At 56.2% G+C, this 66,540-nt stretch overlaps 6 protein-coding genes across 12 annotated transcripts in view; 2 read left to right on the top strand and 4 right to left on the bottom strand.

Annotated features, from left to right (window-relative positions):
• Positions 1-3,323, top strand: part of CLEC4G (C-type lectin domain family 4 member G) — a 3,600-nt gene extending 277 nt beyond the window's left edge. The window contains exons 2-9 of one of the 2 annotated variants that reach the window (XM_055343735.1): positions 206-316; positions 961-1,014; positions 1,235-1,297; positions 1,430-1,534; positions 1,860-1,949; positions 2,175-2,323; positions 2,406-2,521; positions 2,797-3,323. In XM_055343735.1, coding sequence (XP_055199710.1) covers positions 206-316; positions 961-1,014; positions 1,235-1,297; positions 1,430-1,534; positions 1,860-1,949; positions 2,175-2,323; positions 2,406-2,521; positions 2,797-2,935 — 827 coding nt within the window. In that variant the 3' untranslated portion in view covers positions 2,936-3,323. The remainder of the gene's footprint in view (positions 1-205; positions 317-960; positions 1,015-1,234; positions 1,298-1,429; positions 1,535-1,859; positions 1,950-2,174; positions 2,324-2,405; positions 2,522-2,796) is intronic. The other variant, XM_055343736.1, reaches the window with a different exon arrangement.
• Positions 3,324-22,055: 18,732 nt separating this feature from the next.
• FCER2 (Fc epsilon receptor II) lies at positions 22,056-29,604 on the top strand. Of its 3 annotated transcripts, none has more exons than XM_055343932.1 (10): positions 22,056-22,128; positions 22,772-22,897; positions 23,191-23,244; positions 23,813-23,875; positions 24,058-24,120; positions 24,243-24,305; positions 24,391-24,480; positions 26,759-27,231; positions 27,383-27,489; positions 27,729-29,604. In XM_055343932.1, the coding sequence occupies exons 1-10, from the start codon at positions 22,107-22,109 to the stop codon at positions 27,865-27,867; spliced, it is 1,200 nt and encodes a 399-aa protein (XP_055199907.1). In that variant the 5' UTR covers positions 22,056-22,106; the 3' UTR covers positions 27,868-29,604. The 3 variants fall into 3 exon arrangements, with proteins under 3 accessions (XP_055199907.1, XP_055199908.1, XP_055199906.1); XM_055343933.1 differs by having other exon boundaries at positions 22,085-22,167; positions 27,080-27,231; XM_055343931.1 differs by having other exon boundaries at positions 22,085-22,167.
• Positions 29,605-32,212: 2,608 nt separating this feature from the next.
• Positions 32,213-34,120, bottom strand: TRAPPC5 (trafficking protein particle complex subunit 5). Of its 3 annotated transcripts, none has more exons than XM_055343802.1 (2): positions 34,057-34,120; positions 32,213-32,827 (listed from the first exon to the last, which is right to left on the bottom strand). In XM_055343802.1, exon 2 carries the CDS (start codon positions 32,813-32,815, stop codon positions 32,249-32,251), a length of 567 nt encoding a protein of 188 aa, XP_055199777.1. In that variant the 5' UTR covers positions 32,816-32,827; positions 34,057-34,120; the 3' UTR covers positions 32,213-32,248. The 3 variants fall into 3 exon arrangements, with proteins under 3 accessions (XP_055199777.1, XP_055199778.1, XP_055199779.1); XM_055343803.1 differs by having other exon boundaries at positions 32,213-32,830; positions 34,057-34,096; XM_055343804.1 differs by lacking the exon at positions 34,057-34,120 and adding an exon at positions 33,108-33,165.
• Positions 34,121-34,737: 617 nt separating this feature from the next.
• Positions 34,738-38,035, bottom strand: MCEMP1 (mast cell expressed membrane protein 1). Its single transcript, XM_055344439.1, has 8 exons — positions 37,986-38,035; positions 37,390-37,555; positions 36,934-37,074; positions 36,259-36,387; positions 35,992-36,042; positions 35,754-35,900; positions 35,398-35,460; positions 34,738-35,296 (listed from the first exon to the last, which is right to left on the bottom strand). Coding segments are annotated over exons 2-8 (627 nt in total). The 5' UTR covers positions 37,484-37,555; positions 37,986-38,035; the 3' UTR covers positions 34,738-35,294.
• Positions 38,036-43,204: 5,169 nt separating this feature from the next.
• On the bottom strand, positions 43,205-44,527 carry RETN (resistin). Its single transcript, XM_055344271.1, has 4 exons — positions 44,452-44,527; positions 44,169-44,293; positions 43,725-43,802; positions 43,205-43,401 (listed from the first exon to the last, which is right to left on the bottom strand). The coding sequence occupies exons 2-4, from the start codon at positions 44,281-44,283 to the stop codon at positions 43,265-43,267; spliced, it is 330 nt and encodes a 109-aa protein (XP_055200246.1). The 5' UTR covers positions 44,284-44,293; positions 44,452-44,527; the 3' UTR covers positions 43,205-43,264.
• Positions 44,528-57,724: 13,197 nt separating this feature from the next.
• Positions 57,725-65,980, bottom strand: STXBP2 (syntaxin binding protein 2). Of its 2 annotated transcripts, none has more exons than XM_055344721.1 (19): positions 65,900-65,980; positions 64,526-64,575; positions 64,156-64,237; positions 63,580-63,656; positions 63,341-63,419; positions 63,150-63,253; positions 62,591-62,739; positions 62,324-62,408; positions 62,113-62,243; positions 61,915-62,022; positions 61,558-61,615; positions 61,391-61,456; positions 61,208-61,288; positions 60,805-60,943; positions 60,152-60,261; positions 59,194-59,289; positions 58,457-58,542; positions 58,194-58,351; positions 57,725-57,861 (listed from the first exon to the last, which is right to left on the bottom strand). In XM_055344721.1, the coding sequence occupies exons 1-19, from the start codon at positions 65,934-65,936 to the stop codon at positions 57,776-57,778; spliced, it is 1,782 nt and encodes a 593-aa protein (XP_055200696.1). In that variant the 5' UTR covers positions 65,937-65,980; the 3' UTR covers positions 57,725-57,775. The 2 variants fall into 2 exon arrangements, with proteins under 2 accessions (XP_055200696.1, XP_055200697.1); XM_055344722.1 differs by lacking the exon at positions 65,900-65,980 and adding an exon at positions 64,888-64,906.
• Positions 65,981-66,540: the final 560 nt, after the last annotated feature.

Below are 66,540 nucleotides of genomic sequence, written 5' to 3'. Positions count from 1 at the left end.
CCAGAGGTGCCAGGACTAGCTGGACCTGGATTCAAATTCTAACTCTGCCACTTAGAGCTCGTGTGACCTTGAGCAAGTTACTTAACCTCTCTGAATCTCAGTTCCTTGGGAGGAATCCAAGTGCCCAGGGCTCCATCCTCAAGGCGCAGAGATCCAGAGCGGTCCTGGTGCAAGAGGGACCCAAGAGTCCATCTGTGTTATCCAGGGTGCTGGGGACGCTGGGGACGCTGGGGACAGAGACTCCTCTTCCTGGGCCTGGTTCTGGCAGTGGCCACAGTCCTGTGGGCTCTCATCCTGAACATCCTCGTTTCTAAGGGTGAGTGACCGCATAATGAAGGGAGGTTGTGCCAAGCTGCCCTGGGGACAGACTTTCCCTCTGTCTCAGGTCTCACCAGCTGGGTCTTGGATCCCTGCGTGGGTCTGAGTGTGAACACGTGCGAATAGAGTTTGTGCCCATCTTTGGGCTGTGTGAACCCACATGTGTATGTATGTGTGCACATGAGTGTGTGTGCATGTGCCTGTGTGTTTGTTGCTCCTGGGTGTGTGTGTACATCAGTTTTTTTTAAAGATTTTATTTATTCATGAGAGAGATTGAGAGAGAGAGAGAGAGAGAGAGAGAGAGAGGCAGACACAGGCAGAGGGAGAAGCAGGCTCCCTGCAGGTAGCAGCACGATGTGGGACTCAATCCTGGGACTCCAGGATCACATTCTGAGCCAAAGGCAGATGCTCAACTGCTGAGCCACCCAAGCGGTCCTTTTTTTTTTTTTTTTTACATTAAAAAAAAAAAGATTTTATTTATTTATTCATGAGAGAGAGAGAGCCAGAGACACAGGTAGAATGTGTGTGCACATCACGTGTGCCGTATGCCTGCCCAGCCCTTCTGTGTGTCCCAAGCATGGGGTCCTGCACCCCATAGGCAAGGGGAGAGTTCGGGGGACCTGCAGGAGCCTCTCTCCACAGCCTCCACAGAGCGACGGGCGCTGCTTGGCCACCAGGATCTGCTGAGGACGAACGGTGCGTGCAAACGGTGACTCGTAGCCACCATCCCCCACCCCCCACCCCAGGATGTGCGGGGCGGGAGTGTTTAGGACCCTGGAGACAAGGTAGTGGGTGGGTGGGAGGGTGAGGCTCCCTCAGTCCCGGGGGGGGGGGCGGCCTCGGAGTGGGGAAGGGTGTCCTGTGAGTCCCCGCAGGTGACCCGGCGTGTGCGTGGGGCGGGCGGGGATCATTCCAGCCTCGGAGCAGTCGGAGGCGCTGGGGGCTTTGAACCGGGAGGTCCGAGCCTGCAACACCTGCTGTGAGACCCGCGGGGGGGGGGGCGGGCTCGGGCCGGGATTGGAGGAGGCGAGCAGGGGCGGGTTCGTGGCAGGTGGGGGAGGGACGGATTGGTCCTCCTCCTCCTCCTCCTCCCCCGACCCCTCCTCTCCAGGCTTGGGGACCCAGAAGCTGCTGCAGAGAGCACGCACCGAGCTCGGGGAGGCGCAGGCGAAGCTGATCCAGCAAGAGAGTGCCCTGAAAGAACTGAGCGATCGCGGTGAGAGCGTGAGGGCGGGACACTGCCTCGCCCCCTGATTCCCTCACCCCAGCTGTCACTCCACCCTTGATCCACATGCTGACACCTATCCTGGAATAGGGTTACCGCGACCCTATCCTGTGACCCTGACCTCTGGACTCTGACCTTGACTAACACCCCTAACCCCAACCTCAACTTGGCCCCCGCCGGCCAGACCACTTCTGGACCGTGATGTCATTCTTGCCCGTGACCCTGACCACCGGACATGGCTGCTGACCTTTAACTAATCGTGACCCTAGTCCTGACCCTGACCTGAGCAGTAACCCGAACTCCCTTGACTTCGCAGTGACCCAGAGCTTGGCCGAGGCGGGCAGGGACCGCGAGGGCATCCGAACCGAGCTGTTCAGGGCTCTGGAGGCCGTCCGGCAGGGGAACAGTGAGCGACACAGACAGAGGGGAGAGAGGAGGGGACAAGTGGACCCTCCCTGTGGGCCTCGGCTTCCTTGGCTTCCTTGATCCGCCCTGCCCTGCCCTGCCCCTTGACCTTGGCCTGTTCTCTGTGCCTCCGCCCCTACACCTGGGTGGGGGGCACCTCCCCCGCGTTTTTTCCATTCGCCCTGCCAGGGAGCGCTTCACCTCCCTGACTCTCGCCACCCCACAGGCTCCTGCGAGGAGTGCCCCGAATCCTGGCTGCCCTTCCAGGGCTCCTGCTACCTTTTCTCCGTCCAGCGGGCCACCTGGGAGGCGTCGCAGCAGAACTGCGCAGCCGCAGGCGCACACCTGGTGATTGTAGGGGACCTGGAGGAGCAGGTGCGCTGTCCCAGGCGGGAGGCGGCCTTCACCTGATGGGGCGAGGCCCGGGAGGGGTGCGAGGTGACTCCTTCCCACGCAGGGCTTCCTGAGTCGGAATACACGTGGCCGTGGTTTCTGGCTGGGCCTGCGGGCCGTGCGCCGCGCGGGCAAGATCCAGGGCTACCAGTGGATAGACGGAGTCCCGCTCAGCTTCAGGTGAGGAAAGGGATTTGGGGAGAGGGACGGGTCAGACCCCAGGGGAAGTGCTTTGGCCAGATCTCAGGGACTCGTTTGGCATGGGCAGGCCAGACCCCAGGACCTGGCGGAGGGTTAAATTCTGGGAGTTAGAGAGTTATATCCCAGGTGCATGCCCAGATTAGACCCCCAGGGTGTCTAGGTTGGACCCAAGCAATAAACAGGGTAGATGCTCAGGGCTGGACGCCAGGCCCATCCTCAGACTCCCAGAAACACCCCCCAACAAACCACTGCAGCCAGTGGAACACGGGAGAGCCCAATGACTCTATGGGGCGCGAGGACTGCGCTATGATGCTACGCACCGGGATGTGGAATGACGCACCGTGCGAAAACGAGAAGGACAACTGGATCTGTGAGAAGAGGCGCAGCTGCTGACCCCGCCCGGTGCCCACCAGCCGTACCCACAGCCTGCGGGTCGGGGGGCCATCCGCGACTGCCGCCTGGGCTGTTCACCGTCCTGGCGCCGCCCACCACCAGAACTACTAAGAGCCGTCCACCCAACCCAGGCAGGTGCGGGCGCTGGGACCTCCACTCCAACCTCACCGCAAGCCCTCACACAGACAACCTAGCCTCCACCCCCACCCAAATCCCGGCTCCTGGGCCGGTCCCTGGGCCCCACCTCCCTCCCTAACCAAAGCAAGGCAACTCAAGCATGGAGCTGGTTTTCTCGCATTCTCCCCCAGACTGGGAGCCCTCACAGATAGGGGTTTTGTGAGCTGTCTTCGCAACCCTAGGAAGCATCAATAAATGCTTGAGAAATGAATTTTGATTCATGGCTTTGGTGAGCTGTCCTAAGTTCTATCCCCGAGACCCTAATATGATCCCTGTGAGTGACCCTGACCTCTCTAAGTGATGTCCTGGCCCTATGATGCCCCAAAGCTCAGTGAGTAACCTGCACTTGGCCAGGACAGCTAGAGACACAGGATTGACTCAGACTCAGGGCTCCCCTGCCCCCACCCCTCTGATCTAGCTGGGCACAGGAATGATGTGACCAGTGACTCAAAAGAAGAATGCATGAATGTCTCGTGATGCATTTGGAGAAGCTGCACCTCCAGGGGAGGAACTGTGTTGGAATACTGCAGCAGTGGCCCCTCCTTGGGGACACCTCTCCTGTGGAGATTTGGCAGTCTGAGACAAGGCCATAAGGCAGGTGGGAGAGGGCCTGCCAGGGAATCTGAGGCACAAGTCCCTCTGTCTTGGGCACCTAGATTCTGTGACCACTGGGTGGAATGATCTCTCAGAGAAAACTTTCGAGAAACAATGGGATTTCAGCATGAGGAGCTGGGAAGGGAGGTCTTTGCAAGCAGAGGGTGTTGGGATGTGCTAAGTATGGCTGAAGCCATTTGGAGGGTGCAGGGTGCACTGAGGCTGGCTTTATCAGCTGGGGACTTTTGATTTGAATTCACCCTGCATTCCCAAAGTTTTCTGCCCTCATCCTGGAGACCTGGGCCTCTCCCAAAATTTCCAGTGGAGACAGGAAACTTTTAGTTCTGGGGAGCCCATTGGGAGCCCCCAGGCTGCCCAGCCCTGAGAGCAGTGACTGGGCAAGCAGAAGAAAGACCACCACTCAGACTCCCTGGCCAGGGAAGACCCTCCAGTGAACCCCAATCCTCCTCTGGGTGCTCTACTACTGCAGCCCAGAGTGAGGCACTAACCAGGCCCAGGAGCCACCTGAGTGCTGGACAGATAACATACCTAGTGGACTGGTGGCCAGACTGATGGATTTCCAGACAGTTGGCTTGGAAGGCTGTATGAGTTTCCTGGGGCTGCTGTAACAAATGACCACCAATTTGGTGGCTTAAAAACAACACACCATTCTCTTGTAGTTCTGGAAGTCGGAAGTGCAAAATTAGTTTTACTGGGCCCAGAACAAGGTGTCACCAGGGCCAGGCTCCGTCTGGAAACTCCAGGGGAGAAACTATTTCCTTGCCTTTCCTTGCTTCTTGAGCTTCATTCCTCACATTCCCTGGCTCATGGTCCCTTCTTCCATCCTCAAAATTAGTAGGGTAGTATCTTTTTTTTTTTTTTTTTATGATAGTCACAGAGAGAGAGAGAGGCAGAGACATAGGCAGAAGGAGAAGCAGGCTCCATGCACCTGGAGCCCGACGTGGGATTCGATCCCGGGTCTCCAGGATCGCGCCCTGGGCCAAAGGCAGGCGCCAAACCGCTGCGCCACCCAGGGATCCCCAGTAGGGTAGTATCTTGCTTCACTGATCACATTGCCTTCTTCTGTGTCAAATCTCCCTCTGCCTCCCTTCTTATAAAGGATGCCTGAGATTGCAGTTAAGGCCCACCCAGAGAATCCAAGATGATCCCCTGTAATTCTGCACTAATCGCCCTGAGTTAGTGCAGACGCCACCCGCAGATTAAAGGTGCAGCTCCTCACAAGACTGCCCTCACTGCAGACACCAATTGCAAGTTTGAGGGTACCGAGGCCACCCACACTTTGGACCAACTGATTCTGACCAACTGATACAAATTCAAAGGAACTCACAATCCCTCTGGTTTCATAATTCACTAGAGTGACCCATAGACCTCAGGAAAGCTCTGTCTAGTACTTACAGTTTAATTGTAAAGGAAGGACACAAATCCAGACTGGCCAAATGAAGAGACCCATATGGCGAGGGCCAGGAGAGTCCCAAACACGGAGCTTTGGTAGCCTGTCTCCAAGGACTCAGGACACGTCCCCTTACTGGCATGGTGATGTCTTTTCAGGAACCAGGAAGCTCCTCTGAACTTTGGTGTCTAGAATTCGTTGGGATTTCATTTTGAAGGCATGGTTGATTGAATCGGTGGCCGCATGATTGCACCCCATCACCAGCCCCTCTCTCCTCCATGGAGGTCAGGTGGTTGAAGGTCCCACCCCTCCTGGCTGGTCTTTCTGGCATGATCAGCCCCACTCTGAGTCATCTCCTTGGTATAACTCAGGTGTGGTCCCAGGGCCCCCCACGAATAACTAAGATCCTCCTATCACTCAGGAAATCCCAAGGGTGTAGATGATGCCTTCCAGGAACAGGGGACAAACACAGGGGGCAAACACCAAGTTCTTTAATATTTACATCTTCCCACCTTTAAACTCTTAGTCACCTCTGCAAAATCTCTGTTGCCATATAAGACAACAGTCAAGGTTCCAGGGATTAGAATGAAGATATCTTTAGGGGCCACTATGCAGCCTCACACAAGCCATGACAAGCTGACACTCAGGCTCAGGGAGAGGGCAGCAGTCAGAACCCCTGCTTGGTACCTAAGTGCCTGGGTGAGTTGGTTTAATGATAATCTGGAGGACTCACAGATTCTAGTTGAATCTACTGACAATCAGGTGGAGACCCCTGGCCAAGTGAAGAGCAGAGACAAACTGACAGCCCATAGGCAGACTTCTAGTCTGGATGACCGTCAATGACAGAGCCCCTGATGGGTTGTGGTGATGGATGCTGAGCAGCACAGGTGGGCAGAGAGGCCCCAGTGTCTCTCCTGGGAATGGACCTGAGTGAGCACAGGCTGTGGTTGAGGCAGAAGGAGGAGAACACTTAATATCCCACCATTAAGCAGGAGCTGCCCTGGGATATTTCAGAGATCTGGCCCTGGCTAGAGCAAGCCAAGGCCTTAAGCCCCAGGCTCAGGTACTGGGGTCTGAGGTCTGAGGGAGCCCTGGGCAGGAGCCCGGAAAGCAAAATAACTGGCCTAGAGACCCCATCTTGTCTTCCACCATCTGCCCTACCCACTCCTGGTCAGCTCACAGGCACTGCGTCCCAGTGGCCAGGCTCTGACCTGTCAACATTGAGTTGGCACATGAAGACCCTTCATGAGAGGGTCAGGGTCAAGTTCCTCATCTTTGGCTTCCTGGTCCTGGGCCCTCCCTCCTCCAAGTTTCAACCTCCCTGGGAAGAAAGGCATCCCCTGGATCCTAACAGTAATCCCAAAACAGACCTTGACCTTCGGTTGCTTTTGTTTTCCTGGAGAATCGGTCTTGCCCAAAAGGCTGTATTCTTTTTTCTTTTTTTCTTCTTAAGATTTTACTTATTTATTTTGAGAGAGAGAGAGAGCATGAGCAAGGAGGAGGGAGAGGGAGAGGGAGAAGCAGACTCCCTGCTAAGCAGGGAGCCGAATGCAGGGCTCGATCCCAGGATCCCGGGACCCCCAGGATCATGACCTGAGCCTAAGGCAGATGCTTCACCAACTGAGCACCCAGGCACCCCAGAAAGATTGTTCTGAAGCTGGTACAGGAAGGGGTCTGGATACAGAGAAACCCTGTGATGTTTCCTCTGAGAGACTGGCTGGGCCAGGTCAGCAGTCTTAAAGACAGACCTCCTTTCCTGGAAACCCCAGAAGCTCTGAGCGCATCCCATAAGATCTGGAATATACCTGTCACATGCCTGGGACACAACAGCAATTGCCGAGAACACCACAAAAGGCCTGTGGTAGGCAGAATAATCATCTCCCAAAGATGTCCATGTCCTAATCCCCTGAGCCAAGGAATTTGTGACCTCACATGGCCATAGGGGCTTTGCAAATGTGATTAAAGTAAGGGCCTTGAGGTGAGGAGATCATCCTGGATTCTCCAGGCAGGCTCAACATAATCACAAGGGTCCCTGAACGTGAAAGGGGGAGGCAGGAGAGAATCAGGGAGGGAGACGAGGCTACCAATAGTCAGAGTGATGTGACCTGAGAAGGTATCTGGTCCACCACTGTTGGCTTTAAAGATGGAAGAGGGCATCGCGAGCCCTTCCTGCCCAAGGATGTGGGCAGCCTTCAGAAGTAGTAAAAGGCAAGGAAAACCACTGCACACCTATGAGAATGGCCAAGATCTGAACACCGACAATCCCAATGCTAGGTGTTGGAGCAACGGGACTCTCACTCACTGCCGGTGGGATTGCAGAATGGTGCTGCCATTCAGGGAGACAGTTTGGCAATTTCTTACACAACTAAATGTACTCTTACCATAGGATCCAGGAATTGCGCTCCTTGGCATTTACCCAAAGGCGTTGAAAAAGTATGTCCGCGTGAAAACCTGCACACAAATGTTTATGGCAGCCTTATTCGTAATTGGCCAAACTTGGAAGCAACCCAGATGTCCTTCAGTGGGTGAATGGATAAGTAAACTGGTACATCCAGATAATAGAATATTATTCGGTGCCAAAGAGGAATGTGCTATAAGCCGTGAAAGGATGGGGAGGAATCTGAAGTGCATATTAATCAGTGAAAGAGGACAATCTGAAAAGGTCACTTATTGTGTGATTCCAATTCTGTGACATTCTGGAAAAGACAGAGAACAATGGAGGCGGTAAAAGCATCAGCGGCTGCCAGGGGTTGAGGGGAGGGAGAAATGAATAGGTGGAGCGCAGAGAGGATTATTAGGGCAGTGAAACGGTTCTGTAGGATGTCATGGTGGATACGTGTTACTATACATGTGTTCAAACCCATAAAATGCATAAAATGTAAGACACCAAGATCAAACCATAATGTAAGGGGCGCCTGGGTGGCTCAGTAGGGTTAAGCATCTGTCTTCGGCTCTGGTCATGATCTCGGGGTCCTGGGACTGAGTCCCACATTGGGCTCCCTGCTCAGCAGAGAGTCTGCTTCTCCCTCTCCCTCTACCTCACCCCCTACCCCCACCCTCTAGCTTCTGCTCTCTTTCTCTCTCTCTCTCTAAAATAAGTAAAATCTTAAAATAAATAAATTAACAAATAAACAACCAACAACCCTAATGTAAGCTCTGGACTCTGGATGGTAATGACATGTGAATGTAGGTTCATCAATTGTAACAAAGGTGCCCCTCCAACAGGGGATGTGGATAACAGGGCAGGCTGTGCCTGTGTGCAGGCAGGGGGGTATTTGGGAAATCTCTGTATCTTCGGCTTAATTTTGCTGTGAAGCTAAAACTGCTCCTAAAAAATAATGTCTCAACCTTCCCATCCCCCAAAAAGGACAAACAAACAAGTCTCCTCTAGAGCCTCAAGAACAATGCCACTCTGCTTAATCCTTGATTTTAGGCCAGAGAGCCTGGTGTCAGATGTCTGACTTCCAGAACCGTGAGATAATGAATTTGTGATGTGTTTTTTTTAAGATTTTATTTATTTATTCATGAGAGATACACAGAGAGAGGCAGAGGCAGAGGGAGAAGCAGGCTCCCTGTGGAGCACAGAGGCCAATCCGGGACTCAATCCCAGAACTCTGAGATCATGACCTGAGCCGAAAGCAGATGCTTAGCTGCTTAGCCACCCAGGTGCTCCAAATTTGTGCTGTCTTAAGCCACTAAATTGGAGGTAATTTATTGCCACAGCTGCCAAGGACTAACATAGGAATCTCCCTGGACCTCACCCACAACTCAATGGCAACCATTTACAACACAGCAGTGATAATCCTGTAACATATTTTCACATGTCAGTAGGTACTTTATGCCACCATTGAAGTATCTCAACTCAACCAAAGCCACTGGAAACCCTAGTCATAAATTTTTAACACCCATAACATGGCAGTCACCACTTGAGATCTAAACGTCACCTCCCATAGCTGACAATACACACCTGTCGCTTTATCTTAACTAGGATGGCCATATGTCTCCATGTGTCTTGAGGAGTCCTGGCTTGCACTTGCTCTGGGTATGATTCTTTTTTTAAGAGATCATTTTAAAAATCATCTTTATTGAGGTATAATTTATATACGATCCAAGGCACCAATTTATCACACCCATTAGGATGATGTCTAGCAAAAAACCGACAATAACAAAATAACAGGTATTCAGCACCTGGATGGCTCAGTGGTTGAGCATCTGCCTTCGGCTCAGGTCGTGATCCTGGGGTTCTGGGATTGGGTGCCGCATTGGGCTCCCTGCAGGAAGCCTGCTTCTGCCTGTCTCTGCCTCTCTCTGCATCTCTCATGAATGAATGAACGAATGAATGAATAAATAATCTCCTTTTAAAAAGGCAAAAAAAAAAATTCCAAATAACAGATGTTGCCAAGGAGTGGAGAAACTGGAGCCCTCATGTATTGCTGGTGGGAATGTAAGATGGCACAGCTGCTATGGAAAACAGTATTGCGGGTCCTTACAAAATTAGGAACATAATAACCATGAGATCCAGTCATCCCACCCCAACCCAAGTGCTCGTTGACAGGTGAATAGATAAACAAAACATGGTCCCTCCATACAATGGAATACGGTTCAGCTTTAAAAAGGAAGGACATTCTGACACCTGCTACAATGTGGATGGACCCTGAGGACATTATGCTCAGTGACATAAGCCAGTCACAAAAGGATAAATGCTGTATTATTTTGCTTGCATGAGGTATCTAGAGTAGTCCAACTCATAGAAACAAAAAGTAGAATGGTGATGACCAGAACCTGGTGGGAGGGAGAAATGGGAAGTTGTCACTCAATGAGTATAGAGTTTCAGTTTTACAAGATGAGAAAACTCTGGAAATTAGTTGCACAACAACGTGAATATATTTAACACTATTGAACTATACACTTAAAAATAGCTAAGATGTAAATTTTATGGTTTTGTACATTTTATAGCACGGTTAACATTTTTAAAAGGTAATGCACCCATTTCAGGCTTACAATTCCATGAGTTTTCAGGAAACCAGCTGTGTGGTCACCACTACATCACAGAGGTAGAGCATTTCCACCATCCCCTAAAATTCCTTCCCCATCCCGCCCCAGGCCACTACTGCTCTGCTTTCCATCATTGTTCACTAGACTTGCTTTTTCTGGAAGTCCTCTGAATTGAGTCACACAGTGTGTAGCATCTTGTGCCTGGCTTCTTTCTCTAGGCTTGGTGTTTTCGAGATTCACCCAAGCTGTTGTGCGCATCCAGTCTGTTCCTTTTCATTTGTCTCGTCTTCCATTGTGTTGCTTGACCACAATTTGGGTATCCATTCACCTGTTGAAAGGTGTTTATACTGTTTCCAATGTTAATTAGTAAGAATTAGGCTGCCACAAAGAGTCTTGTGCAGGTCTTTTTGCAAATTTAAATTATCACTTCTCACGGGTGAATATCTAGGAGTGGCTCCAACAGTAGGTGACTGTTTATAAGAAACTGCTGGTTTCCCAAAGTGGTTGCACCACTTTGTGCCTCAATATTCAGCAATGCCTCGGGCTCCAGCTGCTCGGGGAGGGTAATTTTGACCCAGGAATGACTTCAGCCACTCTAGAGTTTGCTCTTCTTTATCTAGAGAAGAGCAGGAGGGGAGGAAATGATGCTGGAAGTTGAAACAGATAAAGGGGGGTAAAGCAGGAAGCTGGTGGTAACATGTACCTGATAAGTGTTCTCGTGAGAAGATAAGACTGGGGCGCTTGGAAGCCAGCAGTGGAGGGCGGGTGTCTCTGCTATTTGGAATTATAGCCCCTGAACCACGATGAGGAGGACGTTGGTAAGAGAAGCTAAAGAGAAGGAGTCAGATCAAGTCTCTTGTGAGCAAGGAGCAATTTTTTTCATTCATTTATTAATCATTCATTCACTCATTCAATGCAATTATTTCCCTATCCACAAACATTTCTCAGTATTTAGTATACTCCAGGCACTGGAGTGCCAGAGGAGAACAAGAGGGCAGGGTCTCTGGATACAGAGGAATCTGGAAAAACTTAGGCAAAGCAGAAGCAGCCATTTGCAAAATATTATAGATTTTATGAGGCCATTTATATGAAGTTCTAGGGTAGAAAAAAAAGGGAGAACGATGATTGCCTGGGAACAGAGGCAGCGATTGCCTGGGATGAGCCATGAAAGAACTTTCTGGAGGGATGGATATGTTCTGGTACCTTGATAGAGATTTGGTTACGCAGGTGAATGCATTTGTCAAAGCTCAAAGAGAACACACTTGGGATGTGCACATTTTATCCTATTTTACTCAAAAGAGAAAAAAGTAAGGAGAGTGGCAAACAAATACTGGACTCTGTGTTTTCTGGGCTGGAGTATTAGGGGGGAAATGAGCTACTGTCTGCAACTTACTTTGAAATGCATGAAAATACAAGATGGATTGAGGGGTAGATGGACGAATTGATGTGTAATATACTGATTCTAGAATCAGGGAATGGGTTTATCATCCTTAAACTCAATTTTTCTACATGCTTGAATATTGTCATAATGAGGGACACCTGGGTGGCTCAGTGCTTGAGCATCTGCCTTCGGCTCAGGGTGTGGTCCTGGAGTCCCAGGATCGAGTCCCACATCAGGCTCCCTGCGTGGAGCCTGATTCTCCCTCTGCCTGTGTCTCTGCCTCTCTCTCTCTCTCTCTCTCTCTCTCTCTCTCTCCCCCCGTGTCTCTCATGAATAAATAAAATAATGAAATGTTGGGGTTCAGGTTGTGGCTGGTGCCCTTCTAGGGCTCACAGTCTGGCAGGGATGGAGTAGGTGATGAGGAAGGATAGAAGATGGTATGCTCACATGATGAGGTTGGAGGTAGAACATTCTGGAAAAGCAATGCCCCCACCCCCTGCACTTCTCATCTAAGGGGGAAGATGGGAGAGGGATATGAGGGTCGGCCTGGGAGAGGCCAAGGGGGCTTGTGCTGGGAAGCAGAGAGCAGGGGCATGGAAGGGCCCCCTTGTGCACCCTTTGACCCTTTCCCAGTGAGTGTCTCCCCACCAACAGCTCCCTGGGTGACCACATGACCACACTTTCTGGGGCTGAGTCAGCAAGTCAGTGGTGACCTTGAAGCCTAGCCAGGTTTCCTGGACAGACTGGCCCCACCCATCACCCCACTTTCCAAGGAAATGGACTTGTGACAGAATTGCTTGTCTTTCCCAAACTCCTCCCTCCCTCCCCCCGGTTCCAGGAAACCCCCTGAGATCCCAAGGCCTCTTACCAGGTTGGCTGAGGTGTCTGGGAGGCCTCCAAGGTAGGACAGGACACACTTTCTTCAAGCTCTTGCTAGCCCCTGCCCCATGTGCCTCAGCCCCCCACCCTCAGCCTCTTGGCCCTAGATTCAGACACAGACGGCTCGAGTGGGTTAATTTGGCAGATGTCCACAGAAAGCCGAGGGCCCAGGGACGCCTGGGTGGCTCAGCAGTTGAGTGCCTGCCTTTGGCTCAGGTCGTGATCCCGGGGTCTTGGGATCGAGTCCCATGTCCGGCTCCCTGCATGGAGCCTGCTTTTCCCTCTGCCTGTGTCTCTGCCTCTCTCTCTCTCTCTCTCTCTCTCTCTCTCTCTCTCTCTCTCTCTCTATCTCCTGAATAAGTAAATAAAATGTTTTTTAAAAAAAAAAAAAAAAAAGGAAAAAGAAATCCCAGAGTCTAAAACCAAAACCTGTGCTTGCCACTTACTCCCTGGGTGAGCCTGGGCACGTGGCTTTGCTTTTCCGCAACCTTTGCTTTTGCCCCCATCAAGTAGGATAAGAATAATACCAGCATTTTAGGGGTTTGTGGTCAGCTGAATAAGGGCTCCCAAAAGGTGTCTCTGTCCCAACCCCTGGAACCTGCGAATCTATGACCTCACCTGGCAAAAGGGATTTTGCAGATGGGATTCATTAAATCAAGGATCTGGAGATGGAGGCGAGCCTGGATTTTCCAGGTGGGCCCAATGTCATCATCACAAGGGTCCTTAGAAGAGGGAAGCGGGAAGGTCAGAGTCCAAGAAGGAGCGACAACAACAGAGGCAGAGCCAGAGGGAGATTGGAAGATGCTCTGTTGCCGTTGCCGACTTGAAGGCTGGAGGTAGGGGCCACAAGCCAAGGAATGGGGGCACCTGTGGAAGCTGAAAAAAATCAGGGGAATAGATTTTCCCCCTTGGGTTTCCAGGAGCACAGCCCCCACGATGCCTCGATTTCAACCCAGGGAGACCCGTGTTGGACTTCTGACCTCTAGACCTGTCAGATGACATTCATGTTGTTGAAAGCCACCAATGTGTGGTAATTCCTTCCAGCAGTCACAGGAAACTCATTGGGTCCGATGCCTATGGAGCCGTGTGCCCACCCCTCCTGGGGGGCCATGGGCTGGGGACTCGGGGTGCCAGGCACTGCCTCTGCTCTCCTGGAGCTCAGGTCGGGCCCAGCCCACGCAGGTTATGAACAAGCAAACCAGACGCGTCCACGCACCGAAGGCAGGTCGTAGAGATGGTTAAAGGGGTGGCTGAGGGGTTCGGGGCCGCCGTGGCCGGGGTCACATCCCTCAGAGAGCCCGCCCCTGGAGGACGGAGGGCCAAGGAGAGGGGCCCAAACCCAGAGAAGCCGCAAGTGTGGCAGGAGCTGAGCAAAGGGGGGACAGTGCAGGAGGGGGAAGGTGCCAGCCACACAGGAGGGCCTCGCTGGCCGCGGGGAGCTGGGTTTTCTTCCAAGAGCCTTTTTGGGGCCAGAGGCCAGGTTAGCGGTGCCCTTCCCGAATTAGCGCTTACCAGTGCTCCCAGGTATTGTGGGCTTCTGTCCAGTTCAGCATCGGGTGGAAGGTTTTCGGCACACGAGGTCCTCTGTGGGAGAATTGTGCTTATTCTCACTTTACAGATGGGGAAACTGAGGCCCGAGAGGATACAGCCGGCCAGGCAGGGAAAGAGGCTGGAGCTGGAACTCCACCTGCCTTCTCCTGCTCCCACCCAGTGGGGAGGCGGTGTCACCAGGTGGAGGGCAGTGACCAGGTGTGTCCAGCAGGGGGCAGCACGCCTCCAGTGCCGGGGGACCTGGAGCATCAGGCCTGGAGCCTCAGGCCCGGGCCTTTGAAGGAGGGGCCTCGGGACCCGGATCCCTGGATCCCTAAGGGGCTGGGGCTGGGGACCTGGGGCACGGATTCCTAGGTCTCCAGGAAGGCGAGAGCATGGGTTCTTGAGGGTGGAGTCTGGGCCCCGGATTTCTGGATCTTGGAGGGGTTGGGAGCCCTCCTCCAGCCTGGTCCCCCACACAATACCCTCTCCCCTCAGAGAACCGTGGGCTTTATGGGAGAGAAATCCCCAAATCTCCCATTGCAGGCCTGGAATGTTCTCAGAATTCCTGGGATGGGCTGGCTCAGCCCCCTGGTCCCTGGGGTCACGCGGGGATCTGGGGGGCGGTGTGGAGAAGGGTGGGAAGCCCTCCTGAAGGAAAGAGGTGGACACCTCTCTTCTGGACCTCCCCAGCCCCAGCCCCCCTCCAACCTCTCCCTCCATCCCCACAACACACAGAAACAAGCCCAGGTGGGCCACAGACCCCAAGGCTCCAGGAAGGTGAAAATGCAGAAACACCCTTTTCCCATTTCATGCCTCCTTCCTTCTTCCTGTTGACAGGCTTGCTGCATGGACAGTGGGGATGGGGGTGGGAAGGGGAGCCCGGAGGTGAGTGAGTGAGTGGAGTGTATGTGACTGAGCTCAGGGCAGCTCTCCCGGCCCCTCCAGAAAGGGGGCCGAGTTCTGCCCCTGGGGAGCTCCCAGTCCCAGGGGGTCTCATTTAATGTAGGAGCTCAGGGCTGGGGAAGGGGCGTGCAGAGGACCGTGGGGAGAGCGAGTGAAAGGACACGTGAACGATGAAGCCCAGCGGTTGGCACTGGGCTGAAAATAGAGATGTGAGAAGTCGGCAGGGATTGCGGATAATCTACGTCAAATGCTCACGGAGAGGCACAGAGAAGTCCCTGAGGGGAAACTGAGGCAGGCGTGGGTGGGGCCGGAGAGCAGAGGCAAACAGGAGGGCTGTTAGTGGAGGGGCCCCACTTTTCCCCACCAGCCTCTCCTTCGGGACAGCCTGCAGAGGACCTTTGTGTGTGTCTGTCCGTGCCTTGGTTGCCTGTCTGGGTGCGTGTCTCTGGATGTCCGTGTGTTTTGTTTCTGTGCATTTATGTGTATGTGTGTTTTGTGTGTGTATGTGCGATTGTGTTATGTGTATGTGCAATCTGTGCACACTGGGGGTATCTGTCTTGTGTCAGAGTGGTGTCCACATCTGTGTGTCTATATTTCGTGTGTGGCTTATGTGCCTGTGTGTCTTTCTACATACTTGTCTGCATCGGTGTCTATGTGTGTGTGTGCATGTTCTGTGTGCCTCTAGTTTTAGTGTGTCTGTGCATGTGGATGTTTCTCTGTGGCTCGGTTGTGTCATGTGGTCTGTATGTTTGTGCCTGTATTGTGTAGACATCTACGGGTTGGACTGTGGTTTCATTATGTTGTGTATTGTATGTGGCTGGTTGTGTCGTATCTGCGTTCCCATGTATTTGCCTGTATCTGCGTGTGTGCGTGCGCGTGTGCATCGTGTATGTCTATTGAGATTTGTTGTGTGTCTGTAGGTCAATGTGTCATGTTGGTCTGTGTCTTTGTGTATGTGTTGTGGGTTGTGACTGTGTGCCTGTATTGTGCGTGTGTGGTTTTGTCTGTGGCTGGAATGTGTTGCGTTTGTGTGAACCTTGGTGTGTGCGTGTGTTGTGCGTGTGTCTGCCGTTAAGTCGTGTCGCGACCACTGGTCTCTGCGTATTTGTGTGCCTCTGCACGTGATGCCGTCACGACACTACACGTGTGTGTGCGCATCTGTGTGTCGAGGCCCCCCACGCCCGTACCCCCCCCCGCTGAGTCACAGAGGCTGTCACTCGGGGCCAACCTTGGTTCCTCAGAATTCCCACTTTCCCGGAGGCCTGGGAGCCCCCAAGAGGTTATAAGGCTCCGGTGCCAGGCGGGGAGGAGCTGACCGGGACCTCAGGGCTTCCAAGGCCAAAAGCCCAGTGCCTCCCTCTGGGGGGGAAACTGAGACCCATAAAGTGCAGACTTTGGAAGCCCCGTGGCCAAGGTCGGGGAAGCCTCAGGGCACCCCGTCTGTCTGGGACCTGGGGCCTCTGGGACAGGACCGCGTGGATTTCCCCCACACAGGAGGGTGGGGGGCCCCAGCTCTAGGCTTTGAGGTTGCCAAGCCCCAGGGGAGGACCTCTGGCAGCTGACACATCCAGCCTCGCGGCGGGGTCTGTTCAGAAGTCACCTCACATACCCCTCCCAGGTTCAGAACCCTCCGGTCTACACTAGCTCCTCTCCCAGGCGCCCTAATCCTGCTTTCCACCACCTAAAACTGTCCTGGGGATCTGTGAATTTTCAACCTTGTTTTTATGCTGCATCATGGAGGAACCTTGAGGACGTGATGCCAAGTGGAATAAGCCAGACAGGAAAGGACCGATCCTATAGGATTCCACTTAGATGGGGTCCCCAGGGGAGTCTCGTTCACAGAGACAGGGAGCAGGTGGTGGGAGCCAGGGCCTGGGGAGGGGGCAGCTGGTGTTTCATGGGGACAGAGTCTCAGTCTGGCAAGATGAAAAGTTCTGGGGAGGGATGGCGGCGGTGGAGGCACAATGGGAGTGTCAGGGATGCCACTGGAAATGATTAAAAATAGTAAATTTTATGTTCTTTAGATTTTAGGACAGTTAAAAGCAAAACCTCCCTCCCAAGAACTGGGACTTCACCTCGTTCTCAGAGCCTGGCACACAGTAGGTGCTCAAATAACGGTTGTTGAGCAGATGAAAGAGGAAAAGAGGTCGTCTGTCCACAGCAGATGGAGACATTGGAGACGGAGAGAAAGCGTGTTGAAGCCTGAAGCCAGCACCTTCTCCTTGTCTATACGTCAGGCTTCAAAGCGGTGGCTCTCAGCCGGGGGTGATTCTGCTCCCACCCCCAGGAGGCATTTGCCATATACAGGACAGCCCCCCTTCCTCGCCGCCACAACAAGGAATCATCCAGCCCCGATGCCAACAGAGTTGAGAATGAGGAACCCGGTTTTAGAGGCACCTCCTCCTGCCAGTCCTCCGGGATTTGACACCCCCACTTCCCTCTCACACCAATACACCCCCTTCCTTTCTCCCTTTTGCAACAGGAGAGATTGATTGAGTGGGGGTAAGCCCAGGGGCTGTACCTCCAGGATGGGGCTGGGGTCAGGGTAGAAATGTCCCTTCATCACATTTCCATTGAATGCGGGGGCCCTGTCCCAGGTGCTGAGGTTCTAAGTTTAGTCGGGGCGGGTGAGGCTCCTCTGCGCCCAGAGCACAGGTGAGGAGGGCTGGGGATCAGAACATCCTTGGGGGTGAGTGGGGGTCGAGGAGGGTCGGGGCTGGGGCTGGGCTGGGCACCCGCCTGGGAATCGCTGATGCTTGTGGCAGGACCCCTGACTCATTCCTCCGGATCCGGGTCTGTGACCAGCGAGGGGGTTGCCCCAGGCTCAAGGATCCCAAACCTGAAAGAAGAACCAGCACCCTCAGATCAGTGCCCACATCCGCACAGTTTCCTGTTTTTCCCTCGAAGTGAGCAGAGCAGCGGGTTGGTACCATAGGGGGGAAGAGGGAGGGGTCGATCGCGTGACATCGGCGCTGCAGCCCCGAGTAGGGGGGTTCAGATTCCACCCCCAAAGCATCCTCCAGCCTAGGTGGCAGGAGCCTCCAAAACCCCTGGAAGGACATGGTGGGGACTGTGGGGCCCAGTGTGGATGGGGCCTGGGCCCGGGCCCTTCGGAGTTCTCCAAAGCTCAAAGCACCCAACTGCATCCCCGCCCCGTCCTGTGTCTTCACTGCGGCCCAATAGGGCTCGTTCCCAAATTTTCTCCATCTCCTTCCTGTGTCCTCATCACTAGGACAGCCCCACTGTCCCTCAGGGACCCTAGTGGGGACCCAGTTAACTTTTACAGCATCTTCTGAGTACATCACCCCCTCCACCCACCTCACCCATCACCAAGCCCGTCTCTTCTCAAACCAGTCTGCTTCTCCTCATTCCCACAGCTGCGCCCCCCCCAGACACCTCCTCTGCCACCTAGGCCAGGCGACAGCTCCCCAGTGTCCCCACCCCCACCTGGTCCCCATGACCACACCCAGCACACACCCCCCACCAGGCCTCCTGCTGCCCTTACGTCCAGCCCCAGTGACATGTCTCAGATGCCCACCCGGCAACCTCCCTACTTCGAATGGTCATCCTCTGTCACTTGGCAATGTATGCAGTGAGTCCACGTCCCCACGATTAGCCCAGATCGAGGTTGAGAGGGACAGTCGGGGGCCCTGCATGAACGGCTTCGACCCAACAGTCCTTCAGTCAAGAACCACAGGTTGCTCTTTGGCGCTGAAAACCTAGCGTGACAGGCCAGGCGGGGCCACCCCTGCTGTCCTGGAGCGCGAGGTCCAGGGGACATGTCAGCTAGGCCCCTCCCCATCTGGTGGGTGGCCCAGCCCAGTCCTGGTTGGGAAGTGGGACACAGAGGCGCAAGTGGGCGTCTTCCGGCGTCGGGGGGGCAGAGCACCAAGCCTGGAGAGGGGAGCAGAAAGCCCAGCCAGGATGGGGGTTTGGCACGGGGCGTTCCCCAGACAAGACTGGGAAGAGGGTCAGGGATCAGAGGACACATCTTCGGGAGGAAGAGCAGAGTGTGCGGTGGCAGGAAGAAGTCCCCATAAATACAAGGCCAGGCTCACAGTGGTGAGGGCCACAGACTTGGGACCCACGCTGCCTGGGTTCCGATCGCGGCGTGGCCATTCACGAGCTGTGTAACTTCGGGCAAGGCACCTAACCTCTCTGTGCTCCGCGTCCTTCACCGGTACGGCAGCGTTAAGAACTCAAGCATCCACCCCACAGAGAGGTGGGTGTCCACAGCTCATGGACATTAAGTGTGTGGGTGTCCTAGGACACTGGGCGCAGTGCCCAGCTTACGCCGCTGCAAAATTCAAGCATATAACAAAATTATCGGTATTTGACCAAGACGTTATGTGATCTCATGGCTCTTCCTCCTCTCTCTCTCTCTCTCTCTCCCCCCCCCTCCTCCCCACCGCAGTGGCATGATGATTTAGTCCCCTTGGTTTAGTCCCCCCTCTACCACTCACTTCCCGCAGCGCCCCGGGAATGTGGGGGGGGAGGCAACTCCAAACCTCCGTTTGCTCACCTGAGCAATGGAGAGAGATATTAATAGTCCGGACTTTACCGGGTTGTGGGGAGCACCAGCCGAGGCCATGCGTGTGACGTGGTTAACCAGGTGGTGAGCCCATAATTAGGCCTGTGAAAATAGAAGCCGTGGGTGGGTCCGCTTTCAGAAGAAACTGTGTCTTCAGGTTAAGCGGCTCATCACGGCCTGCGGCCCCGCCAGCCTCTCGGGTCAGCCCCTCCGGCCGGCGACACGCTCACAACTCATGTGAGTGCGTGGTAGGCGTGATGTGTGAGTGTGTGGCTGTGTGTCTATGTGGGAACGTGTGTGCGCACAGATGACCCTCAGCGCGCGTGCGTCCATGCGTGTGTGTGTTGGGTCAGGTGCTGGGAAGTGGACAGGGAGGGCTCCCTGGAAGAGGCGAGCTCCGGGTTGAGTCTTGAGGGATGAGCAGGAGTTCTGTGTGAGGGGTGGGCAGTGGGCAGCATGTTCGGGGTCACTGGACGTGCAGGGTCCCCGGTTGGGGAAGTTGAAGCCAGTGCCTGGCATGAGTGTGAAGGACAGAGGAGCTGGGCGGGCCACCGGGGGCTGATCTTGGGGGGCCGTGGAGGGCCACAGAAGGCCGTAAGCAGGGGTGGGTGCTCTGGTGTTAGAAAGACGGGCTGGCGTCAGGACCCTGCCGCCCTGGCACTTGCTGGCAGACACCGACCAGGAGGTCATACCCCGAGGTGGTTGAGCAAACAGGTTCTGATGTCACACGTCCTGGCTTCAAGCCCCAGACCTACCACTGTGTGACATGGGCAAATGATTTTCTCGGTGCCTCAGTTTCCCCAGCACCCCACCAGTAGGTTAACTGACCACCTGTGCTCCAGGCCCTCGCATGCCACACTGCTCTTCATCCAGTGGAGTTGGCACCGTCACCCCTAGTCGACAGATGAGCAAACTTAGTTGCTGGTTCGGGGAGAAGCCAGGACTCAGCTCCACGTCTGTCCAGCTTGGGTTCAGGCAGGTTAGGTTGCAGGATGGTGACACCTATGACCTCTTCCACGATGGCGAAAGACCCAGTCTGAGCTGCCATTAATCAGAGCCTGCCACCGCATGTCTTCACTTCCCTGAGGCCCAGAGGGGAAGCAACTTGCCCATCGTCATACAGCAGGAGAGGCAGCCCGTAACCCCCAGGCTCATCTGACCTCCAGACCCATAGCCTTTGGCACAGTCCTTAAAGTCAAGAGGCTTTTTAAAAGATTTATTTATTTATTTATTTATTTATTTATTTATTTATTTGAGAGGGAGGTGGTGGGAGCACACCAGCTGGGGGGACGGGCCGAGGAAGAGGGAGAGAATCCCAAGCAGACTCCCCGCTGAGCCCAGAGCTCGGGGCTCGATCTCATGACCCTGACATCGTGACCTGAGCCAAAACCAAGAGTTGGACGCTCAATTGACTGAGCCTCCCGGGAGCCCCAAAGTCAAGAGATGCTACAGATGCGTTGGGCACAATGACAGAGGACGAAGCTGAGGTCTGGTGGCGGAGGTTCTGCACCTCCCAGCAGGACCCGGCACACAGCAGGTGCCTGCTAAAGGCTCAGGATCTGAGGACCCACTGTGTGCGTGCAGCACCTCGCTGAAAACCTCACATACGTCATCATGTCATTTGATCCTACCACGATCTCCTGAGTTGGGTGCGATCATCACTCTCATTTTATTAGGGGACACTGAGGCTCAGGAAGGTTGGGCCCCAGGCCAAGGTTGCACAGGCAGCAATAGCGACAGGTGGATTCTCTATGTCTGTGCTACGTGCCAGGCCTTGTTCACAGCACTTTACACCTCCAGGAGGAGCACATCACCACCCTTCGGCATAGGTATTATTAATGATGGCATTTTATGGATGAGGAAATTGGGTTTGAGCTTTAATCACTTGCCACATTTCTTGAGCACCTGCTGGGTACCTTCTGTGTATCAGGCTCTGGGGCGCCCACCTCTGGTCTCAAGCTAGTGACCCTCCCCATACCAGCAGCATCTCTCATTTATTTTTTTTTAAGATTTTATTATTTATTTATTTATTTATTTATTTATTTATTTATTTATTTATTTATGAGAGACGCAGAGAGAGAGGCAGAGACACAGGCAGAGGGAGAAGCAGGCTCCCTGTGGGGGAGCCTGATGTTAGACTTGATCCCGGGACCCCAGGATCACGCCCTGAGCCCAAGGCAGACGCTCAACCACTGAGCCACCCAGGTGCCCCTGCATCTCCCATTTAAATGCAACATTGACTCCTGGCCATGGACCAAACAAAATCAGCAATGGTCTCTGAGCTCCTCAGGCCCCAGATGCTGCCCTGGGCTGGCAACCAGAGCCTGACGTCTAGCCTTCGTGCTCATTAGAACCCAGATCCTGGCCAGAGCTATACCTGTTGAGTGGACTGCTTTGTCAGGTGGTGAGCAGCCCGTCACTGGGGGAATCCAAGCACAGTTGACATGGAGGAACATTCATACTCAGGTGAGAGCACTCTCTGGAGCTGGCACTGGCAAAACCAAGCGCCTGACCCCCTACCTTCCACCCGGGGGAGGAAAGGGGCTCCTGGGCCTTTCTCTGGGAAGAAGGCCCAGTCAGGGGCCAGAGGGAGGTGAGCCCTGACTGGCCTTCTGGGCACAGAGCCAGGCAGGAGAAGGAAGCCGCAGGCCCCTCCCTTCCCTGACTCAACGCCCTCCAACAAGAAAACGGCTTCAGCTGGGGTGCTGGGAGCCCAATAGAATTGGAAGCCAAGTAGAACGGGGACTGAGAACAAGTGGAATTCAGCATGGTGGATCCTCCCAGCCAGGGTGAGGGGAGGGGGCCCGGACCCACGGTGGGGCAACAAGGTAGAGTCTTGGGGGACCCAGGCGTTGGGGTGAGGCCCCAAGGGGTGTGACATCCAGAGAAAAGGCTGCGGGAAGAACTGAACCCCGGGGTCCTGTGTTTGGGGAAGGGGTCCAGGGTGAGGGCCAGTGGTCCAAGGGGAGGGAAGACCCAGCTTTCAGGGCGTGAGGCTGGAGATCTAGCATGGGTGTGTGTGGGGGTAACCGAACCCGAAAATGGGAAGAGGGTCACAGGTGAGAGCTGGGCGGGGGGGGGGGGGTCAGCCATCTGATGAGGAGGAGGGAGGGTCTCGGCTCCTGCCCTGGAGCTGCCTTCTGGACACTGGCCTGGCCCCAGGTCGGGCTTGCTGACCACATGGGGCTGGACGGGGCAGAGGTGCAGATGTGGGGATGCGGGGATGGGCAGAGCCAGGGTTGGGGTGCTCACTGGTGGGCGTGATGGAGCAGCCTGCAGGGAAGGGGTGCAGAGGATGCTGGGGTCCACTGAGGCCCGCTGCCTGGGTGTGGGCCCTGGACAGGCTCCCAGGACTTAGGGGCTCCAGGTGCTGGGGGGACGGGCACGGCCAAGCCCAGTCTCGAGCCCTGCACCCCTTGGCACTCCCCTCAGACCCAGCAGAGTTCCCAAAGTTTTCCAGAAGACGGCGGTGCTGTAGGCCCGGGGTGCAGCTGGCGCTGCTGGGGCTGGCGACTGTCATGCTGTGGGCCGGGCTGCTGACCCTGCTCCTCTTCTGGCGTGAGGACGCCCCCGGCCCCGTGCGGCCTCCCTCCTGTGTCCCCTCCCAGGAGCCCACTTTCAGACCCTGGGGAGCCCCACACACCCTTGGAGTCCAATTGTCCCATCACATCTCCCACCTCGTCCCCACCGGTCCCCCCCAAGCCTGTCCTCCCCACCCCATCCAGCACCCCTGTCTCCCACCCTTTCCACACCTCCAAGGCATCCATCCCCAGCTGACAGGTGAGCTGTGGGTGGCGGGGCGCCCGGGGGTACCTGGAAACCCGGCTTCTCTCCTCTTCTCTCCTCCTCAGACAGGGACACTGTACAGAATCTGAAACAGCTGGAGGTCGCCGCCGCCCAGAACGGTAAGGAGGGGCCGGGGGTCGTGGGGGGCTCTTGTCCTGCTTCTGCTTCTGACCCCTGTGGGACGTGCGAGAAGGGCTGGGCTCCACCGGGAACTAGGGTCAGCCTGCATTGCCCCCTCCCCTGGGGGTGAAAACCCAGGGACTCTGGGGGGCAAGTGGACTCTGAGAAGTGCCTGAGGGAATGCTCTGGAACTGCTCCAGGCCTCGGTTCCCTCAGCTGCGAAATGGGCATCATTTCGGGGTTCTGGGGGCAGAAACCAACTAAGACTTGTGAAGCGCCTAGACCTGCATCATCCCACCAGCTTTCAAGAAATGCCTGCTGCTTTTACGTTTCATTCTGGGGTTGGCAGCCGCGGGTGGGGGGGGTTAGGGTGTGTGCACGTGTTCCTTCTATTCTTGTCTGCATTTTCCTGAGTACTTTCGCCCCAAAAATGAAAAACGAAAGGCTTCAGGCACTGGGTCTGTGGGAGGGGGCCCTGCCCTGGGGAGGGGGCGGCGGGGAGCAGGAGGGATTCAGGAACCTGCCTTTCTGGCTCCTGAGGCCGCGTCTTCTCTCCTGTCACCCCAGTCTCTCGGGTTTCCAAGGACTTGGAAAGACACAACGGTGACCAGATGGCCCAGAAATCCCAGGGTGAGCGATGTCCGCTTGGGTCTGGGAGGAGAGGGGTGGGGGTGGGGAAACCTGGATTAACTTGTCTGGACCACCCATGAACTGCCAAAGGAGGGATGGGGGAGGGGGAAGGGCTGGGGGATGGGAGACTGGAGAGGACCCTGGGGACTTGCTTGCCACTGAGCCCCCTCCCCTGCAAACAGCTGCCCAGGTGTCACAGGACATGAAGGAAATCCAAGCTGAACAGAAGAGAATGAAAGCTCAGGGTGAGAGGTTGGGGTGGGGCGGGGGTCCTGGAGCCCCCTGGAGCTGGGATGGACCACGAGGCTGAGGCCCGGGCTCCCGGACTCCCAACCCTGACCCCAGCCCCCCGCCCGCCCCCCATCAGACTCCGAGCTCTCCCAGAACCTGGATGCACTTCGTTCGGACCTGAGCAACCTCAAGTCCCAGAGTGAGTCTTGGGAGGGAATGGGGGGGTGGGGAGGGAGGGGGGTGCCGCAATTCTCCGACCCCTGTCCCCCACCCAATCACCCAAGGCTTGAACGAGAGAAGCACAGCCTTGCATTCACTGGAAAGACTCCAGGAGGAGGTGGAGAAGCTGTGGATGGAGCTACACGCGTCCAACGGTGAGTGTGCCCATGGCGTGTTGGTTCGCGCGTGTGACCACACGAGGTGATGCATATTTGAATGTGATGGGGTGTGCACACGTGACAACGTGGATGGGTGTGTGCTTATGTGTGTGTGGCAGGGTCCGTGGGGGACACACAAGAGTTTGTCTCTGAGGCCAGCTGCTTCCCTCCAGGGACCTGGAGCAGGTGGGGAGGGGGGTGCGGGGCGGCTCCAACATTTTTTCCTCCTCCAGGTAAAAACATTCCCGTGTTTTACCAGCTCTGGGTTCTCTTTGCCTCTGTCTCTCCTCTGCCCATCATGGCTCGGCGGAGAGTCATCAGTATGATGCCATCAGCCGCAGTCCTCCCGGAGGACTATCTGACTCAGCCGGGCAGGGGGGGTGACCTCTGCAGTGATGGGGTGATGCCGGCGGCCAGGGGGGTCAGGGGGGCGGCCCCCGGGGCTGCAGGAAGAGCAGACATTTAATCAGTGTGCCCTGAAACTGGGAGAGGAACCTGAGTCTTACTGCCCTGAAGTCCTCCCCACACTCACCCCCACCCTTGATCTTGGGTTTTCTACTTCTGGGAAGCCCCAGCTGCCCCAACTGGCAAAGAGAAGAGGAAGGCTCTGTGCGTGGTGTGATGGAGAGCAGTCCCCTGGGACCCTGTGTGGCTGTGGGAATCCCAGCGAGAAACCTGGCAGCGGTCCCTCCGGGGAGGCGTCGGGACCACATTCACCGCGACGGATGACCTTCCAATTCCCCTCCGGTCCCTGGGGTGGCCTGGGGTCTGAGCCCAGCTCCACGGCTGTGTCTCGATTGACTACGCCACACCTAGCCAGGGCACCTTCCTCAAAGCTTTCTTTTCTCCCCAAAGATTTAATTTCCTTCTTTCTTTGGGAGAGAGCAAGAGGGGGAGGAGGAGCAGAGGGAGAGGGACAAGCAGACTCCACGCTAAGCGCAGAGCCTGATGCGGGGCTCGATCTCACAACCCTGAGATCTGACCCAAGCAGAAATCGGGAGTCGGACACCTAACCGACTGGACCACCCAGGCACCCCATCAAAATTTTCTTCAAGTGCCCAGAGATACTCTCTGCTGTTTTAATGCCCCCCCACCCAGAGCCCAGGGCCACGTACTAGTCACTGGCTCATGTGTGAGAAGCACATCCAAATCTGTGTCTCACAGGGGCTATGGACCCCTGGACCCTTAAAAACTTCCACTGAAGCTCTGGAGCCCTCTCTGCACATCATTCCAAGAAAAAAAAAAATTTTAGATTTTATTTATTTATCCATGAGAGACTCAGAGAGAGAGAGGGGCAGAGACATAGGCAGAGGGAGAAGCAGGCTCCCTGCAGGGAATCTGACGTGGGACTCGATCCCAGGGCCCCAGGATCATGCCCTGAGCCAAAGGCAGCTGCTCAACCACTGAGCCACCCAGGTGCCCCAAGAAAATCTATTTTTTTATTTTTATTTTTATTTTTTTAGAAAATCAATTTTAAATCAAGAGTGAGTCAAGCTGGTAACAGTGGGTTTAACCTCCCACCTAGGAGCGTTGGGTGGTGGCGACTGTGCCGGAGAGTTTCTCAGGGTGGGGGCAAGAGGAGACGGAGACCAAGGTGGCCCAAGGTCGAGGCCAGGAGGACCTAGCCCTCCAGGAACCCCCCTCCACAACCTCTCCTGATCAATCCCTTCAACTAGACAAAATCATAGCAACGGTGACCGGGGCTGTTACGGGAGCTGTTGGTGGGGACCGTACACGGGGCAGGTGGCACTGGCCATCTCGGCCTCAGCGAGTCGGCACGGTGATGAAGCCGTGGCTGGCGCGGTGTTGGTGAAGGTGCTGCTGGCCGTGGTGGCGGCGGCAGTGAGGACCGGTTGCTGGCAATCCGGGATCCTTGTGGTTGTGTCGCTGACGGTCGTGGCGTTCATCGCCACGGTGTTGGCAGTTGAGGTGCTTCTGACCGTGAAGGCATCTGCGGTGATGCCAAACCACAACTGGTGGTTGAGGTGCCACCGGCCACGGAGCTGGTGACACGGGGATGCCGATGGTGACTGTTGCGCTGCTGGCCTCTTTGTGAGGATGGAGCTTGGCAGGGACTGAAGTGCTGCCGGCCAAGAGGTATTTAGGATGACGGTGGCAGCGGCAGACGCTCCGGTCCGGTGGGGGTGTTTGTGGCAATGGTGCCAGCCGTTGAGGCGCTCCTGCCACGGGGCTGCCCCTGCACATCAGCGCCAGAGCTCCGGGGCGGAAGGCAGCCTGCAAGACCTCGTTTGGCTCTGGGTGGGTGTGCTTTCAGCCCGGACCCCAAGGGTGACTCCAGGAGAGACGCTGCCACCCGTTCTGTCTACCATACCCGTGGTGCCAACCACAGTGCCAGCCACGGCGCCAACCACGGCGCCAGCCACAGTGTCCACCACGGTCCCAGCCACGGCGCCAACCACAGCGCCAACCACGGCGCCAGCCACAGTGTCCACCACGGTCCCAGCCACGGCGCCAACCACAGCGCCAACCACGGTGCCAGCCACAGTGTCCACCACGGTCCCAGCCACGGCACCAGCCACGGCGCCCGCCACGGTGCCCACCACAGCCGCCCCCCTGAGCCTCTCCTCCACCCCAGGCTCCGAGTGTAACACGTGCCCTGAGAAGTGGCTCAACTTCCAGAGGAAGTGCTACTACTTCGGCGAGGAGCCCAAGAGGTGGATCCAGGCCCGGTTTGCCTGCAGCAAGCTGCAAGGGCGGCTGGCCAGCATCCACAGCCAAGAGGAGCAGGTGCGCCTGGGCCCTGCCGCAGAGGGCGGGGCCCGCAGGCTGGGAGGGGGGGTGGGGGGCGGCTGTGGATCCCCAGCTGGACCTCCTGCATGGTGGGAGGGCCCCGGGCACAGCTGCCCCCCAGCCCTTCCAGTCCTGTCCTGCTCCCCAGGACTTCCTGGCCAGGTATGCCAACAAGAAGGGCACCTGGATTGGCCTCCGGGACCTGGACAGAGAGGGGGAGTTTATCTGGATGGACGAGAACCCCCTGAACTATAGGTGAGGAGGGGGGTGTAGGGGGAGGGGGCCCGAGGCCCTGACTCAGACGGAGGGGGTGCCTCTCTGCAATGGTGGGCCTAGAGGGCAGAGCCAGGTGGGGGCGAGGGGACGCGGGGAGTTGGGATGGGGATCCAGGATGGGGATCCAGGGATGAGGTGGGAGGGCCCAGCCGTCTAGGCCGAAGGCAGTGGGGCTCCTTCCCCCTACTCCGTCCTCTGACCTGAAGCCTTCTGCTCCAGCAACTGGCGGCCTGGGGAGCCCAACAACGGGGGCCAGGGCGAGGACTGCGTGATGATGCAGGGCTCGGGGCAGTGGAATGACGCCTTCTGCGGCAGCTCGCTGGACGGCTGGGTGTGTGACCGGCTGGCCACGTGCTGACTGCCCACCGGCTGCCTCGGCACCCCGGGGTTCGCTGGGATGTGCTCCGAGACACACACCCCGACAGCCCCCTGCCCGCCCTGCCAGCTGCACCGCCTCCGTCGCTCCCCAGGTACAGCCAGGCCCCCCCGCAGGGCTCTGAGGCCCCTCCACCATTTGGGGCTAAGGTGTCGGCAACACTTCCTCGCACCCAAATGGCAGAAGGGCTGTTGACACACCCCCAGCTCCTGCCAATCCCCAGAGGGCCCGTCCCTTGCTCCTCAGCCCAGCCCGGCTGGCTGTCACCTCGCCCCTGCCTTCAAGCGCTCGGAGTACCCACCTCAGAACTTTCCGGGGAGCAGTGGCGGATGCCTCAGACTCCTGGGTCGGGCCCACCCACCTTCTGCTGGAGTCAGGAGTCGACCACACCCCCACCCCAGCCCCGGCCTCCCCAGATGCAGCCCCGGGGTCCTACCCCCCAGCCAGGCTCCCCAACCAGCCCATGTCGATAAAATGGGGCGAGGATGGCCCCCTCTCAGGGGCCTCGCTGGCTCTGGTCTCCAGATGTGGGAGCTGGGAGCTCCAGAACCTGGTGCCTGAGGCCACCTCTGAGTTTCCAGAACAACTGAAGTGGTATTTGTACCTCGCCAACTTTATCCAGCGCCACCCCCACACACACACACACACACACTTTCTTTCAAGAAGCATTTACTAGACAGGGCTGGAGAGGAAGACTCTGGGGTCTGATGCAGCAGAGAACACCCTTAGACCCCCAGGAATATCGCAGGCCACCCCAATTCCTGGCAAAAGCAGAAGGAACCAGAGATGTGCTCGTGATACTCAGGCCCCCTGGAGGGGAATCCACGAGGAGGGGCCCACACCGGACCGCGCGGGACCCGGGAGTCACGGGCCAGGCCAGGGGGCTGGGGAGGGCGCCGCAGTGGCACCTAGGAGTCCTGCGGCCAGGGAGGGGCGGGGGCACGGCTAGTCCTAGGTCCCCTGTTGTCTACCCCCTGCTCACCCCGTCTGTGCCTCCTCCAGACCCCCCCACCCTGAACTCCGGGCCAGAGTGTAACTGTCTTCCTGAGCTCTCTAAAGGGGACTCCCGGCCCCACCCTGCCACCCACACCACATTGGGGTCACAAGCAGCACCTGTTTCCCTCCCTGCCCCCTCCGAATCCTCAGGGAAAGCCTTGTGCACAATCTGCCCACTTCCCACCGCCTCCGGCAACCGCTTTGGGGTAGCCCCCATCCCAGCCTGCCTGTCTCCTTCTTCACTGCCCCACACCTTCCAGAAGTTTCCTTCTGCCTCTGAGGGGAAAACAAAAACAAACCTAAAGTCTCATAGGGAGCTTTGCAATGGCAGATCCCCTGCGACTTGCCTTGTCTCCCCAGCTTCACTTCCGCTCTCTCCTCTGCCAGCCCCAGCCTCCTTTCTGGCCCTTCCACATGGAGGCTTGCTCCTGCCCCAGGGCCTTTGCACGTGTCCCTCCCCCCACTCGCTCCTCAGTGAGGGCTATCATGGGCTCCTCTCCCCTCTCGTTTAAAACGGCACCCCGACTCCAGATCCCTTTTATCCTGCCCTACTTGATCGCCTCGAACTCTTCCCCTTCTGAGAAAATGTGTCATCCACCGCTCTGTGTGTTCCGTCCCCCTGGGGCTTGAATGTGAGCCTTGAGGAGGGAGCTTTTGTTTTGTTCTGGGACGCCAGCGCCTGACACATAGTAGGTGTTCAATAAAGAGCTGCCGAAAAATGAACACGTGTCCACGAGCAAATGACCTCTTCTCCCAGAACCCACTTCGTGGTCTGTTAAGTGAGGGGAGGCCTCATGACCACCTGGTTCACAGGGCTGGTGCTGGGTTCCTCTTCCTCACCCCACCCCACCCCGCCCACCCCTCTGGGGCTGCAGCAGACACGCCATTTGTGGCCCCAAGCAGCCGGTCAGAGCCACAACCCCCCCCCCACCCCGGTCCCATCGCTGTTCCACACCTCGTTTATCCACAGGTCCCTAACCACCCTCAGCAGGGAGAAACAGACCGCGGGCCCTCTCCCAGCTTCCAAGCTCTCCAGCTCGCCTCCCTGGGGACCCACCCAGCTCTTCCCCTCTGGCGTCCTTCACTGCCAGGCCTCAGGATGGAGCTGGCTGGGCCATTCCTGCCTGCCACCAGCCCCCCTACCCCCACCCAGCAGGCCCCAGAAGCCGCTCTCCAGGGTCTCTGAGGACACCTCAGGCTGCTAAACCCAAGATTCCTACAGTTCCTGCTGAAATCTGGCTTCTCGGGCCCCACACACCCCGGCTCACTCCTCCAGGCCTGCGGCTTCCATCCCTGCCCTCCCAGACTCCAAATCTCAAATCCTGGCTGGCCTCCTAGACACTGCCCCCTCACCCAATTCGGACGGCCACCCTGATCACCCCTTCCCCCAGCTCCCTCGGGGCCCCTCCCTCCCCCAACCAACAGCTATTTCCTGCCCATGACCATCTCCTGTGCTACACATGGTAGGTGCTCTCGACAGTTCTATTTATGCTGTTGACGTTATCTTCTTTGCTATGTGCAGAAGCCTACCCCACCCCTCGCAACCTCGTGGAAATAACTGAAACCTCCCAGGTCTCCCCACATCTTGCCGGCCTCCACAATGCATCACAGAGCATCGGAAAGGTTGCATCCACCCCACCCCTTTATAAACTCCATAAATCATGAGGGGACCTGAAATTCTCTTTCACACCAGGTTTGTTCAAGTACGAGAGGAGAGGAAGGAAATTTGAACAAATCTCCCTTCAAAGGGATCCCTGGGTGGCTCAGTGGTTTAGCGCCTGCCTTTGGCCCGGGGCGCGATCCTGGAGTCCCGGGATTGAGTCCCACGTCCAGCTCCCGGCATGGAGCCTGCTTCTCCCTCCTCCTGTGTCTCTGCCTCTTTCTATCATAAATAAACAAATCTTAAAAAAAAAAATCTCCCTTCAAAAAGTCTGGCAGGATTTACTCTGGGGAGGAGGAGTGATCAGGAACACAGAGGGGGTGGTGGGCCAAAGGGAAAAGAAGGGTGGCCTTAAGTGTCAAATTTTACTTTTTAAACAAGAAACACACAAGAGCACCTGGCTGGCTCGGTCGGTAGAGCATGCCTGCCTGACTCTTGATCCTGATCAGGGTTGTGAGTTGTTTTTTTTTTTTTTTTTAAGATTTTTTATTTATTCATAGAGACACAGAGAGAGAGAGAAGGAGAGACACAGGCAGAGGGAGAAGTAGGCTCAATGCAGGGAGCCTGATGTGGGACTCGATTCTGGGTCTCCAGGATCACACCCTGGGCTGAAGGAGGCGCTAAACCGCTGCACCACCAGGGCTGCCCAGGGTTGTGAGTTTTGTTCGTGAGCCCTCCCCACCCCACCCTACCCGTGTCCACCCCCCTCGCCGGTGGAGCGGAGATTACTTAAAAATAAAATCTTTAAAAATAAAATAAAATCACAAACAAGGAACACAAATGTGCTCACATGGCATCAGTATTAACTTCAGACACCAAATGATTCTGAAGTGAGCCCACCCATTTCCCCAGGTCTCTAGAGGCATAGTTCCCCCAGTGTGGCCCCAGGAGCATCAGCAGTTCCTAGGAACTTGTTAGAAATGCAAATCTTCAGTCTGCCCAGATCTTCTGCAGAATCTGAAACTGGGGGGGGGGGGGGGTGTTGGTGTCCAGCCACCCCTGTTAGGACATTCTCAAAATAAGATACACAGGAATCCCCCGAGGATCTTGCTAGAATGCAGACTCTCGGTTGGCAGGCCTGGGGTGGGCCTGAGGGTCCGCGTTTTGACAAGCTCGCAGGAGATGCTGATGCTCCCAGTCCCGGACCACACTTTGATGAGCAGCAAGCGTCTAAACAGGGGTCAGCGACCACCCTCTGCCCGGTTTCTAGTCACACAGCCACACCCAATCCTTGACCTACTGCAGTCTACACTGCAGAGTAGCTGGACAGAGACTGCCAGGCATAAACTAGTCACTATCTGGCCCTTTACTAAAAAAGTGTGCCAGCCTCTGGTCTAAAGGAGTCTCTTACTTAGTCTGATCCCTCCACCTCCATCCCCAGGTCTCCAGCCTGGCCTCCAATTGTGATTCCAGAGCGGATCAGCATTCTCCTTCTGCAGACTTACCCCCACACTGCCCCCGGCCTCCCCCAGGCCCATCTGTAAGCTGGGGCTGGTGGGACCCAGCCCACCCCCACCTCTCGGAGGTATTATAAACATGCTTGGATCCTGGCCTCCCTCACCAGCCTGAGGCAGGCACCTGGGTCAAGGCCATGAATGGATCTGTGAGCCCGCCCCCCTCCACACACACACACACACACACACACACACACAAGACACAAGACACATGTGGGAAGGGGGCTCTCTGCATTCTTTATCTCCCACAGGGTCAGCGGCCCTCCAGGGCTCGGTCCCGGGCTATGACCGCCTCTTCAAACTTGATCATGAGCGTGGTGCCCTTGTGCCAGTGTGCCGTGACCTTGGCTGGAAAGCCGCTGTGCGTGAGCACCGCCTCCACGATGCCCGCCGTGAAGCTGGCACAGTTGAGCGTGCTGTTCTCCTTGGGCACAGAGATGTAGGCATTGATGAGGGGCTCCCGCTCGATGATGTAGAAGGTGCGCGCGTCATCGTTGGCCTGCTCCAGCTTGTCCGCCTCCTTGCCGAAGAGCGCCTTCCACACGGCGCCCTTGACGAACAGCAGAGCACCCAGCACCTTGGTCTCCCGCCGAGCACCCTTTTCGCGGGCCACCAGCGCATCCAGAACGCGGGCGCCCACCTGGCGGCCCAGGGCGGCCAGGCGCGCCTGCAGCTCGGCCACGGAGAAGACCCGGCTCTGGCAATGCTGCACCAGCTCGGAGAAGAGCAGCGCGAAGGCGCTCAGGCTCACCTCGGTGCGGGGCCGCACCAGCGCGCGCTCCAGCAGCGCCGACTTCCCGCGCGTGAAGCGCGCCTCCATGCTTCCGCCGCCCTGCTGGGACACAAGGAGACATGTGTCGTGGGGCGGGGGGGACACGAAGGAGCACTGCCCCCCCACACCCTTTTTTCCGTGCTCCGTGGCCGACCTCCACATAAAAAAAGAAAGGGGAAGGAGAGGGGGCATCTACCAGTACATAAAGCACGCCTCTTCCAGGGAAGTAAAATGGGGAAATTAGTAAGTTCACACCCCTGGCGAGGAGGGGGCTTGGGCTGGAGGGAAGAGGGGGGCCCCAAGGGGGAGATCAGAACGGGGGGACTGGAAGCCATCCAACCTTAGGGTTCCAGGTGGTTGCACCTACGTGAAAAGCACCCTCGCGCCCCCTCTGCCACCTGTGGGAGCAACGAGAGAACTAGTGCGTGGGGGAGGAGGCATCAGACCTAGGGCTCGGAGGGGACAAGGACGGCGGCCGCGAGAAGTCTCAGGCACTCTCCCCCCGCAAGCCTGCAGCTGCCCCCGCGGACCTCCCGCAGGTGAAGGCCAACAGCCCGGAGGGCTTGGGGCTTGGGGGACAAACCAGGAGGAAAGGGCTCTGACAGCGCCCGTCTGGCACGCACGAAGCTCGCCTCCTTGAAGACGTGGACGGGCTTTCGTTCGTAAGGAAGCCGGGGGGGGGGGGGGGGGGGGATGGGGGCTCCGAGAAGGCGCTGGGAACCCGCCCACCTGCGTGCGGGGCGGCGGGAGACACGGCAGGGGCGGCCGGCGCGCCCCGGGGCGCGGGGGGACCAGGAGGGGGCGCGCGAGCCTGCGGCCCCAGGGCACCCAGCCCGTGGAGGGTGGGGTTAGGGACCCGCAAGGGGCCGCGGGAGAAACCCTGGGGGTGCCGGGCAGGGACCCCGAGGGCGCTGAGACACCCTCCGCCCCCATGACGCAGGAAGCGGCCAGAGGCCGGAAGGGTCTGGGGCTACTGGGGCTGCCCCCAACGCGGTCCACGAGAGGGATGGGCACACCGCGGCGGGGGGCTCCAGGACGCGCCCCGGGCGCGGCCGTCTACACCGGGAGCGCCCAGCGCGAGACGCAGGGGGCGGTGCTGAGCCCCTCCCCGCGGCTGCGAGGGCGGCCAGGCCGCGGAGGCCGGGAGGGGCCCGCCCTCCTCAAGGACCCCTGGCGAGGGCCGAAGGGGACGGACCCGGGATCCCCAGGCCCGCGGGAGGCGGGGCGGGGCGGCCCCGGAGCGGACGAGGCGGGGCGCGGGCGGGGGGCGCGGGCGGGCGGGGGCTCACCGGGACTCTGCGGCCGTCGGTTCGGCCGAGCTGCTTTACGGTGCCGTAAACCGCCCTGAGTGCGCAGGCGCGGCGGCCGGCCGGGCCCGAGGGCGGGGCGCGCGCGCGCTGGCGGAGATTCCAGGAGCGGCCGCCTGGGGGCGCGCGTGTCCGGGGCGCCCGAGCGGGAGGTTGGCCCCGCTCAGAGGGCGCGGAGGGTCAGCTGCTCGGGGGCACGCGCTTGACCATGGGCCCCCGTGTCTGTCTCCGCGGCCCCGGTGTGCCCGGGCCTGTGCCCGCTTGTCCTGGGGGCACACCTACGCCGGCACACGCGTTCTCCTCCTAGGCGCGGCTTCTCTTAGGGACCCAGGCATGCCCGTGTGCGCGCGTTCACTTGTCTTGGGGACACGCGCTTGCCCGTGGGCACATGTCCTCGGGAGGGACCTACATCCGTGAGCCGGGGGCTTAGGGCGCTCGTGGATACACGCTCAGAGGCACAGACACTCGCGAACACGGCTCCGCCCGTGGGCACATGCTTGGGCGCCTACGCGCGGGGGGACATTGTGCCCCTCCGGCCCCAAACCCGCCTGGGCACACATCGCATGGAGACTCGGTGACTCGCTGGGTGCGCGCCCGGGGACACACCGGGACCCCCTGGCGGCATTCATCCTGCACACCCTCGTCCCCCAGGGTTCCTGGGATCATGTCCACGTGCTCACTGTGCGGCTTTCCCCACGCCCCAACATTTGCCGGGCCCTTCCCCGCCAGGTCCCCAAAGCCCCCAGATGTTCCCAGTTCGAGACCCAAAAGCCACATTCTTTTCCTTCGGCCTTTATCTTCACAAATCACACAACGTGAGCGCAGGAACAAATGGACATACATGTGTACGTGCTCTGAACCCCCTCCGTGACATCCTCAGTCGCTCGTTGGCAGACACCTGTTCACACCAACACAGGTAGTGACAGGGCACCCACAATTACAGTGACACGTGGGGTGCCCCCCCCCACGGCTCTGCCGTGACACATTTACACACAACATACCACAGGACAGTCACACGCGTTCATGGTGCTACACATGTTGCCAACACCTGCACTCACACTGACACACTTCCGTGGTCCCTGCTGACACAGCCACCCGCTGTGTCACGCCTTAGGCTCACAACACACCGTGGTGCACACACGTGTCCATCTTCACTGGGAGGTGCAGCCCCGTCCGCCAAGCTGCAGCCAGGGCTTCGATGTCTTGGCAGATATTGAGGTCTCTGCGTGGGATGGAGACCCAGGTCAGGTCACTCCTTCCCCCAGGAGAGAAACTGGGACCGAATCTGTGGCTCCCTCATCCCCCTCCCCAGCCCCAACTTACATGGCTTTGGCTTCTCCAGCATCTTGGAGATTTCCTGTAACTTACTCTTGATATGGCTTATGTCTGGGGGCAGGAGGACAGGAGAAAGCTGGGGTGGGGTCTCACACAAGACCCCCACCTTTATCAGAAGCCCCCTCCCTGCCCGACTTCTACCCTGGGGTGCTGCAGAGCCCGTGTACTTGGCGTTCCCAGCAGCATTTAAATGGGACTGACTGACTCAGAAGGTGACATCCATCATGCCTCTAAACCCTCCCGCACTGGGGGTTGGGGAGTGGGACCCCCCTAAAGTCCCCTCCCCCAATTCCCAGCACCCAACATGAGACAAATTCCAACCCAACGAAGGTCAGCAAAGGCACCTGCTGGCAGTGTCTTCACCTTCTCACTCGCAAACTGGGCATTTCTCCCGACCATGGAAATGTCATGCTTGGCCTCCACCAGGAGCTGCCGGACGGTGCTCCAGCCCTGATTCTGCTGCTCCTGGCACTCTTGCACCGAGACGGAGACTGGGGCATGCAGTGGGCGTAGCTGTATCACTGCTGATCTCCTTACCCCCACCCCGACCCCCTTGGGCCTCCCCCAGGTCCCGGCCCTCACCATTCCAGAGCTCCCTTTTCAGGGCCAGCAACTCCTGAGACACCTCCAGATCTGTTCAGGAGGAGGGGTGGGGGAGGCAGAAAAACCCTTGAGGAACCCCTGTTTCTGCAGTCCTGAGAACAAGGGTGGGGGAAGGGAGAGGAACGAGGGAGAAGGGAACCAGGGTGGAAACACTGGGCCTTCCCACCTCCTGAGGAACCTCCACACGGCCCCAGGCCCCCACGGAAAAACAAAACAAAACAACAACAAAAAAAAAACCTTACTCACTCTTCATGAGGACCAAGACTAAGAGAATGATGCAGGACAGGGCGAGGAGCATGTACAGGCTCATGATGACTCTGTGCAGACAACGGGGCAGCTGGCCAGAGTCTGAGGGCAGCCTAGACAGGGTTGGGACTGGGGTAGAGGCAGGACAGGTGACCTCCAGGGCCCAACACCACCACTCAGGCCATCACCACTGACTCTAACACCTTCAGAAGCTCTGTCGCCTGCACCCCCTCTTCCCAATCCTGTAGCCACTGTGACCACTCACATGCACCCTGGCCAGAGCCACCAGCAGCTGTCCCTAATGCTGTCATCATCACCCCCACCCTTACCATCCCCTTTCCCAGCATTCACAACGTCCGGCAGTAGCTGTCACCAACACCCACCAACATCGGTGCCTAAGGTTGTCAGCATTGTCCCCAGCAACAGGTCTCACCAGAACCGTCATCGGCTCTGTCTAGGTGGTTCCTTCGTGATCTACTACATGGTCACCTCCTCACCATCACCATCACCCAAACCTTCACCAACACTTCCACCAACACCAACACCACCATCATCATCACCACCTGAGAAGTTAACCACCTGCCCCCTGCCCCCGGCTGTAACACACGTGCCACCAAGCCCCACACCACTGACCCCGGCCTCCACGTGGTGATCCTTGTTCCCATGATGCCCTACCGTGGGCCCCTCCCAAGGCCGTGTGCTGTGTCCTGGCAGATGGCTGCTTGCTCTGATTCTTGGGTGGTAAATGGCTGCCCTTTGGCTGGTCCTGGTTTCTGAAGGCCAAGGTGATATTCTCATAGTCAGGGTTATCTGCACCTGTGGGTGGGTCAGTGAGAGTGGAAACCTGCCTGGAGCTCTGGGGCAGGGGTGGGGGTGCGAAGGGCGCTCAGAGATCCTGGCTCACTGAACCCCCTGCACACAACATATTTCTGGGGATAAAAGACAAGGAATGGGGAAAATAAGATCTGCTGCTTGGTTAGGTGGAGAGGGTGTGTGGGAGCATTTGGGGGATACACATGCACACATATATTTTGGGGTAGGAGCCCTGTGACCCCACTTTCAGCCCCTTACCTCTCCCATCCCAATCTCGCCCCCCCCGACCCCCACCCCCACCACCCCGGGGTACCTAACCTTCCTTATCAGCTGGGACCCTCTGTTTCTTGTCTTTGAAGGCTGCTGCCTGCATCTCGACCTTCTGATTCGTGTAGATTTCCTCAGACTCCATGGTTCCCGGTGGGCCCGTTTACCCACACACATCCCCACCCACCGGAAGGTGTCACGGCAGATGAGGAAATCTCTGGGTTGGGGGAAGGGGGAGGAGAGGTCAGCCTCCTCTTTTCAGGGACCCAGGACCCTCTGACCCTGGGGCATCCTTACCACCCCCCTCCCAGATCAAGAGGGTCTTAGGAGGCCAGAGGTCTCATGGAGGGCCAAGCAGAGAAGCCCATGGACCCAGAGACAGGAACCAGCATGGCCAGGAATGAGCAATAGAAGTGTTAGCTAATGCTATGGCGGTCATCATGTTGCAATGTGCAAATGCATCAGATGAACACCTGTACATCCCGAACTTACCCAATGTTAGAAGTCAGTTATACTCAATATAAATAAATTTTTAAAATCTTCAAGGATGGTCAAGAACTTTAAAGGAAGCTGTGTATGTGTCTACCCAAATGAACCTCGTCCCCTTCCCCTCTCAGGAGAGAACTGTGACACCTTGGGAGTCTCACCTTTTAGGTTTGGGGTATCTGGGCTTGGAGGCAGGATTTCCAGGCCTCCCACATCTTCCTCCCCCACTCTCTGCCCCAGTCCCGTCCCTCAGCTCCACTCCAAGAAGTTCTACTTCCCTAAAGCCTCATGGGGGAAAGGAACGGATGTGAGGCAAGGGGTTCAACCACCGGAGGTCCACCCACATCTAGGACTGAGGCCAGACCCATGCCTTGCCCTAACCCTGGACATGGTGTCCCCTCTCCCCGGGGCCCCAGACGGAGAAACACTTGGAAATGCTCACTATCATCTGCTTGCCTGCTCACCTAACCACACTCACAGCCACTCCCAAGAACCGTTACACACCTGCTCACATGTTCCCGTGTCTTGCTCGTTGGCAGCCTTCTACATGTGTTTACCCCAGAGAAATATCCAGAGTCAGGCATTTGCATGTCTGCACTCTGTCTAGGTGTCTTAGAGCTCTCTCTGTGTCTGTGACCTTGAAAACTGGAGCTAAAACTGAGACGTTGATAGGAAATTCTTTAGGTTTAGCAGAGTGCCTTCTAATGGAAGTATATGTAGACCACATCTTTAAAAATTTCTAGCAGCCACATTAAAAAGACAAAAAAAAAAGAGAGAGAGACAGGCTAAATAAATTTTAATGATGTATTTTTTTAACATAATATACTCAAAATGTTATCACTTCAGCATGTAGATAACACTTAAAAATTTTTGGTACTAAATCTCCAAAATCAAACGTGTATTTGCACTTATGGGACATTTCAAGCGTTTGATGGCTGCAATACTGGACAGCACTGGTTTAGATGATTACAGTTCTCTTCCTTTGGAAAAAATAAGTAAAATATAATTAAAACACTTTCTATGTGGGAGAAGTCGGTATGTTTTAGCTTTTTATTTTTTATTTATTTTTTTAAATATTTATTTATTTATTTATTTATTTATTTATTTATTTATTTATTTATGATAGACAGAGAGAGAGAGAGAGAGGCAGAGACACAACAGGAGCCGGGAGAAGCAGGCTCCATGCCGGAGCCCGATGTGGGACTCGATCTCACGACTCTAGGATTGCGCCCTGGGCCAAAGGCAGGTGCTAAACTGCTGAGCCACCCAGGGATCCCCTGTTTTAGCTTTTTAACTATGTGATTAAGTTTGAGATAACTTTGGAATGGTCTCCCAAGGTTTGGTGAGGATAATGTTGTTTTCTTTTATTTTTTTTAAGATTGTATTTATTTATTCATGAGAGATACAGAGAGAGAAAGAGGCAGAGATGTAGGCAGAGGGAGAAGCAGGCTCCCTCCAGGGAGCCTGATGAGGGATTTGACCCCAGAACTCCAAGATCACCTCCTGAGCCAAACACAGACGCTCAACCACTGAGCCACCCAGGTGCCCAATGCTCTGTTTCCTAAACTATTGCCAATCTTGTCTTGACTGATTTCACAGTGATCAGATGGCAGCTCCTCTCTCTGATCTTAGAAGTCCGCAATTGAGAGATTGGACCCTGACGCAACAGTCACAGAGAAGATGGACCAATAGGCAGCTGGCTCCACCTGTGATGGACAGGGGCAGGGGGTAGGGCACGGAATTGCACATTTCTGTAGGTCGGTTGAAGTTAAGACCAAGGACCATCCAGCCCTCTGGACAAAATAGCAGTTGTGAAACTAGATGAGCAATTGCAGTGTCCTGAGAGGACTCTGTGAGGTTTCCTGACCAGCCCTTGCCATGGGGTAACACTCTCAATTTTCTTTTAAGAAAGAATGTGTGGGGGCCCCTGGATGGCTCAGTGGTTGAGTGTCTGCCTTTGGCTCAGATGGTGATCCCAGAGTCCTGGGATCGAGTCCCGCATGGGGCTTCCTGCAGGGAGCTTGCCGATGTCTCTGCCTCTGTGTCTCTTTTGCTCATTCCTGGCCATGCTGGTTCCTGTCTCTGGGTCCATGGGCTTCTCTGCTTGGCCCTCCGTGAGACCTCTGGCCTCCTAAGACCCTCTTGATCTGGGACGGGGGTGGTGAGGATGCCCCAGGGTCAGAGGGTCCTGGGTCCCTGAAAAGAGGAGACTGAATAAATAAAATCTTTTAAGGGAAAGAAAATAGAAAGAAAAAAAGAGAAAGAAGAAAGAAAGAAAGAAAGAAAGAAAGAAAGAAAGAAAGAAAGAAAGAAAGAAAAATGTGCCTCAAGTCCAGCTAACCATAAACCAGGGATTGGTTTAGAGTGGGCCATGATTTTGGCCCAGCCAATCAGAATCTAAGATTTGGCACAGGGGTGGGCAAATGAGCCAGATTCAGGCAATGAAACTCAAGCCTGGGACTTTTGTGGCATTACCCAGGATAAAAAGGCATTTCCTCTCCCCTCCCCCCAAACCGGGAAGATGTAAGGCTGGAGCTGTGATGGGGGAGACCCCACCTGAGAGAGAAGCCAGCACTGAGGAAAGCAGACCTGAGAGAGAGTCAGATCCAGGAGTCATCACCTGAGACCTAGATCCACCCATACCTGAATCTGTTGTTCTAACCCTGGGCTTCTCGGGGCACTTGGGTGGTTCAGCTGGTTAAGCGTCTGACTCTTGCTTTCAGCTCTGGTCCTTGCTCAGGGTGGTGAGATTGAGCCCTGCATCGGAGTCTGCTTGTGATTCTCTTCCTCTCTCTGCCACACCCTCTCTCTCTAAAATAAATAAATAAATCTTTAGCTCCAGGCCTCTCAGTAACATATCCAGAAACTTCCTTTTTTTTTTTTTTAAATTTTATTTTTAAGTAATCTCTACACCGAACACGAGGCCCAAACTCACAACTCTGAGAACAAAAATTGTATGCTTCACTGACTGAGCCAGCCAGGCGCCCCCAGAAACTTCCTTTTACTTTTGCTCAAGCTAGCTTGAGGTGGGGTTTGCGGCACTTGCAACTAGAAGAGTCTTGGCTACCTCAGGGGGGCTGAACAGTTGGCAAGTGAGAGAATGGGGGCTTATGAAGGGGCTTGTTATCCAAGTGTGCACTCTGGGACAGGACACTGACTGCTGGAATTGAGGGCTCTGAAGAGGACCTTCTTGGGGTCCAAACACAGGGGGACAATTGAGTGGGACTTGGAGATGAAGAGGCATTCAGATCAGAGTCTGGGGACAAAGGAGTGCAACCCCCTCACCCCATCCACATCAGTGAGGGGCCGGGACAGGCAAGGTTCTAGATTCACCCTCTTGGCTCCTTCCTCAACACAGTTCTATCTGGATGGTCCCACCCCCACCCTATGGCCACAATGGGGTTAGGAGGGAGGATTTAGGAGGGACATCTCTGAATTGGGGTTTGGGTAGGCTCCAGGGGCAAGAGGAGAGTCTGTGATCTCAGCTCATGGCTACCAGGATGAGACAGGGGGCCGTGCCATCACAGGGGGCAGGGGGCGAGGTGGGAGCATAACATGGGAGGGGAGGGATGGGCAGAAGAAAGTCTTGGGCACCACCTGCCACCGCCTCCCTCCCTCCAGGAGACTCCAAAACACCCTGAAAACCAGGATCCCACCCCATCACCCATTCTCCAGTCCATGCAGTATGCTGCTGGGGACTGGGACATTTGACTCTGGGGTCCCTTTCAAGATTGGGCACCGAGTGTCCTGAAATCTGTGTCTGCATCTCTCAAGGGCTAGATTTTAAGACCCCTGGGTTAGGATCCCTAGGGAACTGGACCCTGAATCACCTGGATCTGTGTGCTCCCAGGAAGCTAGGTAGGGGTTACAGGTGACTCTTCGTCCAGATCAGAATTCAGACTGGGACCAATGTCATCCAGGCTGAGATGGGGACTTGATGGAAGCAAGAGACTCTGTGTCTATGTGTCCACGTTCCTCTTGCCATGGCCACGCCTGTGTGCACCAGGGGTGCCTTCTTGTGCCTATGTATGTGTCTGTGGGCATGGTGGGTCTCTGTGTGACCATAGTAACCGGGTTGTATACTGTGTGTGCACATGGCCATGTGTCACTGTGTGCCTACATGCAGTGTGTGCCCCTGGATGGTGTATCCACGTGTGTATGTGGTTATTTATTTAACAGACACTTCCTGTGCACCTACTATGTGGCATGCTCTCTCCTGAGTGCCAAGAATACACCCAAGAGCAAACAAGTACCCTGCCCTGCGTTTTCACATTCAAGTGTTCAGGAGGACGGCGTGGCTCTGTGTACTGCAGGTTGTAAGTAACTATTCGAAACTGTGCTGCGCGTGTGAAAACGTGAACTTGTGGTTCGTGGCCTCAAGTAAGAATTCTCAGCAGGCTCCTGTGAAGACTGCTTCCTGTCCACCACCCAGCTTCGCCTGTGCCTTGAAGGCTGTTGCTCCACGAAGTTGGGGCTCAGGGCTCTGGGCTGAGAGATGACTCAGGGATCCACCTTGACCCTGAGGCTACTGGGGGCTTGGAGCCCTGGAGTGTGTGTGTGTGGGGGTTGTCCCTGTCCCAACCAGACCCAGACCCTGAATGAAGCCTCATTGTAGGGGCTGGGGCAGAATGACCCAGCGACTTCCCAGAAAGCGAGACAGCCGAGGGTGATCGTCAAGGCGGGCTCAAAGGTAACACTCACTTCCCCTCCTGAAGGAGGTCATGATCCCTGAGTGTGTCTGTAGAGGAAGTTGAGGCCTTGTTCAAGGAGGTGGGGTTGGGGGTACAGCATGGGAGGGGAGGGATGGGCCGAAGAAAGTCAGGGCACCCCCTCCTCTGCCCTATCACCCCTCCCTCCAGCGTCTATGTGCCCCACTCTTTTCGGAGACGGCAGCTCAGTCCCCCACACCCCATAAAATACAGACAGCGGGGGGCCTGGGTGGCTCAGTGATTGAGCATCTGTCTTTGGCTCAGAGCGTGGTCCTGGGGTCCCAGGATCCAGTCCTGCATCGGGCTCCCCAAAGGGACCCGGCCTCTCCCTCTGCTTGTGTCTCTGCCTCTGTCTCTCATGAAGAAATATTTTTTAAAGATTTTATTTATTTACTCATGAGAGACACAGGCAGAGGGAGAAGCAGGCTCCCTGCAGGGAGCCTGACATGGGACTCGATCCGGGACTCCAGGATCACGCCCTGGCCTGCAGGCGGCGCTAAACCGCTGAGCCACCCAGGGATTCCCCCAAATAAATAAAATATTAAAAAAAAAAGAAAAAGAAAAAAAAAAGAGCGCCCAGACCCTCACCATTTTCTGTGTTCTCAGTGTTTATTTCCAGTCCCGCCCCTCACCGGCCCCGCCCCCGAGGCCTCGCCCCGCCCCCTCTGCGGTCTGACCCCGCCCCTCCGGGCCTGGCCACGCCCCCCAGCCCGCACCGCGCTCCCGGGACGTCAGGCGGTGGCCTGCAAGCGGCAGCAGCGCGCCGCGGTCCAGTCCATGCCCGCGCACTGGCAGTGGCATGTGGTCTCGACACGCACGTCCCAGGAGCCGCAGGCGGAGCCACAAGCGCAGGCGGTGACGGCGAAGCCTGCGGGCGGGAGCGGAGGGTCTGGCCCCCGAGCAGGAGGCTACGGGCCGGGAGGTCTTGGGGGGGGGAGGGGGCGGAGCTGTGAGCTCCTACACCCGGGAATGGGAGTTGGATTGCGTGCGCCAGGGAGGCTGGGGGCTGGGGACCTGGACCCCAGTGTGCTAAGGAAATGCGGTCCCGGAGCTGGGACGGGGGGAAGGCTGGGGCTGCAGACCAGGACTCTGGGGAAGTTGACTCGAGAAATAGAGGCTGGACTTAGGGGAAGGGGTTACTGGGTATTGGGAACCTAAGTGAGAGCCTGGAAAAGGAACTTCTGTACTCACCTGCGGGGCAGGTGGCCAGGTCCCCCCTGGAGGTGACGCTCTGGCAGCTCAGGCCAAAGTTCCTTATTGTCTCCAGAACTGTGGGAGGGAGGAAGGAGGGAAGCCCGGGAAGCCGTGATTCAAAGCAACCCCTTCCCCCTTCTCGTGGCCCTGGCCCTTGTGGTTTGGTTAGGCAGGGGGGCCAGAAAACTTTTCTGAGGAAGGCCCAGGTGGTCCAGGCTCTGGTGGACAGCCATGAGGTGGGGAGCTCACCACCAACTCCCAGGTTCTGTCTTGACTTGGGTGTTTTAGAGGAAGGGGGACTGGGAGCTTCTGCCAAAGGCGGAGCTGGTTGGGGGCTGGGGTTGGGTTGGGCTCTGGATGGGGTTGGCTTGATGGTTGCTGCATGTCAGGGGTTAGGGGTCCTCGGAGGCCCCGGGGGACATTGGAAGCGAGGGTCCTCACTTAAGGAGCTGGTGCCATCCTGGATCTTCTCTTGGATGGCCTCATCCACTGGACACAGAGACTTGCCACACGCCAGCAGCCCCAGGACAGGGAGGAGGAGGGGAAGAGCCTTCATCCTGCAGGTGCTGCAAGAGGGAATGAAGATACCCCTAGCTGGGTCAGTCCCTTCTCATGGAGAGGGTCAGGCCTACAGAGCGGGTGGGCTCTGGAATCCTGAGTCCCTGTGGGGGACATGGGCCCCTGGGGCTGGGGTTCTGGGCTGAGCAGAGTAGCTGTCACTTACCCTCTGGATGGACTCAGCAAGCCAAACCTTGGACACTGGTTTTATGCCCCAACCACATCTCCCTCTTTAAGGCTTCTGGATGTGGAGCTTCCTGTATTGGCTCAGGGTCTTGGCCCCCTGGCCCTCCCATCCCACATCCGGGCCAAGAGGAAGCCCCCAGGGCACACTATGGGCCCCCGGGGGTGGGAAGCTCTGCCCCCCACCCCCACCACCACAACCACAGTTTCCCCATTCAAGAGTCCACCCATCTCACATCTGGACTGGGACTGGTCCAGGAGGTAGTGCCTGGGGGATGATTCCAGAAGCCCTTGTCTTAGGGACAGGCGAGGAACCAGGAGTTTGCATGCAGGGTCAGGGAATGCAAGCACAACCAAAATAACCCAAATGTGAGAACCGCATACCAAAATGCCTATCAACAATAGAATGGATAAAATCATGTGGTTGTTGCATGTTTTTTTTTTTCTTTGAAAGGAACAATCTGCAACAGACGGTGACAAACTTGCAGCCCATGGGACAAATCTGGCCCACTGTCTATTTCTGTGCAACCCTAAGAATGGTTTTTACATTTTTTGTTTTTCTGCTTCTTCTTTTTAAGACACAGATTTTTTAAATTGTGGCAAAATACATTTCACATTAAATTTATCATTTTAACCATTTTTAAGTGGACAGTCCTGTGACATTAAGCACTTTCATATGGTTAGACAACCATCCCCACTACCCATCTCCAGAACTTTCTCATCTTTCCAAGCTGAAACTCTGTCTCCACAAAACACTAACCCCCCATCCTCCTCCTTGGACCCCCTGGGTCCCACCATCTACTTTCTGTGTTTTATGAATTTGTCTGTTCACACCTCAAGTAAGTGGAATCACACAATGCTTATCCTTTTATGTCTGTGCTTTCACTCAGGGTAACATTTTCAAGATTCATCCGTGCTCTGGCATGGGTCAGAACTTCATTCCTTTTTATGGCTAATAATCCACTGTAGGGACACACCACTATTTTGTTTATCCATTCATCTGTTAGTTGTCCCCTGCTCTGTTGTTGCTACTTCTTGTGAATGATGCCCCCGTAAACCTTGGAACGTGTGAGCATCTCTGAATCCCTGCTCTCGGTTCCCTCGGGTACGTATCCGGGAGCGGGAATGCTGGATCATATGGCAATTCTGTGTTTAACTTGTCAAGGAACTGCCAAAAAGTTCTAGCATTTTTAAATCATTGGGGAAAAAAAATTTTAACACTTAGTGACATATGAAAAGTAGATGAAATTGAAATCTCAGTGCCCATAAATAAAGTGTTCTTGGAACATAGCCATGCCCACTTTTTTACAGATGGTCCAAGGCTGCTTTCGTAGGTCAGTGCCAGAGTGGAGAAGTTGTGACAGAGACGGTATGGTCTGCAGAGATGAACCCAGCTACTATCTGGCCCTTTACAGAAAAAAAATATTTTTGCCCACCCCTGGTCAATAGTAATGAGTGTGAATGAGAGATCCAGTGGATCAATTGCAGCTACAAGCAACAGTCTGGATGATTCTCGCCAACATAACTGTGAGCAAAAGAATCCAGACACAGAGAAGAACACAAATCCATTTATTAAAAAGGACCAGGGCAGGGCACCCTGGTGGCTCGATCGATTGAGTGTCTGACTCTTTTCTGGGTTTTTTTAAGGTTTTATTTATTTATTTATTTATTTATTTATTTATTTATTTTGATTATTTTTTTATTTTTTTTATTTTTTTTAATAAATTAATTTTTATTGGTGTTCAATTTACCAACATACAGAATAACACCCAGTTATTTATTTATTTGACAGAGAGAGAGTACAAGCAGGAGGAGCAGCAGAGGGAGAGGGTGAGGGAGAAGCAAGCTCCCCGCTGAGCAGGAAGCCCAACTTGGGGCTCCATCCCAGGACCCTGAGATCATGACCTGAGCCGAAGGCAGACGCTTAAGTGACTGAGCCACCAGGTGCCCCTGAGTGTCCAACTCTAGATTTTGGCTCGGGTCCTGGGATCAAACCCCAGATGGAGTTCCCTGCTCAGCAGTTCCCTTCTCCCCCTGCCCCTCCCCCTGGCTCATGTGTTCTCTCTCTTTCAAATGAATAAATAAAATATTTTTTAAAAAATTAAAAATATGGGGATCCCTGGGTGGCGCAGTGGTTTGGCGCCTGCCTTTGGCTCAGGGCGCGATCCTGGAGACCCCGGATCGAATCCCACGTCGGGCTCCCAGTGCATGGAGCCTGCTTCTCCCTCTGCCTGTGTCTCTGCCTCTATCTCTCTCTCTCTCTCTGTGACTATCATAAAAAAAAAAAAATAAAAAAAAAATAAAAAAAAATTAAAAATATGGGATGCCTGGTGGCTCAGCGGTTGATCATCTGCCTTTAGCTCAGGGTGTGTTCCCAGGGTCCTGGGATCGAGTCCCGCATCAGGCTCCCTGCATGGAGCCTGCTTCTCCCTCTGCCTGTGTCTCTGCCTTTCTCTCTGTGTCTCTCATGAATAAATAGAATCTTAAAAGAAAAAAATTAAAAATAAATAAATACAACCGTGTGTATATAGGGCCAACGTGTAGGCAATATTTATTGAGCACCTACTATGTGCCAGATACAATGCTACACATGGTGCATGTAGTGGGGCACAAGGGGACCCCCCCCCCCACCCCACCTCACACACTTTGCCTTGCCTGTCGGAGGAAGACAGACACCAAGAGAACGCTCATTAGCCTCCACCTCCACCAGTCATCTGTGCCTCAAAGAAGAGGAACCCAGTTCTGGGAGAACTTCTGGCATAAGAATGTGGCCCCCAGTGGAAGAATCCAGGGAGGCTTTGTGCAGGAAGAGGTGGCTGAGCGGAAGGCGGAGGGTGAGCAGGAGAAGCAGGAGAAGCAGTCACGGAGGGCATTCTGGGTGAAAGGAACTGCATGTCCCAAGGCCCTGGGGAAGGACAGAGTGCACCAGCTTTGAGGAACCGAAAGAAAACCAGAGGGCAGGAAAGCAGAGAGCCAGGTTGGGGTAAACACATTTCACAGCTCCCTTCCTTGAAGATGTCCAGACACAGCTCGGGCACAAGGGAGCTCGGGACGCAGCACGACTCATTTTTTGAGAGCTCTGATCTTACAAACCCTTTTATCTCAGAACTTTACAGATAAAAGCTTTGGAGGGGCACAGAAGTGGGAAGCTCCGACTACAGGGTGGATGAAAAGCAGGGGGAATGTGTGCAACCCCTGGGATTCTCTGGGGCTTTAGTTTGAAAGCCTTGGTTAAGTAGCAGGAAAGGGCCACTTGTCCTTTGTCTTTTAAGAATATAAAAATATTGGGATGCCTGGGTGGCTCAGCAGTTGAGCGGCTGCCTTAGGCTCAGGTCGTGATCCCGGGGTCCTGGGGTCCCGCAGGGAGCCTGCTTCTCCCTCTGCCTGTGTCTCTGCCTCTCTCTGTGTGTCTCTCATGAATAAATAAATAAAATATTTTAAAAAGAAGAAAGAAAAGAAAAATATGTTGGGGCCCCTGGGTGGCTCATTCAGAAGAGCATGCCACTCTTGATCTCAGGGTCATGAGTTCAAGCCACACCCTGCTGTAAAGATGACTTTTTTTTTTTTAAGATTTTATTTATTTATTCATGAGACACACACACAGAGAGAGGCAGAGATAAAGAGAGAGGGAGAAGCTCCATGCAGGGAGTCCGATGTGGGACTCGATCCCGGGACTCCAGGATCACGCCCTGAGCGAAAGGCAGGTGCGCAACTTCTGAGCCACCCAGGCGTCCCTAGAGATGACTTAAAAAAAAAAAAACTTAAAAAAGTATTTTCATTCCCCCTGATTTCTATCAGTGACACTGGGTTCTAGTGGCCTCAAGTTTGCATCAAATGCTATCAAAGTTTCAGAGCCGGGTCCTTAAAGCGTTCGATAGGGCAGTCACTTTTTTATTTTATTTTATTTTATTTTATTTTATTTTATTTTATTTTATTTTATTTTATTTTTTTAGTCACTTATTTTAACATCACTTTTATTGAGGTATGATTTTGATGCGTCTTTTAAAAAAATTTTTTTATTTTCATGCATCTAAAGTGTTCAGTTGAATGCATTTTGACAAACGTATGTGCTGACACGCTGCATGGATGTTTTGTCGTTCCCAAGTATTGTCGTTTTTGTTGTTTTGGTTTTGTTTTGATTTTTAGAGACTGAGAGAGAGAGCATGCATACGGGGAGGGAGGAGGGTCAGAGGGAGAGGGAGAGAGAGAATCTTAAGCAGGCTCCATGGCCAGCGCAGAGCCTGATGTGGGGCCCAATCTCAGGACCCTGAGATCATGACCTGAGCCAACATCAAGAGTTGTCCTAGGGCAGCCCCAGTGGCGCAGCGGTTTGGCGCCGCCTGCGGCCTGGGGTGTGATCCTGGAGACCCGGGATCGGTCCCGCATCGGGCTCCCTGCGTGGAGCCTGCTTCTCCCTCTGCCTGTGTCTCTGCCTCTCTTTCTGGGTCTATGAATAAATAAATAAAATCTTTAAAAAAAAAAAAAAGAGTTGTCCGCTCAGCTGGCGGCTGAGCCACCCATGTGCCCCTCCAAGTTTTAAAAAATAAGCTGTCATTTACATAAAATTAAAATTCGCCCTTTTTACTGAGTTCTATGAGTTTTGACAAATGCTTAGAGGTGTGTGATCATCACCACCAAATACTTATAACTTAAGTGATAGCTGAGGGATTAAAGGGAGTTTGCCCAAAGATCTTAAGGAAATCTGTGTCCCGAACCCACAGAGAGAGAAAAAGGATTTTCTCTGCTCCTGTTTTCCTGCGGGGCCCAGCGGACGTTGTGAATAGTCACAAGTGTTCTCAGATAGTCGCCTCTGTTACTGCGCATCTGTCCTTGAAGGGTGATTTTGAACAAACAGGGCTTGGGAAGCTGCCCTCCAGGAGCAACCTGAGTTTCTGGTTGCTTGCCTCGCTAGATAACAACTCGCTGTCCTGGTGACGGGCCTGAGATGACAGGTGGCTCTGCCAAATCAGAATGCAACCATTGGCACTTGCTTCCTGTGCCACATGAATGACAGCAAATAAAAGCTAAAGTCTTGGAACGCTGCCCGGTGTCTTTAGCAAAAGCTGGGAAGCCTGGCTTCATTTATAAACCCTCCTGACCTGGGGCGGGGGTGGGGTGGGGGGGGTGGATCTGCCTGGCAAAAGGGGAGCCTGACCAGCTAGCTGCCAGCCACACTGGTAGGGAGAGGACAGGCTGTGGCTCTGGCAAGACCCGATGGGGCCAGGTTGTGCCTTGGCACAAGGAACAGCGAGAGCCTAGAGGTTGGGTGGTAAAGACCATGGAGATTTCCAGCGTTAACCACCGGAGATTCGCCTTTGCAGAGACACATTCTCACCCTCTCAGTGTCCCTGGGTTCCTTGGGCCTCTGGACTCCCTACAGAATATCTTTCTGGGGGCTCCCCAGGGTGTGGGGATGATTGTATCTACAGTTTGGTGAGCAATGCACACATATGACCACCACCCAGTCAGGTAGATTTGATTTTTATCTCTGCAAAAGGAGCTGTTGAGGCCCAGAGAGGCTAAGTGACTTGCCTGGGGTCACACAGCGAGTTGGTGGAAGAGTTGGGATTTGAACCTCTCTGGTCTGGCTCAGGACCTGCACCTTTCAGCCCCAAGAAGCGTGTGTGTCTGGTGTGTGTGTGTGGCGGGGGCAGCTCCCTGGATGACCACAGTGCTTTATTCTAAAAATAAAAAGAAAGGGGGCACCTGTGTGGCTCAGTAGTTGAGCATTTGCTTTCGGCTCAGGGCGTGATCCCGGGGTCCTGGGATCGAGTCCTGCATCAGGCTTTCCCCATAGGAAGCCTGCTTCTCCCTCTGCCTATGTTTCTCCCTCTCTCTGTGTGTGTCTCTCATGAATAAACAAATATAATCTTTTTTTAAAAAGCCCTATTTAAAAAGGAATTCAAAGAATAAAGAGTTAATAAGTGTTCCCTGGTATTCCTACTCATAGCGAGTGGCTATAAGGTAACCTGCACCACCCACTCAACTGAGGAACTGTGAATAAAAGGGGAGTTTGGGGAGGTGGCATCTGGCTTCTTGGGGTAAAACTGAGCCTCCCCCACACCCGGGCCTCCACCACAGGCCGCAGCGCTCTCTGCACACTGTCTCCCCGATTCCCCAAGCAACGGCTGTGCAGTTTCACAGATGGGAAAATGAGCTGGGTGAGGTTGACTCACTTTCAAAGGGGAGATTTCACTCAGATTTGTTCCATGCCAAAGGCTTCATCATGGGGTGAGCGATATGGGAAACAAAGGCAGAAGAAGAATTATTGAATTTCCTCACTACCTACAGCCCATTGACAAGTCCTTGGAAGAAGCAGGGTGACCTTGCTCTAGGGACTCAACTGCCTCGATGTTAATACTTGGCTAAGGGCAAAAGTCTATCTTAGCCTGACTCCCAGGATCCTGTAGGTCGACTTTGACATATAAAAATTCCTTTAGAATTTTCCTTTATCTCTACCAGCCAAGATACATATCGCCAATCATCCCCCAAGCACATGGCCCACTGATATACATCTGAAGGGTCTCCTGACTCAGGTTTTATTAGATGGTAACAAATGACCTTTCCCAACAATAGCTGGCCCCTCAAGGTCCTGGAAACCTTGCTTCAGGAATTCCTGAGACTTACGGTCTCCCTAATCCCCTCCCAACTTGAGAGTATATAATGGGCCACTCATGACCCCAGTGCAGCTCTTTCTGCCCATGGGTCCTGTCCCCATGCTTTAATAAAATCATGTTTTTGCACCAAAGACATCTCAAGAATTCTTTCTCGGCCATTGACCTTGAACCCTAATGTCTTTTCCTACATCAGAGACCTATACATGGACCAGGGTGGAGATGCATGGAGGGATGCATGGAGGGCAAACTATGGGGGGTGGGGTAGGAAGAGTTTTGTTGAAATCCCTTCAACCCAGCCTAGCTTTCTTAGATTCCACATATCAATCTTAAAAAACAAAACAAAACAAAAAGAAACTTGGAGCACCTGGCCAGCTCATTTGGAAGAGTATGCAACTCTTCATCTCAGGGTCATGAGTTCACACCCCACACTGGGTGTAGACATTACTTACATAAATAAAGAGGGTGCCTGGGTAGCTCAGTCAGTTAAGTGTCTGCCTTGGGCTCAGGTCATGATCCCAGCGTCCTGGGATTGAGTCTTGCCTCAGGCTCCCTGCTCTGCAGTGAGTTTCTTTCTCCCTCTGCCCCTCCCCCCACTCGTTCTCTCTCTCCCTTTCTATCCCTTAAATAAATAAATAAAATTTTAAAAAACAAACTTAAAAAAAAAACAACTGGGGCACCTGGGTGGCTCAGTTGAGTGTCTGACTCTTAGTTTCCACCCAGGTCCTAATCTCAGGGTCCTGGGATCGAACCCCATATTGGCTCTACACTCAGCTCAGAGTCTGAGACTCTTTCTCCCTCTCACTCGGCGCCTCCCCCCTGCCCGCTCTCTCTCTAAAACAAATAAATAATGGGATGCCTGAGTGGCTCAGCAGTTGAGCATCTGCCTTCAGCTCAGGGGGTGACCCTGGGGTTCTGGGATCGAGTCCCACATCAGGCTCCCTGCATGGAAGCTGCTTCTCCCTCTGCCTGTGTCTCTGCCTCTCTCTCTCTTTCTGTGTGTCTCTCATGAATAAATAAAATCTTAAAAAAAATCTTTTATATAAACAAAGAAAACCGCAAAACTTCACAGAAACAGAGCAGATCAGTGGGGGTGGAGAAATAGGTGAAGGTTGTCAAAAGTTCCAATCTCCGGTAGTTAACACTACTGTATTGTACATTTGAAAGTTGCTTAGGGACGCCTGAGTGGCTCAGTGGTTGAGCAACTGCCTTCAACTCAGGTCAGGATCCTGGGGTCCTGGGATCGAGTCCCTTGTCGGGCACCCCGCAGGGAGCCTGCTTCTCCCTCTGCCTGTGTCTCTGCCTCTCTCTGTGTGTCTCTCATGAATAAATAAATAAAATCTTTTTTTTTTATTTTTAAAGCTTTTTTAAAATTTTTATTTATTTATGATAGTCACAGAGAGAGAGAGAGAGAGAGAGAGAGAGAGAGAGAGAGAGAGGCAGAGACATAGGTAGAGGGAGAAGCAGGCTCCATGCAGGGAGCCCGACGTGGGATTGGATCCCGGGTCTCCAGGATCGCGCCCTGGGCCAAAGGCAGGCGCTAAACCGCTGCACCATCCAGGGATCCCAAATAAATAAAATCTTAAAAAAGAAAGAAAGTTGCTAGGAAAGTAAAGGTTCTCCCCACACAGGCACAGTAACTCTATGAGGGGATGGATGTGTTAACCAACCATATCGTAAAAATCATCTTGCAATATATTCCTGGGTCAAATCACTACAGTGTGCACCTTACACTTACACGATGTTATATGTCAATTATACTTCAACAAGGTGGGAGGACACGGATTCCACACCTAAGGGAAACCACTCAGTGTGTTTTTCTCCTTCTGACTTACTAAGCGAGGCTCCGTGTGCATCTGCAGAGAAGACCCTGCAGGACAGGGCACCGCACAGAGTGAATGCTTCATAATGTCACCTTTGCCTGCCATCGTGTTCCCAGCATTTCCCCAGCCACCAACAGGGACTGGGACTCATGAGGAACTGTGGTCATTCGAGGGTGGGGAGCCCCAGCCGGCACCTTGTCTTCCCGGCTTGTCCCCCCCCAAGCACCCAGCCCTGGGGACTCCATCTCCGGCTCCCCCTGGCGCAGAGCCTTCCCACTCGCTGGGCAATTTCTTCACTCCAGGGGCCTTTTCACAATATTCTTGGCAGCTGTTGGTTAACTTGTGTTTTAAGATTTTGAGTAACTTCAGAAAAACAAAAAAGGGAAGCTTGTCTTGCCTCCTCACTGTCTGGGTTCCCCTGGAGCTGACATCCTGTGCTCTTCTAGCATCCTGGAGCTTTCCTCCTGGGCTCGCTGAGTCACACTCACTTCCTGTCCCTGCCCTGGGGCCACTAAGCCCCTGCCTCCAAGTAGAAGGCATGGGGTGCTGCTTCCTCTGCCCCTTCCTCTGCCAGGGTCCCAGCTTTCACCCCCTGGCCACCGCCCCTCCTGCCCAGCTGGCAGCTCCAGCCCGCCCTGGAGCCTCACATTTGTTTCAGTTGAGCAATTTCCAGACCACAAACCTTATCCCTCCCGTGACTTGGAGGAGATATTCTAGAAGAAGCTCCCTGCACAGCACGGATGGAGAACTCCCCCTCTGACGCATTCCTGAGTGGCTCGGTTGGTTGGTTGGGCGTCTGCCTTCAGCTCAGGTCATGATCTTGTGGTCCCGGGATCGAGCCCCACATTGGGGTCCCTGCTTCACCGGAGTCTGCTTCTCCCTCTCCCTCTGCTTGTGCTCTTTCTCATTATCTCTCAAATAAATAAATAAAATCTTTCTAAAAAATAATAAAAAAAAAACGCATTCCTGATCCTGAGACCATCCGTCCTCACTTCTCGTCCCCTGGGAGAAGGGGAGGGGTAACCTCAGACCCTCCAAAGCGCTGATGTGAGAAATCCTTTTTGCTTACTTTGTGGGGCCCTCCCTCTTCACCTGCCCAGGGCCGAACCCCACTAGAGTGTTAAATGATAATATTATATCCATAATATATTATGATGATGATTATCATTAGGCAGCCAGAGTTTCCTGGATGCTTCCTATATGCTTACAGGGGGACCACCGGTACCTTGAGGTCTGTCTCCACCCCAGACCCCCCTGCTAAACTCACACATCCTGCTGTCTCCTGATACTGCAGATAGCACCTATGAAAATGTATCATGGTGTTACTTTCTGCACAGTCCAACTAGTTGCCAAGGCACAGGTCATTTGAGAAGGATCCCAGCTAATTCCAGTGGAAGATTAATAAGGTTGGAAATAATCTTCAAGAGAGTGAGTCCAGGGACGCCTGGATGGCTCAGTGGTTAAGCTCTGCTTTTGGCTCAGGGTGTGATCCTGGAGTTCAGGGATCAAGTCTCACATCAGGCTCCCTAGGGGAGCCTGCTTCTCCCTCTGCCTATGGCTCTGCCTCTCTCTCTGTGTCTCTCATGAATAAATAAAGTCTTTAAAGAGAGAGAGAGAGAGAGAGAGAGAGAGAGAGAGAGAGAATGAGTCCAGGTATTGAAACTTGATGGCTGGCACCTCCAGCTGAACCTGATCCAGGCTGTAGCGCTAACCACCTGTGGACCTGAGGATACAGCATGGTGGGGACAGATGCTAAGTACAAGTTATATATAGGGTCAAAGTTATAGGGACATATGCTAAGTACAAGTTATATATAGGGTCAAAAAGAAGCAGCCAGCCAAATCCAGAATGACGGCAGGACAGGAAGAGAACCCCAAAGAAAACATACCAAGTTGTGATAAATGTCCTGAGGAAGTAAAGCATGGGGACATTTGAGCTAAAACAGGAAGGAGGGAGGATGCGAAGATTTGGGGGAAGAGCACTGTAGGCCAAGACAACAGCAGGTGCAAAGGTCCTGTGGCTGGAACAGTGTGGTGTGCTTGAGAGACAGCAGCAAATCCAACATTGCTTGAGCCACTGAGGGAACCAGTGGGGAATGGAGTTGGTGGGGGGGAACCTTGTAAAACACAGAGGGAGGCTGGATTTCATTGAATCCTTCAGAGGAGGGTTCTGAGAAGTCTCAGTAATGCAGGCGGAGGGCTTGGCGTTAGGCCTGTGGCTGCCGGATGCTGTGGCCCACAGCGGTCCGCGAATGTTTTTTTTTTTTTTTTAAGATTGTATTCATTTATTCATGAAAGACATACGAGAGAGGCAGAGACACAGGCAGAGGGAGAAGCAGGCTCCCCGCAGGGAGCCGGACGTGGGACTCGATCCCGGGACCCCGGGGTCACGCTCAGCTGCTGAGCCGCCCAGGCGTCCCCCGCCGATATTCGATATTCGTGGAATCCAAGTGTCCGTAAGTCGGAGGTGCTACGCCACCAGCTGGGCACCAAGGAGGGCCCTGCAGAGGCCGCCGGCGGCGTAAGCGACGGAGTCTGTGGCGAGGAGCTCGAGCAAGCGCTGACCTAGTTCTCGAAGCTTCAGTTAGGGTCACCCCAGCTCCCGGTACCCGCGTGAGAGCCAAGAACCCGGGAAACTGGGCCACAGCGCCCCCTGGCGCCCGCAGCGCCCACTCACCTAAGCGGCCCCGCGGGGAGGCGAGTCTGAACGTCCCAGGTCGAGCTCCGGCTCCCGCCCCGCGCAGGGCAGCCGCGCACCCGGGGGTGGGGGCGCGCGCCGCAGGGGTCCCTGCCCGCGCCCCGTCCCCTCCACGGCCTTGCACGTCCATCGCTCCGCCCCGGTAGGAGTTTCGCGTGAATCCCAGAAGCAGCCTTGCTGGCAACTGGAGTGTTGAGCGCTTTCCGGGGCCCCCACCCGCGAAACTGTGCCGGCGATTTTCCTGGGACGTGTCCTTGGATTTCCCTGAATTCTCAAAAGGATCAGTGACTTAAATCAGGGCCAGGTCCCCCGTGGCCGGTGGGGAAGGGTCCTCCGGGTCCGCTCTCAGCCCACGCCCTCCTGGTCCGGGCCCCACCCGCCCTTGCTCAGATCCTGTGTGGGTCCCCCGGCAGAGGCTAAATCCTCACCTAGACCCGGGGGGGGGGTGCTGTATGGCTCTCTTCAATATCCTCTTTACTCCACCTCACTCTCTTCCACATAGAAATGTGCCCTCCCTCCCTTCCCTGACTCCTCTTCATTCTCAACTCAGACTCCTCCTCCTCCAGGAAGCCTTCCTTGACTGCGCCCACACTGGCTAGATGAGGGCATCCTCTGGGCTCCCACAGCCCTCCCTGCCGCTGTCCGCCTGGCTCTGTTTGTGCCCCAGGATAAGGGTCATCGTGTCTCACTGACGCTGTGAGATTCCTAGCTCCTTTTAGCTGAGCGTTAGGGGTGAATTGTATCCCACCTCCCCCCCCCCCACCCAGCAATTCATGTTGAAGTCCCAGCCCCCCGCACCTCAGAATCTGACTGTATTTGGAGAGAGTCTTGTACAAGATAATGAAGTTGGGCAGCCCCGGTGGCTCAGTGGTTTAGCGCCGCCTTCAGCCCAGGGCGTGACCCTGGAGACCCGGGATCGAGTCCCATGTCCGGCTCCCAGCATGGAGCCTGCTTCTCCCTCTGCCTGTGTCTCAGCCTCTCTCTCTCTCTCTGTGTCTCTCATGAATAAATAAATAAATAATCTTAAAAAAAAAAAGATAATGAAGTTAAAACGAGGTCATTAGGGTGGGCCTTAATCTGGCATGACTCGTGTCCTTAGAAGAGGGGATTAGGACACAGCCGAGCAGAGGGCCAGCCACGTGAGGACACAGGGAGAAGTCGCATCTCGCTTCCATTCGCCCAGGTGAGCGGCCTCAGCAGGAACCAACCCCGCTGACACCTTGATCTTGGACTTGCAGCCTTCAGGGCCGTGGGGGAGTACATCTCTGCAGTTTAATAAGTCACCTCTGTTATGGCAGCCCTAGCACCTCATACACCCTCTGACATACCCTGCAGTTCCGAGCCCCTGCGAACACCCTGGGGTGGGGAGAGGGATGAGCTGGGAGGGTTCTAACGCTCTGCGGTGGGAAGTGGGCCTGTTTTGCCGCATGCCTGTCTTCACCCCAAAGCACTCTGATCCCAGAAGCTGGAGAAGACCCCTGGCCTCGTATGGCTCCGGGGGCTCATCAAGACAGTTCTTGGAGTGGGGGTGGGGGAGTAGGTGGCGGGGGGGGGGTGGCGTGCAGGATGCAGGGCCCATTCTGCTTGTTAATACTGGCCGTCCTGGGATGCCTGGGTGGCTCAGTGGTTGGGCTAGGCGTCTGCCTTTGGCTCAGGGCGTGATCCCCGAATTCCAGGATTGAGTCCCACATGGGGCTCCCTGCAGGGAGCCTGCTTCTTCCTCTGCTTATGTCTCTGCCTCTCTCTGTGTCTCTCATAAATAAATAAATAAAATCTTAAAAAAAAAATACTGGCAGTCCCATCAGTAGCCAAGAGGACACTAGTGCCAGCGGAGGAACAGCAGCTGACAGGCTCTCATGCCATCAGCTTTCTGGCATCATCTCTATCTCCTCTGCAAAGTGGCTGCCATTACCGGCCCCACATTTTGGATGAATGGAGAACCCAGGAAGCTGGCCAAGGCCTTACAGCTAGTCCATCGTGGAGCCAATGTTCAAACCAAGCCTAATTCTTAACCTTCGCCTTGGCTGGAGACTCCCTGTGGTAGGACAAGAGTAGGGAGGGGGGCCCACGGGGGGCTGGCCCAGGACAGCTCCCTCAGAAAGAAGGCGAGGTGGGTGCTGGCTGGCAGAGAGAAGGGAGGAATTTATTTCTCTGGGAAGGGAGTGGGGGCAGGTCAAGGCAAGGCAATGTCCTCCAGCTTCTGGTCCAGCGTCTTAAGGTCATCCAGGAAGCGGGTGGGGGTGAGGATGTGCGAGGAGCCTGTGCAGCAGGGGAGGGTTGGGGAGGTGGGGCTGCTGCCTCATGACCTCCAGCTAAGGTCCTTGGGGAAGCAGGCCCTGACTCCGAGGACTCAAGAGTTTAGACTCCTTAGAAACATAGGGGTCCAGCCCCCAGGTGACCCCTCCCCTGGGAACCCAAGCCCCAGCCCCTCAGAACTCAGGAATCCAGCTGCTTGCCTAGGGCTCCCAGACACAGGCCCTACACAGGCTCCAGGGTTTGGGGATCCAATTGGAGTCCACTGTCAGCCCTACCCTCTAATGCACCTGCAAGGCCAGCCCCAGCACCCAGGGGCCCCAGCCCTGGCTTCTCACCAATGAGCACCTCCCACTTGCCATCGGTGGCCCTGGTCACCTCATAGGCGGCCCTCATCTCTGACATCGCCACGCCGCCCATGACATAGATGATAAGCCGGGGCCCTGCCCGCATCTCCACGCCGGCCTTGTTCTTATGCCAGTGGCCAAAGCGGGCGCTGTGCAGGAGGAGGCGGGCAGGGGTCAGTCGAGCAGGAGACTCCCCCACCCCATGAGACACCCCTCATCTAACATGGGCCTGGGTGGGGGCTGGGTGCTTTCACCTGACAGCAGCCTGGGAGCTGGACGTGGGGGCGGGGTCGGACACGAAGGGCCAGAGCTTGCGATCCAGCCGGTCCTCCACGGCATCCTGCAGCCAGGGAGGGAAGCTTAGGAGAGGAGCCTCAGGTGAGGGGGCCCAGGGTCCAGGCAGACAGGGCCATCATCTGCATTTCTAGCCCCGTGGAGACCCAGGAGTCCAGGCACCCAGGTCCATGGGGAGGGGAGGGGCAAGGCTGCTGGGCCCCCGAGTGGGTAGGGAGGTGCCAGGTTCCAGAGGAGCAGCAGGCAGGAAGCTAGGAGCCAGGCCCCTGGCCTGGTCCTTTTTGCCATTGCTGCTTTGGGCTCCCAGGATGGGCAGGGGTGGTGGTGGGGAGGGTGCAGGGGGAACAAGGGGATTTCCCAGGGTGCAGTGCGGGGGCTGCAGGGGAAGAGAACAGAGGAGGGCAAAGGAAGGGCCCAGGGTCTGGACAGGAAATGAGGCTCCCTCCTCAAGGTGCCTGTCTGCTGTCCCAATTCCTTGGGTGTCAGCTTGGGGCACCTCCCCACCCCCCGCCCCTGCAGAGTAAATCAGATGCCAGGGGGATGCCCATAATGAGGGATTTTCTCTTAAGCCCTGAGGCTTAGCACTGTGACATGAAGAGGACCAAGCCACCACCTAGATCAGGACTTGGAGGTGACAGGGGAGAGGGTACAAGGGTGCAGGGGTGCACAGGGGGAGGTCAGGCCCCACCAGTGGTACCTCCATCACGTCCTTGACGACTGGGGTCCAGCGGGACAACTGATAGGTGGGCTCCAAGCGCTCCCTCCGCTCTAGCCGGCTTGAGGTCCCCGGGCCCTGGGGGGGGGGGCAGTGGGGTGGTGGGAGGATGGGGGAGAAGGAGGCGGGTCACAGATGGGTCTGGGCGCTCCTCTGGCTTGGGGGAAGGATTGCAGAAAAAGATAGAGAGATGGAACAGAGGAGCGGAGAGAGGGAGGAAGGAATAAGAGGGAGAGAAGGGGCCAGAGGGGGGGGGGGAGAGACAAAGCCAATGAGACCAAGATGTGTGGCAAAGAGAAAGACAGGAGAGCCAGGTGGGGACAGGGGTGGAAGGGCTTGGAGAAACAGGGGACCCGGGAGGTGGGGGACAGGGAGACAGGCAGGGGGCTGGGAGAAAGAGGAGGGACAGGTGAGGGGGACACGAGAGTCACCCCAACAGTGGAGGCAGGGTCAGGGGAGGTGGGACACACGGGGCCAGAGAGAGATAGGAGTGGCTAAGCAGACAGCTGAGCACAGGAAGCTGCTGTGTGGCTGTGTTTGGGCGTGTGTGTGTGTGTGTGGTGGTCCTCTGAGTCCTCCAGGACCCTACAGTCGACTGTGGGCCCTCATCCCAAAGCTGGTGACCCTGGGACTCAGGCCACACAACCCACACTGCACCATCACCAGGACCACGGTGCTGACTACACCTCATCCTCTGCTTATCATGTGATCCATGACTGGGGGGGTTAGGGGGGTGACACCACTGCGGTGCCCGCTGGTCCCCAGACCTGATCCTGCACAGACCTCTCTGTCCTCCCAGAGCCACACCATGCCTCGAATGCCCCAGCCCCATGATGTGCCGTCTGCCCCCCGGCACCCAGACTCTAACTCTCCCAGGCACCCCCATGCCCACATTTGCCTTCTGCCCAGTCTGTGACCCTACAGCTTGCTCCTGGCATACCCCAGGGTTGGTGACCGTGCCCCCCAGCTGCTCCAGGTTCCGGATGAGGCTGCTGTGTGCCTGCACATTGGCATGCTGGATCAGCTTGGCCAGATTCTCCTCACTCACACCTGGAAGAAGAGAAGGGTGGGCTTCTCTGGATGGGAGTCGCATGAGGGGGGGATGGCTCAGAGACGATAGGGGGGGACAGAAGGTACAGACAGAGGTGGAAGGGCTGAGAAACAGGGGACCCAGGAGGTGGGACACAGGGGATTCCTGGGTTAAGGGGGCTGGGGGTGGCAAGAGGAGGTCCCAAGACTGTCCTCAGGACCGAGGGAGCCACTGGGGCAGGTGTGAGGAGGATGCTAGAATCCTGGATGGGGATCCCAGAGGGGAGAGATGGAGGTCTAGAATTCATTGAGGGGACCAAGTTTGGAAGAGTCACAGATTCGGGAATCTCTATGTCAATGGAGCCCTCATGTCAATGAGAGTTCGCCCAGATCAATAGAGACGGGGTTCCCAGGTTGGAGACGGGTATATCTGTGGGGTCGGGTATGCCTGTTGAGTGGAGGCATGCCAAGGTCAGGAAAATCATGGGGTTGAGAGATTCCCAGGATCATTGCAGACCCCCGTGAATGGGGGTATCTGGAAGCCTCTCCATGCCCCCAACCCACCGTTCCGCAGAAGGATGTAGAGCAACAGGACCCGGATCTTGTCATAGGCTGGCACGGCTGCATCCAGCAGCACGGGCACGATCAGCTTCATGGCATCCTTGATCTTCTCACCCTCTGTGTCTGAGCCCATGGCCAAGTCCTGCGGGGCAGGGGGGGTGTGGGGTTCCAGAGCTAGGGTCCTTGGCAGGACCTTGGGGACCCGGTTCTTCCTACTACCAGGTCTCTGAAGGTTTCATCCAGGCCCGTCAATAGGCCCCGCCCTTTGCCAGGCCCCGCCCCTTATCCGGGTCCTATTTTCCTGTGGACCTGCCCACCCCCATAGACCGCACCCCTGTCCCGGGACCGCCTCTCCCCAGGCCCCTCCCCGAGGCCGAGGCCCACCCCGTCCCAGGCCCGCCCCCACCTGCTCCACGCCGCACAGCTTCTCCACCGAACCCTTGAAGTGCTTCATGCAGTCGTCCGCTAGATGCAGGTGCGTAGAATACTGCGGGATGGGGGGGGGGGTAACAGAAACTGAGTCCGAGCCAGGAGCCTGGCCGCAGTGTGGAGGGGGGGGGGGGCGGGCAGGATCCCCGTCCCTGCTCACCTTGTTCAGCTCCTTCTGGTACTGCGGCATCTTCTTCAGGATGTGGGACAGGTCTTTGATGTTGGCCTGCGGACAGGGAGGCTGTGAGGCCAGGCCTGCCACCCCGGGTCCCCCTCCAGGCTCTGCCTTCCGCCCACCATGAGGGCAGGGGCTTCTCCTGCCCCTACCTTGTCCGTGGTCAGCCTCTTGCTCTCACAGAACGTCTTCAGAAGCTCCGTGACCTTCCTGGCGGTGAAGAGCGGTCAGGGGTGAGGTCAGGGACCGGCACCGGGACTATAGTTTGACAGCAGTGTGTGTGTGTTGTGGGGGGCGGTGTCACACGGCGGGGGGGGGGGGTGGGAGCCAGGGGACACACGTGTCCTTGTTCCAGGCCATGTGTAAGCCCACACTGAGGAGTCTGGCTGAGGAGCATTCCCCCAGAACCAAAGGCCGAGGACACGGGCCACGGGAGGAGGGGGCTGGGGATACAGGTGGGGACCACGTGCAGAGTGGTCCACGCCCTTGGCCTCCCTGCGTGCACGCACTTGGACACATCAGCGATGTGCATGTGCCGCAGCTCTACCCACAGGTCATCGTCCTCATCCAGCAGCACAGCCTTTTCCCGGGCCTCACTCAGCCCCGTGGTCTCATACCTGCGGGAAACAGAGGGTCAGGCAGCTGGCCGGGGGCCAGAGACCCAGGAGGTGATGGGGGGGCGGGCAGGGTTCCTGGGATCCGCCCACCTATATGTGTCCTGTTCGATGTTCAGCAGGTCATAGGCCATGGCCTGGAATGTGAGCTCATGCAGCAGCGGGGACACAGGGTCGGCCCCCCGGTCCACGATGAGTAGCTGCGAGCGGGTTTTCTCGGGGCCCTGGGGGTTGGCAGGGATGAGGACGCTGACCCTGTCCTTGGCTGGGGCTTCACCCTCACCTCCCCAGTAGCCCCCCTTACCTCTCCCAGACTGGGATTGTCAGCCTTGAAGGCATTCAGCTTGGCCAGGACGGCATGGGCCAGCTGAGCTGTGACCTCTGGGCCCCTGGGGGTGGGGTGGGCAGACATGGGGTCTTAGGCATGGGGTGGGGGAGGGCCAGGTCACCAGAGGTCAAGGGATGGGGTTAGGGCTGGGAGTCGGGACCAGGACTGGGGTCAAAAGTGAGGTTAAAGGCTGCATGGAGAATGGGATCAAGGTTGGGGGTGGCACCAGGGTGGGGTGCCCACTTGCGGTAGCGGATGGCCGGGTACTCCTGCAGCGTGGCACACAGCGTGGCGATCTGCTGGGCCAGGGCCTCAATTTGCCGTGCCCGCTCCCCAACCCGGAAGGGGCAGTAGAGGTTGTAGGTGCTGTGGGGGGCATCCAGGGAGAACACCTGGGAGGACACAAGTGCCAGGGCCACCGCTACAGGTGTACACCTGGCTCAAGAGCAGCCTCCAGCACCCACCGCTCCCCAGGGCCTCCGCCGGGCTCTGGAGCCTGCTTTGCCATCCAGGAGTCAGGCCAGCCAGCTTCCAACTCATGCCCGAAGGAGGTAGAGAGATACCCCGGCCCCCTCGCCCTCGGGCAGGACAACTCGGAGGTGCGCTCTGTGCCACCCCTTGGTGGGGGACACTCCCACGGCAGGTGCCCACGGCAGGTGAGAACCCATGATCCTCTGTGTTGGCTAACTTTTCCTTTCTGGCCCGGTGTCCCCTTTACTTGTTCCTGTGTCTGTTTCTGAGGGAACCCAGGACATTTGGTCACAGACCCCCACCCCCATCCTGGGCTAGCCTGGGCCCCTACCTGGGCCTCGTAGGGGAGGAAGGCCAGGTGGATCTCCTTCAGCGTCTTCACCACCTTCGCTAGACGTGAACGGCTCAGCTCAGTGAACAGGGGCTCAGGGCAGGCTGGGTGGGCAAGAAGGGGCATCAGACGAGAGTGGCCCCATGCCCTGAGCACCCCCTCCCACCCTGCCCCCAGCTCGCTTCACTCACTGTCAGTGAAGAAGATGTGTGCTGCTTTGTAGGTGAAGGTCGGGGTCCCCCGGAAGTCTGCTATCAGAGCCTGTACTGACTGGGGGAGGCAGACCATTGCCCAAGCCTGGCCCTGCACCCCCAGCGCCCTGCCCCAGCCTACCACCCACTGCCTGTACTCCCGACATGTGCAGACACGCACAGAGGCATGCGCATACACACACACACACACACACACACACTCAAGCTCACATAGGCACCTTCTCGGTGGGGCTGAGCAAATAAATGGCCTCCAAACTGGGGATGGGTTCTCGGCGTTTGTTGATGTCTTCAACAACTAGTAGGAAAAGAGAAAGGGCCATGTGTAGGTGGCATTGGGGCCAGGGCTCACAGAGGATCTGAGACTTGGAGAGTTGGACACTAGGGCAAGAGGACAGAATGCTAGGGCAGGGGGAGCTGTACTTCCTCCGTGCCCGTGCATGGGTGGCACAGGTAAGAGTTACATGGGCAGGGTTCTGTACATTCAAGTCACAGCCCCACCCCCCAGGGGGTTTCCCGTAGGAAGTTATGCATTCTAGGGGGGCTCAGACTGAGTTCACTCTGGGGGTCCTATGTTGGGTTTCACACACAGGGGCTACATAGTCGGGGAAGCTGACCCCTTAGGAGTTGCAGCTGGGGAGTCCTGTCTGGGAGGTCCACCTGTCACAGGCTCCCACACTCAGGAGGGGGAAGGGCTCTACATACAGCAACCTGCATATTGGGGAGTTCTGGACAATCTTAGGGCACCCCATACTCAGGTCCCATCTCGGCAGCATGGGGTGGGGGTGTCCACTCACTAGTAATGCCCTCAGCTAGGATGTCTGACATCTTGCAGCAGGAGGACAAGATGCGCATGCTTGGATGGTCCATGATGAGTACCTGTCGGGACAGATGGACAGAGGGGCTGATGGATGGGTAAGAGGGCAGGGGGGGCTACACTGCCCCCGAGGTGGGGCTGGGGTGGTGGGCAGGACTGGCAGCTTCAAGAGCCGGCTGGGTGGGAGGACCCAGGACCTGCACCTGACCCCACGCTGTCCCAGGCCCAGCCACCCAACCACCTGCCCCCAACAAGCCCCCCACCAGTGGCCTCCTCTGGGAGTTCTTGTGGGTCCCACATTCAGGGCCCCTCCCCTTGGGTCGGGACAAGGCATTCTGCCAACACCCTACCTTCCACTCCCCATCCTTTTTGACACTCCGAATGACTCCATTCAGAATTTCTGCAGGGAAGGTAGGGAGGACTCAGGATGTCGGGTTCTCTGGCTCCAACACGCTCCCAAGCCTGCTGGGCCTCGGGGCTGGGCCTCCATCTTCTTTCCTGTTTGTTTTTCTCTCCCCTCAGTCTTGTGAGGCCACCCCTGGGGTCACCCCCAATTTACAGACAGGGAAATGGGTTCAGAGAGGACATGTGACTAGCCTAAGCACCCTCAGCCCTAAATGGCTAAGTGCCTGGGGCTTAAGTAACCACTCAATAAACATGCCTTAGATGAATGAATAAGGGCGCCAGGGGGGCTCAGCGGTTGAGCACCTGCCTTTGGCCCAGGGTGTGACCCCAGGGTCCTGGGATCGAGTCCCGCATCCGGCTCCCTCTGCTTGTGTCTCTGCCTCTCTCTCTTTGTGTCTCTAATAAATAAATAAAATCTTAAAAAAAAAAATAGATGAACGAATAACTGAAAGCCAGAGTTCACATCCAGGTCTGCCTCCCTCCGGAGTCCGGCTGTCAGCTTCCCCACCTGCAACCTCGAGCCCTCCGGGTGGGGACATGGAAGCCAGGCCACCCCGCTCCACCTTCATCAATTTCCTTGCAGGACACCCTACTCCCTCGCTCTGAGGCGGGCCTGGCTTCCCCCCGCTAAGCCCCGTGTGGGAGGCTCCGTGTAGGGTTGGGGTGCCGGGGTTTCGGCGGAGGGCGGGGGCAGAAGGGACGCGGTGGCCCCGCCCGCTGAGTGTCACGTCCACTCTTATCAGGACCGCCAGCGCGGGAGGCGCAGGAAGGAGGTGCAGAGGCCGGAACTACCCGAGATGGGGGCAGGGGCGACCTCACCCCTCTCCCCGGAGCCCGGGCCCACGCGGCCTAGACGCCCGAGTCCTCACGCCGCCCGACGTCCGCGGGGACCCGGGAGAAGGACGGCGTCCCCCGGCCCCGGGCCTGCCACCGGCCTGGCCACGTCCCCGAGCCTCACTCCGACTGGGGTCACTGCGCAGCGCACCCAGCCCGGGCCCTCCAAGCGCCCAGCCCCGCCCACTGTGCCAGGCTCGGGCACCCGGCGGTCGGGGCGTCCGGCCGCGCTCCCTGCCGGCACCCCCGGCGGCCCGGGGGTGCGCGCCCCGGCGCCTGCCCACGCCACCCCTAAGCCGATCCCCCGGGTGCCCGGAGTCCAGTCTCCGGCTGTTCGGCTCCGGCGCGGGAGAGCCGCGACGTCCAGCGGGACCAGGTCCCCGCCCGCCCCCTCGAGGGTCAGGTGCTCGACGCCCGGCCGGGCCGCCGGGCTCCCGCGGCTCGCGCACCCCGCGCCCCCGCACCCCCAGGAGACGCGCACTCACTTTCCCCCACCACCGCCTTCAGCCCCGAGGGCGCCATCTTCCCCCAGGGGCGCCGCCGCCGCTTCCGGGTCTGTCCCAAGGTGGGGGCGTGGCCCGCGCGTCCGCCACGTGGGCCCCGCCCCCGCGCTGGCCCCGCCCCGCGCTGGCCCCGCCCCCGCGGGCCCCGGAAAGGCGGGGCTGCACCTGGCGGCGCGGGCGCGCGGACGTGTCCACGCGGGGGTGCGGCGGCGGCGCCAGAGGGGCGCCCCGACGGCACGGGCGGCCGCGCGCTCGGACTCCCCTCGCCTGCTTGCGTGCAGCGGCGTCGCGGGGTCGCGGGGAGGCAGCCACCAGCCACCCTGCCAGAAGTTTCTCGGTGGCTGACCGACGCTGTGGGCCTATCCGGGGCCGCGGGGCCTTAACCCGTGACCCACTGACCTTCTGTTCCCCAGAGGGTAGCAGCAGGTGGACAACGTTCGATCAACCCACGAGGAGACCTGGAAGGAGGTTCGTCGAAGCTAAGCCGGCACCTGCTGTGTGTCAAGGACCTGTGTCAGATTCTCACCCGACGCGCTCAGGACCCCTGGCGGGGAGTGCGGTGTAGACGACGAAACCGCGGCTCGGCAGGAGCCTTGTCTGGGGCCACGGGGTGAATAGGCCCG

The sequence above is a fragment of the Nyctereutes procyonoides genome, unplaced genomic scaffold (genome assembly GCF_905146905.1).
Source record: "Nyctereutes procyonoides isolate TBG_1078 unplaced genomic scaffold, NYPRO_anot_genome, whole genome shotgun sequence".
NCBI lineage: Eukaryota > Metazoa > Chordata > Mammalia > Carnivora > Canidae > Nyctereutes > Nyctereutes procyonoides.
This window is presented reverse-complemented; position numbering and strand designations above follow the sequence as displayed.

What these genes read in the sequence shown, in the direction of transcription:
- FCER2 (XM_055343931.1), top strand. Translation starts at nt 22,107, where the DNA reads ATGGTGGATCCTCCCAGCCAGGGTGAGGGGAGGGGGCCCGGACCCACG. An exon ending in GAGCAACCTCAAGTCCCAGA is followed by an intron (nt 24,306 to 24,390) that starts GTGAGTCTTGGG and finishes CAATCACCCAAG; the next exon opens with GCTTGAACGAGAGAAGCACA. An exon ending in GAGAACCCCCTGAACTATAG is followed by an intron (nt 27,490 to 27,728) that starts GTGAGGAGGGGG and finishes CTTCTGCTCCAG; the next exon opens with CAACTGGCGGCCTGGGGAGC.
- TRAPPC5 (XM_055343802.1), bottom strand. Translation starts at nt 32,815, where the DNA reads ATGGAGGCGCGCTTCACGCGCGGGAAGTCGGCGCTGCTGGAGCGCGCG.
- MCEMP1 (XM_055344439.1), bottom strand. Translation starts at nt 37,483, where the DNA reads ATGGAGTCTGAGGAAATCTACACGAATCAGAAGGTCGAGATGCAGGCA. An exon ending in GAAAAGGGAGCTCTGGAATG is followed by an intron (nt 35,901 to 35,991) that starts GTGAGGGCCGGG and finishes TGCATGCCCCAG; the next exon opens with TCTCCGTCTCGGTGCAAGAG. An exon ending in GGTGAAGACACTGCCAGCAG is followed by an intron (nt 35,461 to 35,753) that starts GTGCCTTTGCTG and finishes TCCTGCCCCCAG; the next exon opens with ACATAAGCCATATCAAGAGT.
- RETN (XM_055344271.1), bottom strand. Translation starts at nt 44,283, where the DNA reads ATGAAGGCTCTTCCCCTCCTCCTCCCTGTCCTGGGGCTGCTGGCGTGT. An exon ending in GGATGGCACCAGCTCCTTAA is followed by an intron (nt 43,803 to 44,168) that starts GTGAGGACCCTC and finishes TCCCTCCCACAG; the next exon opens with TTCTGGAGACAATAAGGAAC. An exon ending in CCTGGCCACCTGCCCCGCAG is followed by an intron (nt 43,402 to 43,724) that starts GTGAGTACAGAA and finishes TCCCGCCCGCAG; the next exon opens with GCTTCGCCGTCACCGCCTGC.
- STXBP2 (XM_055344721.1), bottom strand. Translation starts at nt 65,936, where the DNA reads ATGGCGCCCTCGGGGCTGAAGGCGGTGGTGGGGGAAA. An exon ending in TGCTCAGCCCCACCGAGAAG is followed by an intron (nt 63,420 to 63,579) that starts GTGCCTATGTGA and finishes TGCCTCCCCCAG; the next exon opens with TCAGTACAGGCTCTGATAGC. An exon ending in TCGTCAAGGACGTGATGGAG is followed by an intron (nt 58,543 to 59,193) that starts GTACCACTGGTG and finishes CCCTGGCTGCAG; the next exon opens with GATGCCGTGGAGGACCGGCT.